General features: G+C 35.3%; 3 protein-coding genes across 5 annotated transcripts; 2 read left to right on the plus strand and 1 right to left on the minus strand.

Moving 5' to 3' along the window:
* The first annotated feature begins 31,158 nt into the window (after window positions 1–31,158).
* Window positions 31,159–35,525, plus strand: LOC126723152 (putative disease resistance RPP13-like protein 1). 3 transcript variants are annotated; one of them, XM_050426443.1, is made up of 2 exons: window positions 31,159–35,067; window positions 35,176–35,525. In XM_050426443.1, the coding sequence occupies exon 1, from the start codon at window positions 31,406–31,408 to the stop codon at window positions 35,027–35,029; it is 3,624 nt and encodes a 1,207-aa protein (XP_050282400.1). In that variant the 5' UTR covers window positions 31,159–31,405; the 3' UTR covers window positions 35,030–35,067; window positions 35,176–35,525. The 3 variants fall into 3 exon arrangements, with proteins under 3 accessions (XP_050282400.1, XP_050282402.1, XP_050282403.1); XM_050426445.1 differs by having other exon boundaries at window positions 35,206–35,525; XM_050426446.1 differs by lacking the exon at window positions 35,176–35,525 and having other exon boundaries at window positions 31,159–33,587; window positions 33,781–34,001.
* Window positions 35,526–37,843: 2,318 nt separating this feature from the next.
* Window positions 37,844–42,900, plus strand: LOC126723153 (putative disease resistance RPP13-like protein 1). Its single transcript, XM_050426447.1, has 2 exons — window positions 37,844–42,579; window positions 42,696–42,900. Exon 1 carries the CDS (start codon window positions 38,248–38,250, stop codon window positions 42,529–42,531), a length of 4,284 nt encoding a protein of 1,427 aa, XP_050282404.1. The 5' UTR covers window positions 37,844–38,247; the 3' UTR covers window positions 42,532–42,579; window positions 42,696–42,900.
* Window positions 42,901–56,091: 13,191 nt separating this feature from the next.
* Window positions 56,092–57,656, minus strand: LOC126722273 (aspartic proteinase CDR1-like). The gene is made up of 2 exons (XM_050425430.1): window positions 57,540–57,656; window positions 56,092–56,802 (listed from the first exon to the last, which is right to left on the minus strand). The coding sequence occupies exons 1-2, from the start codon at window positions 57,654–57,656 to the stop codon at window positions 56,092–56,094; spliced, it is 828 nt and encodes a 275-aa protein (XP_050281387.1).
* Window positions 57,657–72,089: the final 14,433 nt, after the last annotated feature.

Here is a 72,089-nt window from a genome sequence, read left to right on the forward strand (position 1 = left end):
ATTACCAAAACATTTTCTCACCATACCCACATCTGTGAGAAGGCCTTTTGGAGCTTGGGAAGCAGTTAGAAAGGGACCAATTTCATATTGGTTGATGCTATAGACTATAGCTGAATCCGGTAAGCTAAAGAAGAAATAGGTTCGGCGTAACCTCGTTGGAGTAGGAGCTTGGAGGGATTAGGTACATTGGGTAGATTAGGCTTGGAGGGTCTTCTGCTATTCATGTATCCCAACTACATTCTTTAGTGGATTATTTACTGCCTTGGAGGGCGGCGGAGAGGTTTTACACTGAGGGTTTTGGTTTCCTCTTCGATAACACATCATTGTGTTGTTCTTGTGTTTGCATCTCTCTTCCCTTAATCTTTGCCATTGAATTTCTGTTGTGGATGTGATTTTATTTGGTTTAAATTGTTTATCAATTCTGTTATATGCTTATGTTTATATTCTACACATTAATTGTTTGATAATAAGCTTGAATTGATAATTTGGAAATTGGGAGTCTAAACGTTCATAGTGTTTTATACACTTATTGAACATTCAATTAGTATCAGAGTAGGTGCACTTGCTATGGTTTAATTACCGTAGTGCGATCCTAGACCCCTTTTACTATGGATGAAGCTATGGAAAAGGCTATGCTAAGTTGTGGTTTAAATGTTTGTGATAATGACTCTATGAGTCTATTTGAAGGGTGTCCTAACAATGAACTCCTAGAGTTATTGAAAACAAGGAAACATGCTAGGATGTTTGTTCACATGCTGAAGTATTTTGAAAATGAGAATCACATCTTACACAATAGCCTATGTGAGTCTAATTCTTTAATTAAAAAGTATAAAAGAAGAAATAGAATTTTGTTTGATAAGATTGATAATCTGAAAAAGAAAATTTAATCCAACAAGAGCATGGAAAATGAAGATAAGTTTCTATTTGAAGGTCAAGAGTGCTTGTCTCATAGTTCTTTGAAGGTTTTTAATTCATGCCTATGGTATCTTGATAGCAGATGCTCTCATCATATGATAGGAGATAAAACATTGTTTAAGTCACTCAAAGAAAAGGTTAGTGACTATGTGACATTTAGGGATGGAAGTCATGCTCAAGTTCTCCGCAAGGAGACTATTGAGATTCCTGGATTACCTCTACTGAAGGATGTCTTATACATCAAAGGGCCGAAGGCAAATCTCTTAAGTATCACTCAAATATGTGATGAGGACTTTCTTGTTCAATCCTCAAAGAAGGGGTGTGTAATTATTGATGAAGAAGGCATTCAAGTCTTGGAAGGGAATAAGACTATTGACAATTGTTATGGAGTAGTCCCTACTGCACCAATTTCCTGTAGAAGTGCTCGAATTGACATGTTGGAACTTTGGCATCAAAGGTTCGGTCATGCAAACTTCAAACAAGTGGCTAAAGTTTCGAAACTTGAGGTGGTTGAAGGACTTCCAAAATTTGGAAAGGTCGAGAAAACTATGTGCAGTGCATGTCAAATGGGGAAGCAAACAAAGGCAAGTCATCAAAAGGTGAATGTGATTGCAACTTCTGGATGCTTAGAGCTCCTTCATGTCAATCTAATGGGGCCCACAAGAACTGAAAGTCTAGGAGGAAAAAGATACATTAGGGTCATTGTTGATGACTTCTCAAGATACACATGGGTGGAATTCCTTAGGTAAAAATCAGAAGCATGTGAAAAAATGGAGGTTCTATGCAAGAGGCTTCAAAATGAAAGGGGGGTGTCTATTGTCAAGATAAGGACGATCATGGCAAGGAATTTGAGAATGTAAGATTTGATTCTTTTTGCGAAAAGAATGGGATTAAAAAGGAATTTTTGACTCCTAAGACTCCTCAACAAAATGGGGTAGTTGAGAGGAAAAATCTGGTAATTCAAGAGATGGCAAGGGTCATGCCGCTTAAGAAGAAAATTCCACAAAAGTTTTGGGGAGAAGCTGTGAACACTTCATGTCACATTGGTAATAGAATATACTTTCGAGCAGGAATGAAGAAGACCGTATAAGAAATTTGGAATGGAAAGAAGCCAAAAGTGAAGCACTTTCGAGTATTCGGAAGCAAGTGCTACATTCTCAATGATCGGGAGAATCTTGGGAAGTTTGAGGCTAAAAGTGATGGAGGTATCTTCCTTGGGTATTCTACTAGTAGCCGGGCATACAGAGTTTACAATAAGAGAACAAGGACAGTAATGGAGTCCATCAATGTGAAAATTGATGATGCTATAACAAAAGTAGAAATGGTTGATGATGGAGAAGGGCCGAGCACTAAAGAACCCACTATTGAGGTTGAAGAATATACACTGGAAAAGGAATCAACTCCCGTAAATTCAAGAGTGGAGACTAGAACAATGTCTAGAACGGCAAGTCCTCTCACTCCTCCAGAAGTTCATCCTCCTATCTCTCGGAATGATGAAGTGTCCACTTCCAAGAAACCATCATCACGAGTGGTTAAAAACCATCCAAAAAGTAACATTATTGGGTCTATAGATGAAGGTTTTCACCTTAGAAAGGGAAACAAACTTCTGGCCAATCATGTGACATATCATTGCTACTTAGCTCAATTTGAGTCGAAAAAGGTAGAAGAAGCTCTTCAAGATGAAAATTGGGTTAAGTCAATGCGTGAAAAGCTGAATCAATTTATGAGGAATGATGTATGGGAACTTGCTCTTAGGCCTGAAGGTGTTCATGTTATCGGCACCAAATGGATCTTCAAAAACAAGACCGATGAAGATGGAGAGATTATCCGGAATAAATCTTGGTTAGTGGCTCAAGGATACACTCAAGTAGAAGGAGTTGATTTTAATGAATCCTTCGCTCCCGTGGCAAGGCTTGAGTCTATTCGCATTCTTATGTCAATTGCATGCAACATGAACTTCAAACTCTACCAAATGGATGTGAAATGTGCATTTCTAAATGGCTATCTGAATGAAGAAGTGTTTGTTGAATAACCCAAAGGCTTCGAAGATCCACAATTTCTGGACCATGTGCTGGGATTGAAGAAAGTACTTTATGGCTTGAAACAAGCTCCAAGAGCTTGGTATGATCGGCTTACTCAATACCTCCTGGATAGAGGATTCAAAAGAGGGTATGCTGACCGAATTTTGTTTGTCAAGAATGATGAAGATTATCTTCTCGTAGCTCAAGTATATGTTGATGACATAGTATTTGGAGCTACTATTGATGCTCGAGCCATAGAATTTTTTGAGGAAATGAAGAAAGAGTTTGAGATAAGTATGGTGGGGGAGCTTACATTCTTTTTGGGTCTTCAAGTCAAACAAAAGAAGGAAGGCATATTCATTTCTCAAGAAAAAGTTGCTCAAAATATAGTCAAAAAGTTTGGATTAGACTCCAAGAAGCATGCATCTACTCCTATGAGTTCATCTACAGAGCTCAATGTTGATTCTTCTGGGGTAGAAGTGAGTCCAACATTGTATAGGAATATCATTAGGAGTTTACTCTATCTCACGCCAAGTAGACTAGATATTGCTTTTAGTGTGGGTGTTTGTGCTCAATATTAGGCTGCTCCAAAAGAATCTCACTTGACTGTGGTGAAGCGAATCATAAGATATGTCAATGGAACTCCGAATTATGGATTGTGGTACTCAAAGGACTCTAATGCTTGTCTTGCTGGTTATTCGGATGCTGATTGGGCTGGAAGTGTGGATGATAGAAAGAGTAGTTTAGGTGGCTCTTTCTATCTTGGAAACAATATTATTTCTTGGATGAGCAAGAAACAAAATTCCATGTCTCTCTCAACAGCTAAAGCCGAGTATAGAGTTGTCGAGTTGTTGTACACAACTACTTTGGATGAAGAAGCTATTTCATGACTATGGGATTCCGCAAGATACAATGTGTGTTTTCTGTGATAACACCAGTGCTATAAATCTCTCTAAGAATCCGGTTCAGCATTCCAAGTCAAAGCACATAGAGATATGTTACCACTTCATCCGGGATTTGGTGGAAGATAAAGTTGTATATCTTGAGTTCATTCATACGGACAACCAAAAAGCGGACATCTTCACCAAGCCTCTCGATGGTCCACGATTTGAATCACTCCGTAAGACCATCGGTTTTGGTACAATTCCTTGAATCTCATGTGTGATATGTGCTTTGTTTATTTGTTTTGAGTTGATTATTCTAGTTTAGAGCACACACTACCTTGTTGGCTGTTTGTATAGCTTGTTCTGCTTCTTCTTTTTTTTTTTTTTTTTTTTGCTTTTAATGTTTTTACATTGTTGTCTTTGATCAATCTTTTCCTATTTTTATGTCAAAAATCCAAAAACACATAAAATGTTGAAAATCAAAAAGTTTGATCGACTTTGTTGAGTTTTGTCTCAAGGCATGTTTTGCCTTGTACCTTTGTACTAATGGCCTTGTGCATTTATGAGCGTAGCTTGTTTCCTATGCATTTATATTATTGTGGGAGAACTTTTGACATCTATGTGATTGTTGTAAATAGATCTTCAAACTTGTCATGAATGATTAGTAAATAGTTTTGTTGATCTTGAGACATGCATAGACTTGTTCCTATATATCTTCCCACTCATTTATTTTATTGTTTTTGCTTAAAGGGCTCACCAATTATAAATCTCCAAATGAAAAGAGATATTGAGCTGCAAAAGTCTGTCGCATATATTAGTATTTGACTAAGAAAAAGGGAAAGCGACCTAAAATAAAATGTATGATGCCCAAAAAGTCAAAGGCTTGCTCATCAAATGAAATATCAAAAATTTCAGGCATTGATCTCACAATGAGATATTTTGATGAATGATTAGTGAATGGTTTTGCTAATCTTGAGACATGCATAGACTTTTGTCTATATAATTTCCCACTCATTTATTTTATTGTTTTTTCTTAAAGAGCTCACCAAATGTAAATCTCCAAATGAAAAGAGATATTGAGCTGCAAAACCTGTCGCACATACTAGTATTTGACTAAGAAAAAGGGAAAGCGACCAAAAATAAAATGTATGATGCCCAAAAAGCCAAAGGCTTGCTCATCAAATGAAATATCAAAAATTTTAGGCATCAATATCACAATAAGATGTTTTGATTCAAAAAGCTCAAATGTTATGATGAATATGAAGCCAAATGAAAAACTTCAAAGTTATGTTATCAAGTTTTTGTGGGAGGTTATATATGCATATTTCTATAATTGAGATGGGTCACATTATCTAGTACTAATTGTGTATGTCTTGGCTGAATTGATCATTGAAGCTTCACATTAAACTAAGGACTATCTCATTTTTGATATTCACACACAACCCACATGTCTATGTTCAATGAATGCCATATTCATTTGTGTTATTGTACTTGTTTAAATGTGTTTTCACATGCTCAATCTTTGTTGATCAAACATAAAAAGATTTTTGAGTGTTTTAGTTGTTTTTGGAAAGTATTTTGTTGTTTTTTTTTTTTTAAATGTCCAAATTTCAAAAACAGTGTTACCCTATTCTGGAGACTCAGTCACGGGTTGGTCTAGTCTCATGCCCCAGTTGTGAGCCCATATAGAGATTTTTCATGACTCACTAGCGAGTAAATGTCCCAGTCACAAAAAATACATAGAATATTTTGCAAAAATCTAGGTTTTCATGTTTCTCGCGGCTCAGGTTGGCGACTTGTTCGCGGGTTGAAGGATTAGTCGCGAAGGGTACACAGAGATTTTCGCGACTCAGCTCGCGGCTCTCTCGCGAGTGGAACTTCCATTTGCGAAAAACACTTAGAAAATTTTTCAAACTTTTTGCTTCTAAGTGTTCTGGCGGCTGGCCCTGGCGACTTGCTCGTGACTTGAATTAGTCGCAAAAAACGCGTGTTTTGCAGGTTTGTTTTTAAACCTTTTAAGTTTCCCTTGAACTTTTAAGTCTTTTCATTGTCTTCCCCATTTCAACCCTCTTCAAAACACACTGTGCACTCAACACAAACCTCCATTGTTGCTCATCATTTCTTCCTCAAAGTCCAAGAAAAAGGTATGGGTTTATCTATTCTCACTCTATATTTCCTGTTTTTAGTTGTGTTTTCTTGGATTGTGAAGGTGTTGTTGAAGATTTGAGAAATATGGGTTTCGACCATGGGTTTGTTCTTGTTGGTTGGGTTTAGGTTTTTGGGTTATGTTGCTTGTGTGTTTGGGATGCTGGATATGGTTGTTATCATGTTTAGGCTTCATTGACTAAGTTTGTATTCCGATCTGTATTGGTTTATATATATCATACCCATGATGATTTGTCTCATTGTCATATGTTATTTAATTAGGTTATATTGTTTTGACTTTAAGCTGCTACAGTTTATTGATATCATGTGTGTTGCTCCTACCTTGAGGATATTGTCTACTCTGTGTTAGTTTGAACATTTCATACTCATTGAAATATGTCTCATAGACATATGCTTATTTTTGGTATACATTGCTTCAATACAACTGATTATTACATGTTGTAGTCTGTGCTTGGGAGTGTTTCCTAGAGTGGACTTGTTTGAGTTGTTGGTTTATGTTTTGAGCTATCTCTTTCAATATCTGATTCTAAGCTGTGTATGGACTAAATGTTGACTTGATACTCTATTCTTCCCTATGTAACTAACTTGTTACTAATGTTGTGAATTTCCATCTATTGTGATCTGTTCTTGTTGTGGCCTTTTCTGCTTGTTTACAGATGGCCCCATCTCCTTTAAAGAAGAAGACTCCTGCTAAGAAGGCTGACGAAAGGTTGAAAATGGACAATACGCTGTTCAGGTCTGTTCAACACTTTGAGAGATATAGAGATTCTTTCTTGAGGGCAACCATTATTTAGGAAAGATTTGTAGACTTGGTGGATTTGAAGGACACCTTCATTCCAAAGTGTTTTGAGGGCAGAGGATGGGATAAGTTATTGAGTGACTTACCTGGAGTTTGTGAGCTATTGATAAGGGAATTCTATGCAAATGCAGTGATAAGGGAGGATGAGTTAAACTGTTGGGTTAGAGGAAAGGAATTCACCAGATGCGGGTGATATAGATGAGGTGCTAGGGCTTGAAGGTTTAGATGCCCATGACTTCACCAACTACAAGGACAAGATGCTATCAATAGAAACAGTCCAATCTCATATTAGTGGAGTTAGAGAAGGGAGATGTCTCATTACTACTGCCTTTCCAGTTGACATGAGGTGCCTAACCACCATTATGATGTTTAACTTGTACCCAGTAAGGAAGCTGACTACAATCAACAATGCTAGAGCTATCTTCCTCATAGAGCTCAAGGAGAACACCTTCATAGACATCAGCTCTCACATCTTTAACACCATTGTGGTTGAGACTAGGACCACCTCTAGGCCCAAGCTGATTTTTTCCAGCCTTCTTATGAGGCTTTATAGAGCAAAAGGTGTTGAAATCCCTCAAGACATCAGCCTTATGCCTTCACCCTTAGCCATCAACAAACTAACCATCACAAGGATACAAATTCGTCTCCCAAGTGATGAAGAGGAAGGTAACCAAGAAAAAGGTGAACCTATGGACACCGAGACAGAGGCTATAGGAGAACCCTCAAGCTCAAGGGGTCGAGGCAAGAGGAGCAAAGCTTCATCCTCATCAGTTGTACCTCCAGATGCATTCCAGATCATCCTAGAGAGGATTGATGGGCTTAGAGATGTCCAGAATGAAAAATATGACAGGCTAGCTGCACTTCAAGACCAAATGAACATACTTTCAGCAAAGTTTGATAGTTTCAGCACCTAGTAGTGACCCTTTGGCCATTCCAGTCAAAAAGGGGGAGAATTTTTGAAGGGCATCTCTTAAGGGGGAGTGTCTGTTTGAGGGGGAGCATGCCAAAAACTTAATTTCAGCAGTTTTACTTTATGTTATCTATAGTTTCTGGTGTTGTGTTTTGGATAATCTTATATTTATGGGTTTTCTACATACTATATTAAACTTTTGGTTAATTTCTTGGTTTAAAACTCATGGATGTTTTTAATACTTTGGTTTATTTATATAAGTTTATATTCAATTTTATTTGTACCCATGCTTATGTAGCTTTTGTGATTTATACCCATGTTACTTTTGTAAGTTTTTAGGGTTGTTTTCATGCATTTGTAGGTTTTTATGGTTTGTACCATGCTTATGCAGCCTTTATACTTTGTTATTTTTGCTTCGTAGCCCAGTACTTCTAGCTAAATGTTTTGGATTTCTTTGAGTACTCTCACTCTTGTGCCCTAGTAGGATCTTGTTCCTAGATGCATATACTTCATGTATTATGCATTGGTTGAGTGATGGTCATGCAAGTGATTTGCATTGAGCTTATTAGCTTGCATGTCCAAATGTTCATTCCTTATGTGAATGAGCATTGTGATCACTATTCTATAGTGATTGCTTGTATGGTCAAGCTATGGTTTATTGCTTTATTCCATTTTGCTTGATCACATTGTGCTTGCTTCATTTGAATTACAAGTTTTCTGCATACAATGATCAAGTCGTGTTGTTGTGTTTCAGGAGATACTTGTCCTTATGATTCAAGAGCTTCACAGATTCTAGAGTTAAGTGTGAGTGAGTTTTGTTCAACTGGTCCCAACTCACATGTTAAGTCTAGAGTTTGTTTTAGGGTTTTGTCACGGAATAGCCAAAGAGGGAGATTATAAGGTTGAATTTAATCAACCATCTTGTTGGCTTTATTTCATGCCAAATTTTCTTGTAATTTAGCAATCAGTAACCCTGTATTTATGTGGGAATCATGTAAGGATAGTGTGTGAGAGAATGTGAAGAAATGCTCAAGTTTGTGCAAAGTAGCAGGGACTCGTGACTAGATCTCGCGGGTAGCTCACAACTTGCAAGCTACCAGAAGTTGCACATGTGCCAAGCATGCAGAGAAGTTGAAGCGTCATGCCAGCTGGAGCACTAAAGGACAAAAAGTCCAAACTGGCCATTCAGTTAGTTCGCGGCTTGAACTCACAGCTCAGTCAAGTCACGAGGCCAAGCCGCCAGCCAACTCTGTTTTGAAAAACTGACTCTTCGCATTCCAAACACACACAAGTATAAATACCCCTCATACCCACGAAATATTAAGAGCTTCCAGAGAGAATATTGAGAGAGAAACCCTAGAGAAAAACAAGAATGACTCATCAACAATCTTCATATAGAGACTCTTCAAATTCCTCTACTCTCACCCTCTCCATTGTTACATCTTTGAGAGGTTCATTACCAAAACCTTTTCTCACCATACCTACATCTGTGAGTAGGCCATTTGGTGCTTGGCAAGCAGTTAGGAAGGGACCAATTTCATATTGGTCAATGCTATGGGCAATAGCAGAATCCAATAAGCTAAAGAAGAAATAGGTTCGCGTAACCTCGTTGGAGTAGGACCTTGGAAGGCTTAGGTACACAGGGTAGATTAAGCTTGGAGGGTTTTCTGCTGTTCATGTATCCCAACTACATTCTTTAGTGGATTATTTACCACTTGGAGGGCGGCGAGAGGTTTTACGCCGAGGGCTTCGATTTCCTCTTCGATAACACATCGTTGTGTTGTCCTTGTGTTTGTATCTCTCTTCCCTTAATCTTTGCCATTTAATTTCTACTGTGGATGTGATTTTATTTGTTTTAGATTGTTTATCAATTTTGTTATATGTTTATGTTCATATTCCACACATTAATTGTTTGATAATAAGCTTGAATTGATAATTTGAAAATTAGGGGTCTAAACGTTCATAGTGTTTTATACACTTATTGAACATTCAAATTTTCAGCAAGATCAAGAGCAATCCAAAGATAAAGAGCTAACAACTGAAATTAATACAAATTTGTCTAAGGAGTACTTTCTTATCTTTGCAGGAAAATTAAAATACAAGTCAAGCATCATTCGAACTTCGAGTCCACTTGTGAGAAGATCTCCTAAACCCACCCCTAGAGGAGCCACCCTCAGTGTCTCCTTCTTGACTTACATAAAACTGAGATTCTTGTTGCCGATTTCAAAGTTCAAGATTTCTGATTCTCTCCTCCAAAGATCTTGTGTTGGCATCAACCATTGCAATTTGGTTTTTCTGAAAAACCAACAAAGACAAGTGTTAGATCCATTATCATGGAAGTCCAAGTGAAAACACTAAGGAAGCATAATCTTATACCCAGTTCATTTCATTGAGCACATATTGAGAAGATTGAGTGCGCCACACCAATTGCAAACCTCCAATCATCCGCATGCTTTCTTCCACAAGATCAACCGCGACCTGAAGCACAAATCCACCAGTTCACGAATAACTCAATGAGCAAAAATGAGGACAAAAGGCTAAAGGATTCAGGAACATACTGGGTCATCCTAAGGGACATTTGGAGTGTACTCTGTCTTGTCTAAATTCATAGAGCTGTATGACCCTTCAAGGTTCATCACTTCATATTACCATATAGGAAAATGAGGATATGTCTTCATGAAAGAACTAGTAGAGTCGTTGGCATGACTAGGAGGAGGACTCTCCTCCTCTTCTTCCTCTTCAAAAGATGAAGCCTAAAAGTGCAACATGTAGATATTTTCACAAAAAGTTGAAACAAAGAAGATAAGGGTACAAGACGAGATGCAAATTGAATTTGGAAAGAAAGAAAGATACTGAGGTTACAGGAATGCTAGCTAAACAACCCTACAATTGATTTTGGACAAATTCAAGATAGTCTCCTGGTGTCCCCGAAACAACATGGCCGACTTGAGCACAAACAATTTCTTCATTAGCTAAGAGGTTTGCCAATCGGATGAAGGGACAAGGATGAACTGGAATAGTCGTAGGAGGGTACACATGTTGGACTTGAGTCAACACTCGGTCACCAAGATACCAATATCTCCCATGGCCACACTCAAACAATACTTGCCAACCATTCAGCTCTTGAGCCCATTCACACTCAGCACGTTTCTCACATCCAAGCCAAGGATCTAAAGACATCTGAAAATCACAAAGAACCTAGAATGAAAGGAAACCAAACCACATAGCACAAAAAGAAAATAGCACATAAACCCTTAACCTAAAAAAAAAAACTTGTTAGGACATATGTGTTTCACATTAAGAACATATGTCATGATTTTATGTAATTGGCTTATCCTTTGACAAAACACACTTTACTTGTATTTGGGTAGATCTAGGATGTATTTAATACTTCAAGGAACATGTTGTTCAAGTCTAGTATTCAAGCCATGAAGATTGGACCAAGAAACAAGAGAAGCTGTTCATTGAAGCTGGATAGATAGCTTGACAGCTTCTCGACACCTCTCGACAGCTGCGGATAGATAGCTCGACACCTCTCGATAGCCGGTGGATTGATCAAGAAAGCTTTTGTCTCCTCGACAGCTTCTCGATAGTTGTATCTGTCAAGGTTTAAAGCTCGACACCTGCTAACTATCGAGGTTACGGAAATCAGAATTTTCAAATCTAATTCTTGGGCCAAGCTTTTGTATTTGTGTAGGGTTTCTTTTCTCACAACCCTAGACCTATATAAAGCTTATTTTAGAGGCCGTCACATAAGAGAATACAAGGAGAACATATGCAAAAGGTGATCGATGCCTTATTCTCTCTGAAAGAAGCTACTACGTCTTTTGTTCCTTAGGGTTTTGTAACCAAGTGCTTCTTGATCTTCATTGATAATGAAGTGAAGAACTTTGCAGCCAACAATCTTCTTCTAGTTGGTGATTAAGTCACGTATTAGGATCCGCGCAATTGGTTAGTCACATACTAGGATTCGTGCATCAAAGTGTGGTGTTCATATATTGAAGAGTTTAGAGGTTCTGAAGCGGTAAAAGGTTTCCACTGTAAGTTCATCTACAAGGATAGTAGAGTCTAGGGACAAAGGTTTTGTACTAGATCTGAAACTTCTCTTTACTATAGTGGATTGCTTTTTGGGAAGGTTTCCCCCTAAGTTTTTTACTGTGAAACTAGTTTGTTTCATTGGTTTTCCTAGGTTATCATATCTTGTCTTATTTATTTTTCCGCTGCATGATTTTGACATGATATTGATGTTTATTTGTTTTAATAAGTTTTATTGATAATAAATCTAATTAACAACTTGATTTTAAAACTTGCTAATTCTATCAACCAGGGTCTAAATTTCCCATCAAGTGGTATCAGAGCGGGTACACTCTAATTGGATTAATTTCCTGAGTCTGATCCTTGACCCTTGTTGTCATGGATCGTGGACAATCTCTTTTGATTCCTCCTTTATTTGATGGAACTAATTATGCGTACTGGAAAGTTCGTATGAAAGTTTTTTTGCAAGCTTTAGGTGAACAGGTATGGCAAGCTGTTGAAGTTGGCTGGATTAAGCCAAAGGAAGCACCAGTGGATTGGGATGATGCAACAATCATAGCGGCAAATTTCAATAGTAGGTCCTTGAATGCATTGTTTTGTGGAGTGACCAATAAGGAATTCAAGAAAATATCATCCACAGAAGTTGCCAAGGAAGCATGGACAATTCTTGAGACCACCTATAAAGGTACCAAGGCAGTAAAGACTGTGAAGTTTCAAAGACTCACTAGTAGTTTTAAAGAAATAAGGATGGAGGAGGATGAGACCTTTGACAAGTTCTATGCTAAACTCAAGGATATTGTGAATTGTGCCTTCAACCTTGGAGAATGTATTGCAGAATCCAAAATTGTTAGGAAAATCCTTAGGTCCTTACCTGAAAGATTCCATGCCAAGATCACTACCATTGAAGAAGTCAAGAACATTGATCAAATTCCTTTGACTGAGTTTGTAGGAAACCTTCAAACCTATGAGATGGGATTAGGTTTAATGGGAAAATGTGGAAAGAGTAAAAACTTGGCTCTTAAGAGTATAGAGGAAGAGATTGAGGACTCTGAAAGTGAAGATGAAGATGATGATGAGGATGAGGATCTAACCTTCATAACTGATGAGATTATCAAGCTTCTTCAATTTAGGAAAAAGAATAAAGGCAAACCTCCTAGGAAACCTAAATCCTCAAGGAAGGGAAAGAATGAGAAACCCCTCATCCAATGCCATGAGTGCAAAGGTTTTGGTCATATGAGGATAGAGTGCCCAAACTATCTCATGAAGGAAAAGACCAAGGAATCCGAAGATAAAGGGTTGGTTGCTACCTGGAGTGATACTGAGGATGACTCTTCTGATGAGTATATGGGTGAATGTAGTCACATTATGACCTTTGCTTCCTCAACCAATAAGGTGATTGTGGAGAGTGCTAGTAATAATGAGGATTCTTCTAATGATGAAGTACCCAAGAAGATAACCCTTCAAGAAGCCTATGATAAGCTATACACTGAATTCATAAAATCTAAAAAGACTTCTCATCTTTGTAGAAAAGAGCTTAATAAGGTAAAAACCGAAAAGGCTGATCTATTAGTCAAACTAGATGAGACTATAAGGTTAGTTGAGACTCTTATTGTGGAGAACACCTCATTAGAAGAGAAGGTCAAGAATCTTGAGGTTGAGCTTAGTCAAGCTAGAACTCAAATAAAGAGAATGTCTAGTGCAAAGCTTGATGAGGTATTGAGTGCTCAAAAGCCTAGTTCTGACAAGACTGGCTTAGGACATGCTGTTTCCTCCAGCCTTTCCTCTTCCACGGCTTCTGGATCAAGGACTATCTTTGTGCTCCAATCTGAGAAAGGTGATAAAGGTATGAAATCCAAAATTGATTTGTTTAATTCTAAATCCTTTGTTAGACCTCATGTTTGTCACCATTGTGGTGTTCCTGAACACATTCGTCCTAATTGCTTTAAGTTGTATCCTCAAAAGCAATTTTCTAAATGGTCAAAGGTTTCCTTTCAAGGACCTACACCTTTGTTTGGAAAGTTATTAGAAGCTTTGAGTTTTTTAACTCAATTTCAGGAGAATTCTAATTCTTCTATGTCTTTTAGTAGACATACTAGGACACGTGCCTTTTCAGCTTCACGGCCAAAGACTCGTGCTGTGTGGATGAGAAAGGAGCCTAAGACTTAATTGTCTTTTCTATTTGTCCTTTGCTTTAATTCTTTCTATCTAAAGTGGACTCTTTTTGCTTGATTTCTTATCTACTTTTGGAATCATGCTTTCATGCATCTACATCTTTCTATCATGCCCTTATGCATATGCATCTTTCTTTCATGCTTTCATGTTGTTTGTCTGTTTTTGTTTGGTTGTTTAATTTTTATTTTGTTTTGTTTTCAAAATAAAAAGAAAAAGAAAAATTAGAAAAATACAAAAATAGTGTGTGTTTTGTGTACATTGGTACTTATGTACCTTGGATGGTCATTGAAACAAAATTTTTTAAACTTTGTATCTTTTGTTTATAACTAAACAAATGAGCGTTGTGGCTCATGTTTGTGATGAGTAAGATTAAGTTGTCTTTTATACTTAACACTCATATCACTCTTTTTGACAAGAATTACTAAAAAATCCTGAGAGAAAGGCATTAATAACCATCTCACCACTGTTGTCTGCCAATCATAATATGATACATGTATGCTTCGGCATAGCAAAAGTGCAGTGTCAATGACATTTGTGTGCTTAGGCATAGCAAAATTGGAATGTCAAATATCATTGGGTATTTTTTTTCTCTCTTTTATATGTCCATGCATGATTTGCTTAAAAGAAAAATATGCAAAGAAAATCAAAAGCAAAAAGATAAAAAAAATGCTTTAAAAATGATTACAAATGTGTATTCTAGGAGATGTGGGAGTTATAAGATATACCTCAAAGGTGATAGTCCCCATCAAGCAGTTATGATTGTGTGTGAGTTAAAGTGATTTTCTCATATCTCAAATCGTCATAACATGTATACACTTATACAATCTTGCGATGTTTTTCACACACAACACGCAATATTCTTTGCTACTTTTGATACATGTGCGGGTACAATGTGATTTGGCCATCAAAAGGTGTTACATGTGTTAATGTATGCTCACTAAATTGTCTTGACTTGTTTTTGGAATATAAAATTGGTTAGACTTTTTTAGTGTGTATTTTGCATCTTTCTATTATCTTGTCTTCCATAGCATCTTGTTTCATTACATTCATGCATTTATATGGATTTCTTGGGCCCCCTTTATCATCCTTGATCATGTTTTTATGTCTCTCAAGTGTAGCTTTCTAGCTTCTTGTACTCTTTGTCAATCACGACAAAAAGGGGGAGAATTTGTGAAAACATTTGTGGTTTCTTTTTAAGATTCTACATGTTAGGGGGAGAAATACATTCCCTTGTAAGGGGGAGTTGTGTTTCACCTTCTTAGGGGGAGTGCTTACCTCCTTCTTCTTGTACACCGGTCTTGTGACCATTTCTAGACATACATTGTACTTATCTCTTTATTTATATTGATGTATGTTTTTCTTTCACCCACCCCTTCATGTGTTGTTTCTTTTCTCTCTTTATACACATGTTTCTTATACTTGTATGCAATCTATTATTTTTATTTCACACAAACATGCCTTGATGGGTTTTGTTTAAAGTGTTTTAGAAATGCAGGTTGTCAAAGTCTACTTACCATAAACTCTCTTCTTGCAAAGTTTTTCAAGAGTTTATGTTAGGATAGATTTTATTGTATTCAACAAGTGAATATGAGTTGAGTGATTTATGACTTCTCTCATATGTTCATTTGTTTGTTGTGGTTTTGTCACGGATTGCCAAAGGGGGAGATTATTAGGACATATGTGTTTCACATTAAGAACATATGTCATGATTTTATGTAATTGGCTTATCCTTTGACAAAACGCAATTTACTTATATTTGGGTAGATCTAGGATGTGTTTAATACTTCAAGGAACATGTTGATCAAGTCTAGTATTAAAGCCATGAAGATTGGACCAAGAAACAAGTGAAGAAAAGCTGTTCATTAAAGCTAGACAGATAGCTCGACAGCTACTCGACACCTCTCGACAGTTGCGGACAGATAGCTCGACACCTCTCGATAGCTGGTGGATCGATCGAGAAAGCTTCTGTCTCCTCGACAACTTCTCGATAGCTGTATCTATATAGGTTTAAAGCTCGACACCTGCTATCTATCGAGGTTACGAAAATCAAAATTTTCAAATCTAATTTTCGGGCCAGGCTTTTGTATTTGTGTAAGGTTTCTTTTCTCACAACCCTAGACCTATATAAAGCTTATTTTAGAGGCGGTCACATAAGAGAATACAAGGAGTACATATGCAAAAGGTAACCGATGCCTTATTCTCTTTGAAAGAAGCTACTGCGTCTTTTGCGTCTTAGGGTTTTGTAACCAAGTGCTTCTTGATCTTCATTGATGATGAAGTGAAGAACTTTGCAGCCAACAATCTTCTTCTAGTTGGTGATTAAGTCGCATATTGGGATCTAAGCAATTGGTAGTCATGTACTAGGATTCGTGCATCAAAGGGTGGCATTCATATATTGAAGAGTTCAGAGGTTCTGAAGCGGTAGAAGGTTTTTGTTGTAAGTTCATCTACGAGGATTGTAGAGTCTAGGGACAAAGGTTTTGTACTAGATCTGAAACTTCTCTTTACTATAGTGGATTGCTTTTTGGGAAAGGTTTCCCCCAGGTTTTTTACTGTGAAATTAGTTTGTTTCATTGGTTTTCCTGGGTTATCATATCTTGTCTTATTTATTTTTCCGCTGCATGATTTTGACATGATATTGATGTTTGTTTGTTTTAACAAGTTTTATTGATAATAAATCTAATTAACAACTTGATTTTAAAACTTGTTAATTTTATCAACCGGGGTCTAATTTCCCATCAAAACTCACATCATTGCTAGTCAAGTTATCAATCACCATAAACCAAACTTGCAAAGAATGCTTGGAAGGCGTTGACAAACGATACTTAGACAGCCAACGAAAAAACCTAGGATACATGTCAACAACATCTTCCAAAACTTGAGGACCAACCCCAAAGTATTCATACATCCAGATCTAAAAAAGATCAACATACATCATCAACAGCACAACAACCAACATGACTTTCCAAAACACATACATAGCCAAGAATTCAAAACCTCACTTGCCAAACGAATGGTGCACCTCTTGAACTTGAGAGCTTATGTTGAGAAAGTTGAGTCATGAAGTGCAAAACGGTTGCATAAGCCATGCCACCCCAATCATAATTTTTTATTTAGCCAATATCCCTCAGACTCCACAAATAGTGCAAGCTTATAATACTACCTAAGTCTAGACATAAGAGAGTTCTAATAAAGAGAAGCCTTTTGGTTACCTTCCATTCAAATCAAGGTAGAGAAGCCCCTTGGTCACCACAATTCAAGATTGAGATAAAGAAGCCTCTTAATCATCTCAGGTTCCAAGATAGAGAATCCTCTTGGTTACCTTCAATTCAAATCAAGGTAGAGAAGCCCCTTGGTCGCCACAATTCAAGATTGAGATAGAAAAGTCTCCTAATCACTCCAAGTTCCAAGATAAAGAAGCCTTTTGGTTACCTTCCATTCAGATCGAGGTAGAAAAGTCCCTTGGTTGCCGTAATTGAAGATTGAGATAGAGAAGCCTTTGAATTGCCCCAAGTTCCAAGATAGAGAAGGCTCTTCTTGGTTACCTTCCATTCAAATCAAGGTAGAGAAGCCCCTTGGTCACCACAATTCAAGATTGAGATAGAGAAGCCTTTCAATCGCTCTAGGTTCCAAGATAGAGAAGCCTCTTGGTTACCTTCCATTCAAATCAAGGTAGAGAAGCCCCTTGGTCACCACAATTCAAGATTGAGATAGAGAAGCCTCTCAATCGTCCCAAGTTCCAAGATAGAGAAGTCTCTTGGTTACCTCCCATTCAAATCAATGTAGAGAAGCCCTTTGGTCGCTCCCAGATTTAGACTAAGATAGAGAAGCCTCTCAATCACCTCAGATTTCAAGATTTAATTCAAGTTTATCAATTGTCAATTAGGTCAAGTATTCACAATTTTCATTTTTCAAAACAGCAAACACGCTAGTTCTACGTTCCAAGGTTTTAGGTTCTAGGGCTAGGTAATTTTTGAAAAGTCAACCTCGATTAAATCATGACTGCTAAAATCAGTGTCTTTGTTTTACATTGACATTTGCATTACAAGCTCTATCAATAAGGGGCATTCTGTAAACACTTGATTTTGCACCCACAATTTAATCTTGGGATATGACTAAAATGACTATTCATATACCCAAAATTTAGAGTTGTATTACATGCATTAATTCATTCATTGCATATTATAAAAATGATCTTGAGATTCTAACAATCGCAACGGTATAACTAATTCCCAAATTGGATCATCAGATTGAAAGATATCACAAGATCAAGTTTTCACGGTCTGCATGCATTTTGTTTAGGTGTAACCGATCATGCATGATTAATTCAAATTAATTCTAATTGGTTAAAAAATTAAAATTAATTAAACAATTAAATTAATTAAATAATTTTATTATTGGTTGTTAGTGTAAAAAATAAGCCTACTTGCATGAGAATAAAGTGGATAATCAGATAACAAAAATGTTATGGATAATCAAGTCTTTTTAAAATATTTATATACAAAATAAGTATCACTTTAAAGACCTAAATATCAAGGAAAAGGGATTAATTTTTAGAATACGAATCAAAAACACGTCTAGGTGCAATTCCCGGCTAAAAAATCCTTAAAAATTGAGTCCAAATCGATCCATAACTTGAAAGCAGGGTTGAAGTACCGATTGGCCCAAACACTTGACCCCGCCCGGGTGCTTCCTGATTAAGATAAAGCCTATCTTTTTTGACTTTTTAGAGATAAGGACGCATTCCAATTCATATATGGCCTCATTCAGCTTATTTTTCAAGCATCCCAACTTCTATAAATAGAGGAAAAAAAATCAAAATTAAGGGCTCTTCCTTTCTGACTTCTCTGCTCCCCTTATGTTAAAGATGCTTTGGAGGCTTTTGCTTTAGGAACTTCTTTTTTGTAAGTAAAGTATATTAGAACTCAAAGAAGTGAATAAACTTCTTTGATTTCTAAAATATTCTTTCATTTGAAGAGCACGCTCGAGAAAGAGGTATTTAGTTCTTTCTTCTGTTTTTCTTTTCTTTTTCATTAATTAGTATGTCATTGTTCGTTGCATGAATGCGGTTAATATGTTTTTTTGTGCCTTGTTCTTAATGCATAATTGCCATGCTTAGATACTTTGATGGAATTTTCTTTGACATGTTCTTTAATTGATTGTTTGTTTTAATTCTTTTTCCTTGATTTCAAAATTTGCTAATGTTCATCAAAGCCTTTTTTTATAAAAACTCAAATCTGATCTGTATTTTCATTTAATACAAATCTGATTTTTTTCCTGATCTCAAAACTGATCTGTATTTTCATTAAATACAGATCTGATTTTTTTCCTAATCTCAAAACTGATCTGTATTTTCATTAAATACAAATCTGATTTTTTTATGATCTCAAAACTGATTTGTATTTCCATTAAATACATATCTAAATTTTTTTTTTTCTGATCTCACAATTGTTCCGTATTTTCATTAAATACAGATCTAATTTTTTTCTGATCTCAAAACAGATCTGTATTTTCATTAAATACAAATCTGAAAACTTTTTTGAAAGTTTTCTTTTTTATAAAATTGCAGATTTTGAAACAATAGATCTGATTTTTCTTGATAAAATCTTTTTTTTTTTTTAAACTTTACAAACAACAGATTTGATTTTTATTTAAAAAGAGGACATTTTTATTCATAAGGCAAATTTATTTAAATTAGTTTTTGTCAAGTGTCTATCATGTGTGTTACAACCTATCATTCAACATCATACAAAAAGGGTATAGTGGTCATTAGATTCTAGAAGACCAGACTCTGTCTGGGCGGAATGAGTACCTAACAACTTTCCATTTTGTAACCTAGCCCCTTGAACTGAGAATTTTGGATAGGTAGACTAGTGTTTTATCTTTAATTTTGGTAGATTGTAACTAGGACCAAAGCTTTGAATTCTTTTGCATAGATTGTAACTAGGACCAAAGCCTTGTAAGGTTAATTTACCAAAATTGTACTTTTTATTCAATCAATGACATTTGAAGTATTTTGAACATGTAATTGTATTAATTTTTTCTTATTTTTTCTTATAAAAAAAAAAAAAAAAGTGGTGACTCCACACCACTACCCAAAAGAGAGGTGCCCTTAAAGCACTCAAATCTCTTTTTGAGAGCACCATGAAAGTTTTCCCAGTCTCTCACAGTAGTAGGATCATGCATAACAATCAAAGATAATAAAAAAGATAACAACTTAAAACACAAAACTAAATCACAACAACCCAAAGTAGAACTCTAATTAACACAAAAACTCATTAATCTAAAATACCAATGCAATAAAAATAAACAAAAATGAAAAACAAAGAGAGAGAGAGATGGATGTAACATTTTTGTGTGAGAAAATCATGCATAGAATGGAAGAGAAAATGTCAAATTTATAGTGAGATGATGAGAATAAGAAGAATCAAAATAAAAGAAGATAAAATGATAGAAAAATAGTGATATTAAGATAGAAAGTAGTGGGGAGATAAAAAAGTAAAAGGAATGGAGAGATATAGGAAAATTAATAATAAAAATAATGATTTTTTTAGGGTGAATAAAAATAATGGTTAAAAAATAAGATATGCACTCTTAAGAATGTACGACATACCTCAATTCAATGTTGGACCATGGGCAATATCATTGGTTTGTCTAGAGCTTAAGGGGATGCTCTTTATAGTGGTAGCCTCATGAGACAAAAATAAACTATCAATGAGTAATGGTAAATAAATGGCCTCTCCATGAGTAAACATGGCAGAGGGAGAGAAGGCACACGCAGCTCATTTTATTATGATTAAGATTGCACATATGTATCAGGTCTTGACTCAAATGGAGTCATTGAACAAAAGAAAAATCTTTAATAGTCAAATCTATGGCCAGTCCATCAAGGACCACATAATTTAGCAATGGAAGATACATTAGTTCTTACACCATATTATATGGCATTTGATTATATTCCTTCCACCCATGTTCTTGTTTCATAATGCCATTTCTAAAGACAAGATTCATCTCTCACTAAAACAACTAAAAACACAAAACTAAATCACAACAGTCCAAAGTAGAATTTTAATTAACACAAAAATTAATCAAAACCTAAAGTATGGATGCAATAAAATTAAAATAAAATAACAAAAAATGAAAAACAAATTGAGAGAGAGAGAGAGAGGTAACCATTTTGTGTGAGAAAATTATGTATAGAATGGAAGAGAAAATGGAAAATTTATAGGAAAATGATGAGAATAAGAAGAGTCAAAATAAAGGAAGATAAAATGATAGAAAAAGAGTGATATTAAGGTAGAACGTAGTGGGGAGATGAAAAGTTATAAGGGAGGGAGAAATGTTAGAAAATTAATTATAAAAATAATGGTTAAAATATTTTTTAATTTTTAAATGATGAAGTTTTTAAAACAAAAAGAAGAAAAAGAAAAAGGAAAGAGTGTTTTTTTTCTTTCTTAGGAAAGAATTGATTTTGTTAGGGGTAATTTAGTAATTATGGTACAACATGACTTTTGGGTTACTTAAAAAAGATCTAAGGGAAAAAAGAAAAGGAAAAATATAAATTAATGAAGTATTTAAGTTTATAGTGGATATTAATTATAATGGTGAACTTATATTGCATAATGTTGACACATGCTAAAAAAATTGAAGAAGTTACAATGAATAAATGATACTAGTATGTAGCCCGTGCTATCGCACGGGAATGGATATATTCTTAATCATGAGTTTATTCATGTTTAAAAGGCGCAGTTAAGTCTAAATTCATATTATTAACCAGAAAATTTCATTAACAAAACTTAGCAGTATATATATATTTTATATTAATAAACACGTATATATTGTATTTTGGTATTACCACATGGGAATGATTAATTATAGTGATACTATTGGTCAATTTCTTTTTTGTCTTTTTGGGTTTATCACAAGGAGGATAGAATTAGATAAAACAATAAAAATATATATTGCATTTTATTATTTAAGTGATGCTATTGGACCTTTTTAAAGCAAACTAAATGTAAAACTTAAAGCAGTGGGAAACAAACTGTTTTCCCTAAGTTAATTTTTTCAATCCTCATAAATATTTAGATTCATGATTTTTTTAAATTTGTACTTTCATGAAGCCACTAAACCACATGATGAAAAAGAAATATGAATAATAATGAAGTTAATACTGTCATCAATCAAATACAATTAGTTCATATTAATCTTCTCCAAAAATTGCTAAATCCATCAACTCCTTTGGCTTTGGAACTGAACAATGTAGTCAGTGAACCATCCAAAACCCCATGAACCATGGCTACCCCTTCCCTTTTTCTTGCCAGCAAACTCAAAGCAGAGTCTCTAGCAAATGAAAAACTCAAATCTCTGGTTATATCTTATGCCCTTCCTGCTGGAACCCCATATACTGTCCGAAAATCAATGTTACCATCAGTAGGAGTACAAAGGGAGTCATCATAAGCATATTCAAAGGGATTTTGAATTAAAACTTTAATTACGGAAACAATGTTTTATAACAATTCTAAAAAAGCTGTATAGAACAACCTAACATAAAAATTATATACATAAGAAATCAAAAAACATATACAAATGTTATAATGAATTATAGAATCAATTTAAAATGTAAGATAAATATATATGGTACAAATAGATAAATATAAGGTTTGTCAAGCAAGATGAGGTTTGGGAAGGAAAAAAAAGAGTCTATCTACATCTTGTGATAATGACGAAGACACAGCAGGTATTAGGGTAATTTCTATCATTGATAAAGGTAATCTCCATCTTCATCTTCCGATCATGATGAAAATGGAACCACCAACAACCTATTATGATATAGCACATCAAGGGAAATAATTAATAAATCAACCAAAGAATAAAACATACATACGGACACATAAACAAAACATAACTCTCACTAAAGTGTTTTAACTTCCTTAGACAATGTGGCTCAAGCTACAGCAAACCCTTACATGTAAATTAACGGGGGAAACGGGGGAAAAAACCCGAACACTATGACACTTCACAGCAAATATTGAATAATTATAAAAATGGAAAATAAATTGAATCGAAATTAAGTCAAATCATTTTTTTCACAGCAAATTTAGTAAAGAAAATTGAGTATAGCACATACACAGCACTGAAATAGTGAAAAATAAAAACGGAGATAATGGGAAATATACATTAAGTTTGAATTATAACACATCCCAATAAAGAAAACTGTAAAAAAAAAAAAAAAAAAAAAAAAAACCCTTCAAATGATCCAAGTTCAATCAAACAAAACTATCAATTTATATAAGCAGAAAAGCTGACATGGTAACTTCACTTTTTTGCTTAGCATCAAAACAAAACAATTAATTATGAAATTTGGTTACTCCAAAAGAATAAGGCCTAAAGCCTCGTCCTTGGACTTGCTCATAATACAACAATACATATAATTAATAGAAATAAAGAAATGCATTTGTTCAAAAATAATAATTAATCTATATATATATATATATATATAAAACGGAAGCCTTTGCTGGCACCACAATTTTCCACGTCAGCACAATATTTAAAAAATAAAAAATAAATAAAAATTATAACTCCTCAAAACCCTAGCAACCTTACCCCTTTCTTAAGTTAAGAAATATAAAGCCACGGTTTCTACAAACTCTCTCTCTCTCCAGACGTAGGAAGCCCTAAAGCATTCAAGATCTACAATGCACAGTATAGATTTTAGCTTATAAAGTTCAGCTTTTGTAAGGTTAGTTTTGTTTATATATTAATTAATACATAGTACTTTGTTCACCATTGAATACTCATATAATCAATTTCCAATTCAATGTTCAAGAATTAAACCAAAATTCTAACTGCGCTATCATAAAATATTATTATTAGTATGAATTTTATGGAGTTGCGGTGTTCAAGAATTAAACCAAAATTCTTTTAAATTATCTATAATATTTTGTCCTCTGAAAATTTTATCTCTTTGATTTTATTATATTGTGTTTCTTAAGCTATAGAGAGATTTTCTTTGGTTTCTGCAAACTCTCTCTCTCTCCAGATGTAGGAAGCCCTAAACGCACGGTATAGCATTCAAGATCTACAACTCACGGTATAGATTTTAGCTTATAAAGTTCAGCTTTTGTAAGGTTAGTTTGTTTATATATTTAGTCCTTACGTTTAGGTTTAGGTTTAGGTTTAGGTTTTAAGAGATTTATATATTACTACTATGTGGCTAAATTTCCCGTGACATCAGTTTTATGTCTTTAACCAAATACATCAGGAAAGCAAGAGAAGGCGCATAAATATTTAGTCCTTACGTTTAGGTTTAGGTTTAGGTTTAGGTTTTAAGAGATTTATATATTACTACTATGTGGCTGAATTTCCCGTGACATAAGTTTTATGTTTTTATTTATTTATTTATTTATTTTTATGTAAGGTTAGTTTGTTTACATCAGTTCTTTATCTCAAAGATAAACCTTTTATTTCTACCGCAAGAACTATTTAGGTATGTATCCCTTGCAAGCACACATAAACTTAAATTGTCTTTTAATATATGAATGCTTTATTATTTTCTAATAGTTTTCCCGTGCATCGCACGGGTTAGCGACTAGTTAAAATAAAAAAGAAGTTCTACTTATTAAAATCTTTCAAATACTTTATTCCTTGCTTAATGACTTCCTGCTTCATCTCTAAATCTTGTAGGTCCAAAGTTGTTAACAACCATGCCTTTGAACATTGCGTTTAATCTCATAATTTCTTCATCGGCTAAACATAAATTAAATATCATCAGCCAATGTAAAAAATATTCCTAAACCTAGATAAGCTTACATTATGCAAGTTCAATCTTGACCAAGGAAAATCCAATAAATAAGAAAAACAAAGTAAAAATAAACATGATATGATAAAAATTCTAAGATAGCTTGGTTATATTTATACACACAAAAGTAAAAGTAATATTTTAGCTTGGTTATATTTATACATGTAAATTATAAAGCAAAAAAAATTAGTAACAAAAATTAGTTTAGAATATTTGCAATTGCCTTTGATAATCACATGCTTCAATCTATTATATAATTCAGTCTTCAATATACATTGGTTAATGGTTACACACCCACATAAGTCAATTTTTTTTAAACATGTGTGTGCACCAACATGTAATTGTTGAAGCAATAGGCCACCATAAAACAAAGTGTAAAATCATCTTCACGTTTGCAAGAACCTTTTTCATAATATTTTAAAATAAATATAGTACAACGCAAAAAGTTTGACTACAAACTCGCTTATAACCAATGTCTACAACTCCTACTAAAAAATTAACATAATTACATATTTGAAAATTGAACTGTTGCATTGCATATTCTTTATGTTCTTAACACGCGTGTCAAATTTCATACCAATTAGATTTACTATTCAATATGAAAAGAAAACTGTAAAATAAGAAAAAATGACCCTTGAATAGCTAAATCAGGTTGTTGCATAATACCACAGCTTTCCAAAGTACCATGAAATCATAGGTCGGTACTTTGGTGATACTTAGTGTGAAAGTATTCAAGTTCTCTAAGTGCTACATAAAATCACAATGTCGGTCAAAATTATTCGACACACTTAGAAAGAATTTAGTACCAATTCAAACTGATAATTCAACATTTATAAATTAGAAAGCAAAGATGATCAATATTAAATCTGGATAACCCATTTTACCCAAAAAACGTTCATATCCTAACACTAATTGATCAAAAAATTATCTATATTAGAATTAATTTTGTAGAGGAATAATCACCAAATTCAAATATAATAAATGCATAAATTAAAATAATTCAAAGACATGCATCATGTAAGTTTGAGAAAGTTGTAAGGTGCAATGAGTACAGAAGAAATTTCTAATTCTGTCAATGTGAATTAGTTACATTTAAAATTACCTGATTTTTTTCTATCCTTCTCACGCTTTCAAAAATCTTCTTAAGTACCTCTTTGTTTGATTTTTGAATGCCCTTACAAACACAGAGTGTCATTGAGCAGCATTTAGAAATTCACCCAGTGAAAGATTTTTAAAATTCTTTTGAAAAATTAAATTGAAATCTTACAAACATGAGAATGTACTTTAGTGACTCTAGTGGAAAACACTTGAACAACATGACTAACCCTCCAAGATAGCAAAATATTATAACAAATTAAGATACATCAAACATGAAAAGAGCAAGGAACTAAATGCATATGAATGGATAAATAAGAAAGGATAACACGTTAAAATTTAAAACAACAATTCCATAGCGAAAGAGTAAAGGGTTCTTCAAATTGTTCATATTGTTAAACTCATATCTCAAAAGAAACAACATTTTCTGAAAAATTTACTGATTCTATTCTTTTAAAAAACAGGTGGAGTACATCATTAAACAAATATTTGAAATAAATAAATATTGGGACTTGAAGCTCAAATATTTGACATCTAAAAATATTTGTCATAGTCTGTATTTCTCTGCACTTGTTGGTCTGCATTTTTTGCAATCTGCATACTTGTTACTCTGAATTTCTCTGCGCGTACCTATTGCTCTGTACTTCTCTACTGTATTCAGCTTCTTGTTCTTTCTGTTTTCAGCTTCTTGTTTCCTCTATATTTGGATTTCAGGGCTGTCTTATATGTATTTGTTTTCATCTGTTATCAATAAATAGGAATGAAAATTTAATTCAAATGCAAAGTCTGCAATCTTAGCCCTATTGATCAAATATGGTCAATCTCATTCTACATTACAAAGTGTGTGTATACCAATGAAATACAATTTAAAAATAAAATTGACACAATCATTGTGATATGGGAACTATATGGGGAAAAAATCTAATACACAGAAGTATGTGCTAGAAAAACTTGATAACAACGCTAGAAAAGAAACATGGGAAACGAAATTATAAAGGGAAAAAATGTTTCAACAAAAAATTTAAAATAGAATAAGTAAAATGAAAGCTTTAAAGTGTAGAGATATACTCAAAACAAATTGAACCCAATTATCCGAAAGGAAAACCAAATCCAACACAAATAATGGATATTAAAAACCATTCATAACCCAAATTCCTTATTCAAAACCAAATCTAAGCCAAAAAACTTAATGCAATCCAATCCAGTCAAAATACCCCGACCTAAATCAGATTTGACCCCAAATTAAAAAATAAAAATAAAAGTAAAAAACCAAAAAACAGAGACTATACTGGTGGAGGGAATGGGTTTGACGATGGCAGAGGCATGGACTGTCGCTTGACGCAATTAGGGGCAGATTTCTCAGTTTTTTTTCTCTCTTCACTCTCTGTGCCTAATAGACTCATTCTCTCTATGTTTATCAAACACTCTCTCTCTCTCTCTCTTTTAATCTGTGTTTTCTGTTTTAAACTTTGTAGGTTGCACAATAAACACTTAAAACTTAAAGCCTCAAATGGTGCAACATGCGGTGTTTTGTAACTTTCAAATTGTAAGCGTGGAAGGTTTTTAAGTGGGCAATTTTCCTTACATGTCATCACAGCCTTAATTCCTGGGAAAGGCTGAAGCAATGGAAGTAAAATTAAAAGTTATATGAAAGAATTAAACTGGAAAGAATTAATCAAATTTGCTTTCCTATAGCTAATTGATTAGAAATATACCCAACTATTTCATTTTTCATCCTATTAAAAGACTCAACTCAATGGAACTAAAATTTTTTTTTCAAGAACTATATAAAATCATCTATCACCAAACACTCTACTTTATCCTTATTTTTGTCATATATCTGTGAGTTTCAAAACTGGGCAATGTTGTAGATAAATGAATCAATCCTTGAGAATGTGCACATGTTTAGATTTCTTGAGGAGAAACACAAATATTAAGAGTTGGATTCACTACTTCCAAGAGTCATCTGAAAGATTAATTAATCTTTGTGTTGATCATGGCAATATAAACTTAAGCAACTATATTTAAAAAAAATTAAAAAAAGATATATGTAAAGAAACATCCAATAAATGTCCTATAAATAAATAGGAAAAAGTACAGATTAACTCTTATAAGAAAGACATAAAAGTATAAATACATGTTTAGTGACAGATTATTGTAGACAGAGAAGCGGTATCCAGCAAAGAAGATATGATTGGCAACATTGGCCGCGCTTTGAATTCTTTCGTCCCCTCACTATGCAGATTGTAAACTTAGTTACAGAACAGCCCCAAAACCAATTCAATTCCTAATATCCAAAACAAAAACAAATACTAAACAAATTCTAATTTTCTAACCCAAATACCTGAATCAAAACCAAATCTAACCCAAATGCCTAAATCCAACCAAATACCCAAACATAAATCATACTATCCTTGAAAAAATTATCTTTTTTTGATAAGTAAATCTCTGAGAAAATTATTCTCTACCATAACATACAAAGCAATTAATTTTGTACAAAGAACATCATTCTTTCAGATTTAAGAATTTAAAACATGCAAAACCTAGAAAAACCCAACATCAAAAATAACAAAATCATGACTTAAAAAGTATCTTTTAAAAAAATATCGTCTAAAATCTACAATGTATAAACAAAATAACAAAATATTTTCAGATTTCAAAATCCCACAATTTCAATCCCCCTTACTAATAATAGAACATGTAAGAGAGGTATAGTTAGGAGAATATTAGGAAAAAAAATTGGTACCTTTGCTTTGATGAAATTAGAGACTCCAGATTGAAGAAAGATTCCACTTCATCTCTGCTGAGAAAGAAATTGAACGTTTTACATCCAAAAGAGACGAATTTAAACAAACCCATTACTAAAAATATCAAATAAAATAGTCACATATCAAAATTTGAATGATTTAATTCCAAAATAGACGGATTGAAAAAAATCTATTACCGAAAAAATTAAAAAAAGAATAGTCACATATTAAAACCTGATTTCCTTAGCCCTAATTTTTGAATCCAAATCTAGAACCAAATTGAAAAAATTGAAAGCATATAATCAGTTACAGTGACTTTGAAGTTTTCATTGGGAAGTGATGTGGCTTATTTCACCATTAGCGAGTAACACAATCATTCCAATTCCGAAATCTAGAATGTGAACAATTGAGGGAGAAATACATTGAAATCGGAACATTCAAAGTAGAGAACTAACACCACGAATAAACAAAAGTAATATATTCATCCAAAAAGCAGATGATAAACTCTAGATCCGACAAAAACAAAAACAAAAGACAAAAACAAAAGAATCAAAATAGATCTAAGCGATCTGGAATCTGATTGATTCGAAATTGGTACCTGGCTGAACTTGAGGGCGTGCTGATCAAAATGTCAAACTGAAAAGCGAAGAGAAAGACTTAATTTGAATACCAAAATCGAAACCAATCCAAACAAAATATCAAAACCTAATCACAATTAATAAACAAACTTAAATCGAAGATAAAAACTCACCGGTAGTGGTTCCAGCCTCTCTCTATCTTAACAAATTATTAAATTTCAGAAAAGCAACTAAATAAAAGAAAGGTCTTACCCTTTGGTGCTCCTTCTTTCTGTAGTAGTACGTGCCTCCCCTCTCTTTATGCCTCCATAATCCTCTTCTTTTATAGTGAAGAACCCTAATTTCTTGTCTGCCATTGACAAAGAGAGAAAGAGCTGTCAAGGATTTTAGAAAGAACCCACCTCATCTCTGTAGAGAAAGAAATTGACAGATATAAATCCAAAATACTCGAAATAAAAAAAATACGAATAACCATAAAATATTAAATAAGAATAGTCACAGCTGAAAAGCATTCATCATTGATCCCTGGTAAATTAAACAAAAACACCCTCATAATTCACCACTATTTATATTAATACCACTCAAAGCACAAAAGGTTACTGTAAAGTCAAACTCAAAACTCGAAAACTCACCGTATTGGGAGACTTGCAAGACGATGACCCATCAACGACATCGTCGGAGGCACCCAAAGAAAGCGGCATCTGTATCAGACCAGACTCACTGGCTCCGACGCTGGCACCGCAAGACATGAAGAGTTGCTACTGGAGCATGATGACAGCTGCGGCGGAGGGCTTAGTAGCGCCGGAAATCTGGTGGTTACGGAACTTAGAAGCGAGGATGGAAGAGTCATGGTCGAATTGGTAAGGAACATTGTTGTCAAGGTTAGACGGTGGCGTTTTGTCGGAGAGGTCTCTAGGCTTGAGGTCCCACGGGGTTTTGGGGTTAAGGTCAGGCCAAGAACACGAAGGGATGGTAGAGAACATTTGCTCCAAGAAGTCATCGTGGGTGTTGTTGGGGTCGAAGTGTGAGTTCTGGAGGTGTTGAATCTGAGAGTTTTGAATCTGTGGGGAGCTGTATTTCTAATTTCCGTTTGATTATTGTAGAATGGGAGGTGAACCTGTAAGTAGGCGTGTCTGATATCAAAAGGTTTTATTTAGCCCAAAAAAAAAAAAATAGCACAACATTTAATGTAAAACGTAGATTTCTAGAAGGGGGAGGTGAACCTAGCGTTTTATTCAAGAAAAAAAAAAAAAAAAGGAGACGACAGCGTTTCATAAGAGATGGAGCAAAATTAGACTATAATTTCAGATTTGAATTGAACAATTAGAAGGATAAATCTAGACACATGGCACAAAATTAGAACTCTAATTAGGAATTCTAATTTGAGTTTCTCTCTGCTTCACCTATTATTTTATATATAGATGAGGAGTTTGTAATCTATCGGTGTCTATTAAAATTCCATATAATAGTAGTATTTGAAGAGTTTGGGTTAATGGAGAGACAAATGATAGAGTTGAAGATAGAGTAACACTTTAATTTAAGGAAATACTCAATAGATGTCAACCGGTAAATCTAAGAATAAAAAAGAAAAAAAGAAAATAAATGATGATATGATCCTGATGTGGTTTAACTGAAACATAACAATAATAAATACTACGTTTTAACTTTTAATAATTTATAGATGATCTTATGAACAAAGAACCCTCTCTAGCTTTTACACAAACATTTAATTCAGGATGTGATAATACTCTCCTCTTTCTTTTCTTGTCTAAGTTTTTCCTATCTTCGTCAACGGAATAATAGAACTCATTCTCTTGCTAAAAGAACAATTACTTTACTTAATTTAATTATCTGGATAGTAGATATATCACCAAACATTCATCATGTTGTTGAGGTTAATTTAAACTCCCTAAATTAATGAGTTCACCGTCTTTTTTCTTAAAAAAGAAAAAAGAAAAAAGAAAAAGTCTACAACCCGCTAGCCAAAGGCAGAAGATCACTTTAAATCCTCTACACCGAAAATTAAAAAAAAAAAAAGGTGATCAAGAAAATTCAGACCTTTGTCCGTGTGGGTTCTATCAGTTTGTCACACACCGGAAAAAGAGAGGAGAAAGACTCGCTAGCCTGGTATAGATTTCTCAAAAAAAAAAAAAAAAAAAAAAAGCCTGGTATAGCAAGAAGCAATTTGCAGACTGCAGAGACTTCCTTCCACGCATTTTATTCCATTATATATTCCGATCTTTTGTCATCCTTTTGTGGATTCTTTCTTTTCTAAATCTGAGAAAATGCTTTTGGAGACTCTGGGAGGGGCATGCCTTTCTCCATTGGTTCAAGTGCTGTTGGACAGGTTGGCTGTTCCCCTGATCATTAACTTTTTCCAAAACCCGGATTTCGATGAGACACTCCTGGAGAGGCTGAAAACGGTTCTGCTGACTGTTAACGCAGTGATCAGTGATGCAGAGGAGTCGGAGATCACGAATCTGGTGGTGAAAGACTGGGTCAACGAGCTCAAAGATGCTGTCTACGATGCTGATGATCTTTCTTGCGAGATCCAGACTATAGCTTTGCATTGCCAGTTGGAAGACGCTAAGGTCAACTGGGATCAGGTAACAGGTCAATTCTCTGCTCATCATCAAAGTTATGAAGATATAAAATCCAAGCTCTCAAATAATGAAGATATAGAGTCCAGGCTCGAAAAGATAGTTAAAAGACTAGAATCTTTATCCAAAAAAATTGATCTTCTCAATCTAAAAAGAAGTGTCGCTCGGAAACCACCAATTATGTTACCTTCGACTTCTTTAGTAGATGAATCTGAAGTATTTGGTAGAGGTAAAGATAAAGAAGAGCTATTAAAATCTTTGCTTGCTGGTACTGTAGCAGAAAACAGAATCCCTGTAATTGCAATAGTTGGGATTGGTGGGGTTGGCAAGACAACCCTGGCTCAACTTTTGTATAATGACTCAAGGGCTAAGGGACATTTTAGTCTAAGAGCATGGGCTCATGTTTCAGAAGAATTTGATGTCTATAAAGTAACCAAAATCATTTTCGAGTCTGTCACTTCAAAAATTTGTAATCTGACAGATCTGAATATTCTTCAAGTTAGACTAAAGGAGGTATTGACGGGGATGAGATTTCTACTGGTTTTAGATGATATTTGGAATGGGAATTTTATTGATTGGGATTTTATGTTAAGCCCCTTAAAGGCTGGACACTGCAGCAGTAGAATTATTGTGACAACTCGTAATCAAAATGTTGCATCAACCATGAAGCCTCTTCTTACTTATCGGCTGCCACATTTGTCAGATGAAGCTTGTTGGGAATTATTTGCCAAACATGCATTTAGGTCTAGCACCCCTGAAGAACATCTCATCTTAAAAAGAATTGGTGAGGACATTGTGAAGAAGTGCAAAGGCCTGCCTTTAGCTGCAAAAACACTCGGGGGCCTCCTGCATCCTGAAGTAGAAGCTGAGGAATGGCATGCAATACTGAACAGTAAGATATGGGATCTACCTAAGGATAAAAGCAGCATACTTCCTTCTTTATTATTGAGCTATTATGATCTTCCTCCACATCTCAAACGATGCTTTGCTTATTGTTCGATAATTCCTAAGGGTTTTGAATTTGAGAAAGAAAAATTGATTCTCATGTGGATGGCGGAAGAATTGTTGCCGCAGCCAATGGATAAAGACAAAATGGAGGATGTTGGGGTAATCTATTTTCACGAACTAGTATCAAGGTCATTTTTTCAATTGAGTCGTGATAATCAGTGCTTTGTGATGCATGACCTTGTCAATGATCTAGCTCAATTTGTGTCGGGAGAATTTTGCTGCAAGTTTGAGTATGGCAAGCCATGTGGAATTTCGGAAAAGACTCGACATTTGTCATTCTTGATGGACCAAATTAATGGCCCTGAGAAATTCGTGGACCTTCAGGAGTTGAAGTCTTTGCGAACCTTCCTTCCACTAAGCTCTTCAAATCCGAGTAACTACCCTGCCTTAAGTAACATAGTTTGTAATTTGTGGTTGAAATTTCCCAAACACTTACGAGCGCTATCTTTTGCTTATCAAGCAATCACTGAGCTGCCTGACTTGAAAAGTTTGGTACATTTACGCTATTTGGACCTTTCTCACACTTCAATTGCAGTGAAATCTGGCTGGAAGTGCCCTCTGTATAATTTGCAGACATTGTTGTTGTCAAGTTGTCATAAACTCACCGAGTTACCAGCAAACATTGGAGAACTCATTAATTTACGTTATCTAGATGTGAGTGGAACCAACTTAAAAAAGATGCCACTTGAATTTGGAAGATTAAAGGGTCTCCAAGTTTTGTCTAATTTTGTTTTGAGCACAGATGGTGGGTCAAAGATCAATGAGTTGGAAGAGCTTTCACATCTTTGTAGGAAACTTTCCATCTCAAAGCTGGAATATGTAGACAATGCTACAGATGCTTCAAAGGCCAACTTGAAAGGTAAGAATTATCTTAAAGAGTTAGTTTTCCAATGGAATTCTGACATTCATAAAGTACAAACTGAAGTACTCAACAATCTGCAGCCTCATGAAAATTTGAAGAAACTTACCATTGAAAACTACAGCGGTACAAGGTTTCCCAATTGGTTAGGTGATGTCACTTTCGTTAACATGGTATTTCTACGTCTTACCAGGTGCAAAAAATGCACGCTCTTGCCACCACTGGGGCAGTTATCTTCTCTTCAAGAGCTCTACATCTCAAATATGGAAGATTTAAAAAGGCTGGATTCTGGATTTTATGGAAACTGCCACTTTGGAGCCAAGCCATTCAGATCTCTGAGAACTTTGCTGTTAGAGGACTTACCACAGTGGACGCACTGGACACCTCCTGCAAATGAAGATGGACTCTTCCCTTCCCTTCAGGAGCTTCAAATACGACGATGTCCTTTATTGATTGAGAGCTTACCTAAGAACCTCCAGTCCTTGACAAAATTGGTGATTTCTGGGTGTAATAAGCTCCAGGCTTCAGTTCAGACGGCCCCAACTTTGGAAGAAATGAAGCTTCACGGTTTAGATGATTTGAAGACCCTGGCAGTGGAATTGTTGGAAGGAAGTTCCTGTTTTAAACGACTGGAAATAGTTAACTGTCCATCTCTCAGTTCCTTTCCTGGAGGTGATTCTCTTACCGCAATAACTTCAATTTCTATTTCTGATTGTAGAAATTTAGAGATAGTCCTGCTTCCTGAGAGTAATGTTCTTGAGCGATTACATATTGCAAAAAGTTGCGATTCTCTTAAATCTCTGTCCCTAAGCTTTTTCACCAAGCTCGAATATCTTCATATTGAGGACTGTACGAATCTTGAGTGCCTTTCAATTCAGGATGTGGCTCTCGAATTTCTTAAGGAAATGGAAATCAAAGATTGCCCAAGACTGGAATCACTTCCTAATGGGGGGTTAAACAACTGCCTACCTTGTCTCCAAAATTTGGAATTGTCTAATTGCCCGAAGCTCTCTCAATTTTCAGAAGGCAGTTTACCCATTAAACTACAATCTCTATCTATTTCCGATTGCAACAATCTTACCCCTAAAAAGGAATGGGGTTTACAGGGAATGGTGTCTCTCACTAGTTTTGAGATTGAAGGTGGATGCAGTGAACTGGAGTTTTTTCCAGAAGAGGGGCTGCTGCCTAACAGTCTCACTTCTCTTTGTATTAGCAAGCTTCCAAATCTCAAATCCCTGTTCAAAGGGATTAGCGACCTCACCTCGCTTGAAACGCTGAACATCTACAGCTGTGAGAACCTCAAGGCGTTGCCAGCAGAGGGATTGCCCACCGCTCTTAGTTTTCTTTTCATAGACCAGTGCGCTTTGCTAGGCCCACTTTGTCAAGAGGGAGGGAGAGACCGGCACAAGATTTCTCAAAAAACCAAGGTATACATTTCTTAGGGAACACCGACGGAAGCTGAAACAAAAATTTTGTTAAGGTACCTCTTCTATATCCCACAAATATTGTATAATATTTATTGGAAATTGCCTTAAATTCTTGTAATTACTTGGTTAAAGATTTGAGTTATTGCTATGTATTTTTTAAGGTTGTAAGATTCCTACATTAATACGCACAGATAAGCTGGTGAGTTGGGAAACTGAAAGATGGTTTGGTGACTTCTGGGATTGAAGGATACGAATGTGTTAAGTTGGGAGTTTGTTCATTCTCTGAGTGTGAGAGAATCAGTGAATGTATTAGGTTTGGTGATTGTGAGAAATAATGGTATCAAATTTGCGAGTTGAGTTTGTTAAAGTAATGGAATTTGATTTGATTTGTATTTGTGCTGTTCTTGAAGGTTTATGTAAGTTGGTCGAATGTTGTAATCCATATCATAAATATGCAAGGATTCTAATATGATATGATTAGAGGAGTCATTTGACTCACTTTCCTTCTCAATATTATCAGGCATATTCTCATATAAATCTTTTTTCTTGAAGAATGAAGAAATAAAAAATTTTCAGTCTTATGATTTTGAAAAGGTTAAAATGCAAAACTCATATTTTATGTTTCATCAAAATTCATTTCAGTTCTCTAACTTTCAAGTTTTTTCAATTAAGGCTTTTCCATCAATTTTGTTATAAGTTGTGGTTAATTTTCTATTTTTTAATATTTTTCTTCAAAATTTTTATATTAAAAAATCAATTAATGATTGAAAAATATTTTTCAGATTTTTTTTTTTCAAAAAATTTTAACAAAAGTTGACGGAAATGTCTTAATTAAAAAAATCTGAAACTTAGAGAAGTGAATGAAAACAAAGTTAAAAGACTGAAATGAATTCTGAAGAAACTTAAAGAGTAAGTTTTGCATTTTAGTCTTTTGAAAAATATCATAGATGTGGATTTTGATTGGCAACACTCATAAGATGTAGCATTGAAAATTGCCAAATCGCATTAAAGTTCATTATCTCATTTGAATTATTTTTATTTATTGTTTGTATTGTATGTATTAGCAAATCCCAAATTATCCACATTAATGTACAACTCCGTACATATGCACGGGATACATTTAAAAACAATTATAATTACACACATATTTGAGTTCAAATTATACTTTAAGTTAAAGTTTCGATTTACACATTTTTAAGCCATGAATTTCTACACCTAATAATTCACTTAACATAAAATTTTAAAAATTTGATAGAACATTTGGTGCAAAATTGGACTTTAATTTAAAATCTAATTGGACTTCTTTAAACTTTGGCTTTAACTATATATATATATATATATATATATATATAGTGACAAAGCTTGCAGCTTTGACACTGCTATGCTATGATTACTGATCGTTATTCAATTTCTGACGGGAGATACACAAGATTAGTCTAACTTGCTTGCTACTTCACCATCGGTGCTTGCTGCTATCTGATGTCAATAGGGGTATTTTGCCAAGTAATAATATTTTATTAATAATTATTAAAAATAGTATTGTGGAAAATTTATTTGGTAGAATAATCTCTTTATGAAATCCTCCTACCAAACACATCCTAACATTTTGACAGTCTGATAACATTTGTAGTAGTTTGAAATGAAGTGCTTCCAAAATACTTAATTTTATTTATTTTTCGTTCTCATATAATATCTTGACCAAAATGCAAAACATACCTTCTAAGTTTGACCCTAATTCATTTTAGTCATCTAATTTCACTTTTATTCGATTCAATTCTTTAAGTTTCAACTTTTTTTCAATTTAATATAAAATTTAGAACAAAACTAAGAAAATAAAATAAGAAGAAGAGAGACAAAACTTAATGAAGAAACATAAAATTCAATTGTATTATAACTTACATTCTTATCAAATCATTCATTTACACTGATAAGTCCACTATTTGACTTGATATTAAGTACATCCCATATTCTTGCAAATGTTACTTTCATATTTAAATCATTTTTTTTTCCAGTGTTGATTTCATTCAAATGTTATATCTCTTATTTAGTTTGTCCATTCGAATAAAACCATACAAACGAAACAAATCATCAAATTAATATCCAAGTATAGTATCGCTATTGTTTCTGCACCAAAAAAAAAAAAAAAAAAAACTAACTTATGCAACTTGAGTAATGCCCTTAATATAAAAGAAGTTTGCATAAAGTATTGTGCTTTAAGCCTTAAGTAATCACTGCAACATTTTCTAAATTCAATAACTAATAATAAGTCTAATCTCTAGATTTTGATTGATCAATTTTAATTTTATGAGAACTCAATTGAATAAAAGAAAAATTAGAAGACAAATGAATTATAGTGAAACTTTGAAGATAAATTTTGTATATTTGCCTAAAATTAATCAGCCTGAATTTTTAAATACTCAACTCGGTTCATTATTTACAACCCTAATCAAAAGATACACCATCCAAAATCGTGGGTTAGTCATTACAACCACTATTTTAAAAACTGGACAGGTCTAACTGGTTCAATTGGAACTAGACTTGAAATTAGTTTGGTTAAAAAAAAAAAAAGGATAAAACCTAAGAACCAATCTCTTTTTAGTTCTTTTTTTTAGTTCTTTATAACGTTTCAGGGGTTGTATAGCAGAGTAGTTTGAAATATGATTTTTTTGTAGTTTTTTGAAACATATATAAATAAAAAAAATATGTAATATTGTTTAAAATGTGAAAATATGAATTTGATCTCCCATAACAAACAGCCCCCAGTTTTTTAAACCATGTTATAATCATGGATGGGTGGTTAACAACTTGCTAGGTTAGGTAACCCAGGTTTTGGTTTAGTCAACTGGCTAAATACCCAAAGTCCCAAACACAGATCGAAGGAAGCTTTCTCTCAGGTGTTCTTGAATTCTACGCAAGAATCGGCTGATAGATCTGCAAAAGCTTTCAAAAGAGAAAACCGATGTCTTTCCTGTTCCACTATTTGCCTTTCCCTTCCCCGACCAATTTCTGCCATCCCGTTGGGTAAAGTATAGCCAAAGTCGCAGAGCAAGTCAACAGAACAACATCAGATCTCTTTGAAGAAAGTTTTCTTCCATCTCCTGCTTAAACCTTTCAAGAATCGACAAAAGTTTTGAAAAGCTCTAGCTGTTCTCTTTCTTACTCGCTCCATTAGCTGCCTTTGTCAAGAATCGGTCAGTGTTTAGTGTTTACATTCTGCTTCCAAAGAGGGCATCATGGCTGCTGCGTTGGTGGGAGGGGCAGCGTTGGGGGCAGCCATGGAGGTGCTGTTGGAAAGGTTGACTTCAAAAGAGTTTTCCTTGATATATCGGGATTTCAATAATGAATTGAAGAGGTTGAAGAGAGTTTTGTTGTCTGTTAATGCGGTGGTCGATGATGCTGAGGAGAAGCAGTACCATAGTCCAAGGGTTAAAGCGTGGCTCGACGACTTTAAAGATGCTTTCTATCATTTAGAGGATCTCATCGATGACATCTTCACCCAAGATATGAAAACCATGTTAGATGTTGAATATTCTCAGATCAAGGTAAGGACATTGGGTTACGTATTTGGGATGGGAATGGGTATAAAAATCAAGATGGAACAGATCCTTGCGAGGATGGAGCTTGCTGCAAAGCAAAAAGATGTGCTCGGTTTGAGGGAAACAATATTAGGATATGATACGAAAAGGCCTCCGATCAAGCCCACAACTTCTTTAGTACATGAGTGTGAAGTATTCGGTAGGGATTGTGATAAAGAAGAAATTCTCAATCACTTGCTGTCAAAAAGTGATCATGGACAGCCGTCTGTGATTACAGTAGTAGGCATGGGTGGGATAGGCAAGACCACTCTTGCTCAGCTAGTTTACAACGATCACCGTGTAGGGGCACACTTTGATGTCCGTGCTTGGGCTTGCGTTTCGGATAATTTTGACATGTTCAGGGTGACAAAAACAATTTTTGAGTCGCTCACTTCGAAGCATTTTGATTTTAATGAATTAAATTTGCTTCAACTTAGATTACAGGAGAAACTTCGGCAAAAGAGATTTCTACTTGTACTAGATGATGTGTGGAATGATCAGTATAACGACTGGGAGGTCTTACTATCTCCTTTTAAAGTTGCTTGTATGGGGAGTTGTATTATTGTAACTACACGCTCTCAACGTGTTGCAGAAATGGTGAATGATGTCAATGCTCACCATTTGAAAGAATTATCGACTTCAGAAAGTTGGTCGCTGTTCGCAAGAATTGCATTTGGAAACCAACGACCTAGTTCAGATCTAGAACTGGAAGCTATTGGCAAAGAAATTGTGGAGAAGTGTCGTGGCTTACCTTTAGCAGTAAAGTCATTTGCAGCCTCCTTGCGCTCTAAGCTCCAAGTTAAGGAATGGATCACTGCATTGGAGTGCCTAACAGTTCCAACTGAAATGAGAGATGTTACAACCGAAATGAGAGGTGTTCTCAGTGCATTAAAACGGAGCTATGATCATCTTCCTGCACATTTAAAGCTATGCTTTGCTTATTGTTCAGTATTTCCCAAGGGTTATGAGATTGAGAAAGAGAAGTTAGTCCTCTTATGGATGGCGGAAGGTCTCTTGCAACAGCACAGAGGTAATCGTAGAATGGAAGAGGTTGGTGACAAGTATTTCAATGAATTATTAGCAATGTCTTTTTATCAACCATCAAGTGGCAATAAATCACGTTTCAAGATGCACGATCTTATAAATGACTTGGCTATTTATTTGTGTGGGAGGTTTTGCTTTAGATTGGGGATTGATGATCCCTCTAGAATCACTGCATTCATTCGGTATATGTCACTTTTTCGGTGCAAAAATGATTCCCCAGAATTATATGAGGTCATTAATGAAGCCAAGTATTTAAGGACCTTCTTGTCACTGGATAATGAATCATATCATTTAACTAGTGATGAACTGCATAATTTGTTTTCCAAGCTGCAATACTTACGAGTGCTATGTTTATCTCATTATCATATTGTTGATCTACCCGATTCAATTGGCAGTTTGAACTATATACGATACATTGATCTATCTCACACCGCAATCAGTAAGTTACCTGAATCAGTATGTTTTCTCTGCAACTTACAAACATTGATATTGTCCTTTTGTCATTCTCTTACTGAATTGCCGAAAAACATGTGGAAGCTTATTAAATTGCGTCACCTTGATATTAGTGGAACTGCCTTATATGAGATGCCAGAAGAAATGAGTAGATTAAAAAATCTTCAAACGCTGCCTTACTTTGTTGTGGGCGAAAGAAGTGGCTCAACAGTTAAAGAGTTGGGGGGGCTTCTGTATCTTCGTGGAACACTTTACATTTCAAAATTGCAGAACGTGGTCTCTACAAAAGATGCAGCTGAGGCCAGCTTAGCAAAGAAGACATACCTTGATGATCTAACGTTGGAATGGGATGAAAATACTGTTGATTCGGAAAATGATAGAGATGTGCTTGCACAGCTAGTGCCTCATACAAATTTGAAGAGGCTCAGCATTATATTTTACGGTGCTTCAGCATTTCCATATTGGTTGGGGGATATTTCATTCTCCAAAATGCAGTTCCTATGTCTTAGCAATTGCAAAAAATGCTTTTACTTGCCACCACTTGGGCGGCTACCATCTCTTAAAGACCTCATTATTGGAGGGATGAATGCAGTGGAGAGGGTGGGTCCTGAATTCTATGGGAAGAAAAAGCCATTTCAATCTTTGGAGACTTTAACATTTGAGGAGATGTTGGAATGGGAAGAATGGGTTCCTTTTGAAGCTGAAGAATGGGATCCTTTTGGAGAATTCCCTTGCCTGCAAGAGCTTTGTATACGGAGATGCCCCAAGCTGAAGGGCCAATTACCCAAGCAACTTCCTAATATAGAAAAAGTTGAGATTTCTGAATCTCAAGAGCTTAAGACTGCACTTACGATGGAGGAATTATCACAGAAAATGCTTTTACATTATCATGATAAGGTCCTGTTCATAAGTGAAGAAAGAGTTTCCTCATTCTCAAAGCAAAAGACTGACTTTAAATATGACAGAGCCTTAGAATCCTCATTGCATCCGACTGAAGGTGCCGCCAAAAGTCTTTTACATAGATATGATAGGGTTCTGTCCACCACTGAGGATGAAGTTGCCTCATTCTCAAAGCAAGAGACCGACTTTAAATATGACGGTGCCACAGAATCCTCATTGCTTTTGACTGAAGGTGCTGCCAAAGGGCTTTTACATAGTTCTGACCGGGTTCTGTCCATTGAGGATGAAGTTGCCTCATTCTCAGAGGATATGACTGTCACCAGTACTGTCTTGTCATATGATTTTCCCTCAACATCCTCTGAGAACGTGATTAAAAATTCAAACACAAGATATGAAGGTGCCTTAAAGTCCCCATTGCCTATGACTCAGACTACAAACATTAGAAGAGATGAAGCTGATGTTCCAAATGACACCTGGGACAGCCAAGATGGACTGCAAAATTTCTCCTCTTCAGTGAGCAAGAAAGTTTCAGAAATATCACAACTGAAGAATTTGTCACCGTATCTGCAAAGTCTCAAAATTGAAGGATGTGATGCTCAGTTCATATCTGAAGCACTGGGCATCAATCGTCTTGTTTCTCTGCAACATATGTATATTATTAATTGTTGTTCTCTCAAGTCCTTTCCTGGAGGCCGTCCACCCACTTCCATGAAAAGTCTTTATATTCAGAACTGCAAGAAATTAGAGTTACTCCCACCTGCAGAGAGGACTCACCAGTATGCAGTTCTTGAACATTTGTGCATAGGGAGTAGCTGTGATTCTCTGACATCCTTCCCATTAGGCTTCTTTCCTAAGCTAAGAAGTCTTTCTATCTGGGATTGTGCAAATCTGGTATCCCTTTCAATGCCGGAGGGAATCCAAAAAGACCTCAGAGTTCTTGAGTCCTTGGAGATCCGGGATTGTCCTAAACTGGTATCTTTTCCAGAAGGATTGCCTACCCCCAACCTGAAGTCTATTTGGTTCTCCAATTGCATGAATCTCAAGGAACTACCTGATCAGTTGCACACCCTCAATTCTCTCCAGTCAATGTTTATAAATAATTGCCCAGAACTTGTATTACTTCCAGAAAAAGGTTTACCTTCCAAACTGATCCTACTAAGTATCACTTCCTGCAACAAACTCATGCTCGGGATGAAGTGGGGTTTGGATAGGCTTCACCATCTTAGTCGGTTGGAAATTGAAGGTGGATGTGGAAATGTTGTTTCATTTCCAGAGAAGTTGCTGCCCAGCAATCTCAATTCTCTACGCATAAGCGGACTTTTGAATCTCAAATTCCTGGACAAGGGGCTTCAACACCTTACCACACTTAAAACACTGGAAATTAGCTGCTGTAACAGACTCCGGTCCTTGCCAGAAGAGGGTCTTCCATCCTCTCTGTCTTTTCTCTGCATCAAGGAGTGCTCTGTGCTGAAACCAAAACTCCAAAACAAAGCTGGAAAAGATTGGTCCAAGATAGCTCATATATCTCGCATAGAAATTGATTAGAAACTCTGGAAGAGTTGTCTGAAGCAATGAAAATACAATTTCAGTGAGGTACATTTTCTACAAGTCGATGAATAAACCTGCTAGACATCAATTCAATACACTGTACGTTGTGAAACATTATTGCACTTACCAATAATCTTTTCTTTCCATCTTGCATAATCTAGGGCAATTTTGAAGACACTTGGGCGACCAGCGGTAATTGCTCAAGTTTGTACGTGGGTTCTTCTGCAGTTATGTGCGTTCACCTTTTACTTCATGCTTTTGTTGTGTCTTTTCTACCTTCGTTTTGTGATCAATCAATTAGTATCTTGTGAATATTTTTGTGGGCTTCCAACTCCAATTTTCGAACAAGTTCAAGGATTTCTATCATGTTTCTAAGGATTATGTGGCTTCAGCTTAAAGGGATCTTCCTATGTGGCTTCAGCTCAAAAATGATGTGGACTGAATTTCTTTGAACCAGTTTGAAACATTTTGGGTTTGAGAGGTGCATAATATAAGTTGGACATAGCTTGAGGGTCTATTTTATTTTTTGAGTGTGAGAATGTCATTGTATGTATTGAAGCTTTGGATTGTGAGCTGAGATTGATTCCTTTAAAAAACAAACAAAAAAAAAAAAAAAGCAAAACAAAACCAAAAAAAAAAACAAAAAAAAGTTTGAGATCTAGACTTTGAGTTGGGTATGTAATATAAGTTGATTTGAGTTTGTGAGGTGCTTTTACAAAAGTTCACCCGATGCTTGTAATTCATATTGATAATAGTGGATGGTTGGTATTACTTGTGGACGTAGGCTCGTATTTGGCCGAACCACGTAAAATCTTGTTGTCTCATTTATGTGATGTCTTTCTACTAATCCTAATTCTTAACATATTGGTTCCCCAACACAGGCCACAGCAAATTGGTATTAACGCATTGTGCTTGTTGCCACTAACCCAAAATCTCTCTTAATGGTTCAATATCATTGTTACTACAGTTGATAAATGTAGTCTGTTGTTACATTTGTTGATTCAAGACCAAGAACTATGAAACCTCAACCACCGAGTGTACACATTTCAAGTTTGTTCTTACTAAAGCAGTGATACGGCCTTAGAAATGAGTTAACTGTGTACTTCTAAAACTCACCCCCACGAAATGCCAATAATCAAACTTGGGAATTTTTGCGTTGATATCATACTAAATTACGAATAGACCCAAAAGCTAAGCTAATTAAGGAAATGAAAACAGTAGAGAAAATTAAAAACTAAAATTAGTACAGGTAATAAAAAATGACATGTTAATTAAGAAAGTAACAAAAAGTGACTTTAAATAAAATAGAATGGAGTCAACGATTACAAGTGGTTGATCTAACTAATGTTAATTAAGAAAGTAACAAAAAGTGACTTTAAATAAAATAGAATGGAGTCAACGATTACAAGTGGTTGATCTAACTAATCTCAAATTTTTTGGATTTAGGCTTTGTTGTTATTGTTGTAATCTCTATCTCTTCCAGCAATAGGATGGATTCTGTTAACCATTATTTTTGTCATCCACTGAATTAAGAACTAGTTGTCAAGGACTTTCTACGCTTGACAGATCGGTGAAAATCCAAAAAAGTAGTCCATGTTGCCTGATTTTACATTAGAATTTCAAACGATCATAACTTTTTATTGAGCTGGAGTTATCAGTTATGAGACTTACGATCAGTCAGTACAAAGCTGAGTCAACTTGCGCTTCCTAGCTAATACAGCATCGTCTGAGTTCAATTGATCCAGTCCTTGCATGGAGAGAGGGAATCGTCTATCAATCTTCAAAATTATATTGGCCCAAATTCATGCGTGAGCACTCAGCTGAAGCCCATTGTACTATCATTATTATTGAAGTAGTGCTATTAGCAATACTCGTCCTGGTATATATATATATATATATATATATATATATATTTTTTTTTTTTTTTATGTTCAAACTGAAAACTTTTGCGGAAGCAATATAAAACAAAAATCATATTTTCATTTAAAGATCGTTGTACCACACAACTATGGATTCTAAATAGAACAAAATTGCATACCTCTCTTAGCAACCCAAGCGTGTTGCCTCCCAAGGTATTCACGTCTCTCTCTCTATTTCTTTTGAGTTTTCAGAAGACTGCAGTATCATACAGTAGTTCTGATGACCAACTACTGAATATGATATTATAAAATCTTATTTTATAGTAGACTTCTAAAACCCTAGAGAGAGATTGGACGTGGGATCCTTAGGAATCCTAATCTTCAGCCGTAGGATTTTATCAATAACTTTTTGAACGTTATTGACTTATCTTGAAACTCTTTCCAAAATTATTTCTTAATTTTCTCAATAATATCAAAAAAATATCTGAACTTCTACATATTGCAATAATGTCCATCAACACATCGCAATTGACTCCTAAAGATTAGAGAATTACAAATGAGGTCCCATTTCATACAATTTTATATCTATGTCCTTCCACCATACTATATTCCCACAAGCCACTAAGACTAGATAAATATCATTGTCATGTCCCTAGCTTATGTGACCCTTAATTTCTTGATTTCATAATTTCTATTGGACTCCAAAATATCTTTAAAAAACTCTTTAAATATATATATATATACAATATTATATATATGAAAAACATTTTTGAAAAATGTCACTGGCCGGTTTTGTTTTGAGTCCAACTTCAATATGAAAACCAACTGAATATACTATCTTCTTTAGAGACTAGTGAATTCATTGTTGAGCATTTATATATTTTACTCATTACATACATAACCCAACGTGTCTGTATATAACCTTTAAAATTGGCATCACCAGTTGACATTGTCAAAGTTATGTGCATAATAAATAAATATACACAAACCTCTCATGTTTGAGGACAATAGAAAATTGTAATAGAACAACCTTTTAAATAACAATGATCACTCCATTAGGTGTCCTTGATCGGATCCAATTCAGTGTATGTACTTGTTACATTACATCCACTTGTTTGCTTAAAGTCACTACTTCAATGATGGAGTAAATCATCCTATCATATAGCAGCACAACAAGTGTAGGCTTCAATGGTAATATTCAATTAATATCCACAGCCTAGAACAATTTAATAATATATGAAAAATCATTACTCCCTGTCTTTGGCTCCTTAACCATTAACATGATTTTTCCTACAGAGGTGATATCACATGCCACATTTAAACAATGAAATATACCTATAAAAGTTATGAATGTGAAAATAGAATTTTATCATCAAATAAAAATGCATAGTATTGTTTTTGAGGGCACATAATTCTAACACAAACTTCAACAAACTTTCATTAAACTGGACTAAAGTCCAAGCCAGATACATCTTTTGAAACTTGAAGTTCAATAAAGGGTGGGATTTCCTCAACCCAGACAACACTATCAGATACAAATTGAGCATTTCTAGCTAATAAGTGGGCTACCATCTTGTATGTTCTGCTCACATAGTTTACTTTCCAAACCAGGGCGTTATACTTCTACCTCTTAATACCTTCAATGATCATCTGAATAGAGATAGGAGGGGAGCTACAACCCATTAGTGCATCTGTCACACCTTTCGCATCTCCTTCCAGCACAACTTGCTTCAGCCCAAGGTCCTCAGCGAATTGCAATCCTTCTTCAAAGGCCTTTGCTTCCACCTCCAAAGCTCCTAGCGGTATGTCCAAGTTCCTACTCATCGTACCCATTAACTCGCCCCTTTCATTTCTAATTACTATCCCAATTCCACAACAGCCTAACTCTTTAAAGACCGCCCCATCAACGTTTACCTTATACCATTCTTCCTGCGGTGGCATCCATCTTCCTATTCTCTAAAACTACCTAGATATAGACTATGTATTTGAAAGTAAATGTAACATGTGAGCTTTGTGTGGTTTTAACCCTATGCCATGTGTGATTTCCCGGTGATCACCCGATTTGGTTCTATAGTCTTTGTGACAACAGAACCAGATCTAGGTCAATACCTTTTTCACTTTGGATGACACATTCTTCCCTACTACCCATGGGGAGAAGAGGTTCCTTGATTATGTGTGGGTGAGGCTGCTGCCCATGGGGCCAAAAGACCACATGCAAAAGAGGCCCTATTTGACGCGTTCTCCCTGCTGCCCATGGGAGAAGAAACAAAACCTTAAGGATATGGGTGAGGCTGTTGCCCATGAGGCCAAGAGACTACATACCAGAGAGGAAAATATCATGCCAGTTGTGAATAGGTGGATCCCCTGACCATTCTATGTAATAGTGTGGTATATTTGTGATAAATTACCTTATGTTAGATTTTATGGCTTTGGAATTATATTGTTAGTGCTCACAGATTATGGTATATAGTTTCAAAGTATTAATTTTGAGAAACTTTGTATTTCATTATTTAATCATTTTTCTCACATTATTATTGAAAATCATATTGCAATATTCAGTGAGAAATTTCTCAAACTAAATCATGCTTTGTAAACTGATCATCATCATGAAACTTACATTTCTTCCACCCCTATTAATTATGCTACTTATTGTGCTCTGTCTCATCCCATTCTTTTACAAACTTTTTTAGAGTAGGCAACAATCATTTTGAGACAAGTTTTATGGCTAGCAGTAATTAGACTAACTACTGATGGAGGCTGGATTTTTGTGATAAAGATATTTAGATTATGTATATCATAAACTAGGCTTGACTAATTCTTTTGTATATTATAGTGGTTATAACTTTATTTTCACTGATGAGACAAGATAATGATATGTAATTGTTTTTAGGGTAAATACAAATTTTTTGGATGAAAATTGATGACATGTCTAATGGCCAAAATAAAAAATTAGCTTTCATTGATGTGATAATAAACGAAAAATTTATTTTGGTCATTTTCTATGTCAATAATTTTCATCTAATATATAATGGCAGAGACTAAATTGACACGGCACTAAAACATTAGGGACCAAATTGACATAATTGAAAGGTTATTGATCAAATTGAAATATGGTGTAAAAGATAGGGATCAAATATATAGTTTACCCTTGTAATTATTGCATAGAGCTTTGACTTACTTTGGGAGTATCATTAATGAAATTATTATGATAATTTTTTATGTTGGTACTTTGATAATGAATTTTGGATTGAATTGTCAAAAAGGAAAAATCTACAGGTACATTTTAGATGCTTTTCTCATGCTTTGGAACCTTTTGGGTTCGGAGTGTGACAGCTATGGTATCAAAGCTTAGATTATGATTCTGTAGACTTTGAAAATAGGAATTAATTTTAATCTAAGTCAGGGCATTAGGGGTTTGATGATTTCCTTATTCTGTACATTTCTTTCAACTTCCACCTACTATTCCTTTATTCTTATCTAGCTTGTCTGTGCTAACCTTCTATGTTGCCTTAATTTACCTATTTTGTTTCTTGGATATAGGTATAAGTACCTTTGTACACTATACCCCCTAAAAAGAAAGCACATAAAGCAAGGCATATAGATGAGGTTGCAGCTCCCAAACATGGCCCTAGGCAACACCAAGAGTGTGAAAGATCTGTCACTCCTGAGGTGGTCAGATATGTGAGGTGGCAAACAGGATCTATGCTAGGATTGCTATCGGTCTAGGGTGGTGAATGTAGGAAGGAGAATTGTTCTTTTGGGGAATTCCATAAGCAAAACCCTCCAACTTTTAATGGTGAGCCTGACCCATTTGCAATAGAGAATTGGTTGCTAAAGATGGAAAAGATATTGAGAGCCCCGAACTACTAGATTTTGAGTTATCGGTTTCTACCTCTATTGGTGATACTTTAATGACTAATCTTGTGCTTAAGTCTTGTATTCTTTGTATCGAGGGTAGAGAGTTATTGGCTGACTTGGTGTTACTGATATACATGATTTTGATATCACTTCGGGCATGGATTGGTTGGCTTCTTACCATGCTAGTGTGCATTGTTTTGAGAAAGAGGTGGTGTTTAGGCCACTGGGTGAATTAGAATTTCTATTTAAAGCCTCATGTTTGCCTTTAATGCCTCGTGCGATATCATGCATTCAAGCAAACCACTTTCTTAGAAAGGGATGCCAAGAATTCCTTGCTAGTGTAGTGGATTTACAAAGCAAAGAATTAGAGATAGGAAACAATCCCATTGTGCAGGAATTTCCGAATGTTTTTCTTGATGATCTACCTGGGTTGCCCCCGGATCGTGAGGTTGAGTTCTCTATTGACCTCCTTCCTGGTACTGCACCTATTTCTAAGGCACCATATATAATGGCACCCAAAGAGTTGAAGCAACTTAAAGTGCAATTGGAAGAATTGCTAGACAAAGGGTTTATTCGCCCTTGTGCCTCACCTTGGGGAGTTCCAGTTTTATTTGTTAAGAAAAAAAGGGTTCTATGAGGATGTCTATTGATTACTGTAAGCATAATAGAGTTACCATTAAGAATAAATATCCTTTGCCTTGTATTGATGACTTATTTGACTAGTTGCAAAGAGCACAAGTCTTGTCTAAGATTGATCTTCGTTCTGGTTACCACTAGTTGAAGATTAAGGGTGAGGACATACCAAAGATGGCCTTTCCGACTAGATATGATCATTATGAAATTTTAGTGATGCCATTTGGATTAACTAATGCCCCTGAAGATTGTCTTACAAATTCTAAGAGAAAGGAAGTTATATGCTAAACTAAAGAAGTGTGAATTTTGGTTGAATCAAGTTGTGTTCTTGGGTCATGTGATATCTAAGGATGGAATTACGGTGGATCCTAATAAGATAGAAGCGGTAGTTAATTGGGATAGGCCTATAAATGTGAGTAAGGTTAGAAGTTTCTTAAGCCTTGCTGGTTACTATAGAAGATGTGTAGAGGGATTTTCCTACATTGCAGCTCTTTTGACAAAATTAACTTGAAAGAATGTTAAATTCAAATGGAAGGAAGAATGTGAGAAAAGCTTCCAAGAGCTAAAGTGAAGATTGGTCACAGCTCTAATGTTAACTATCCCTTCAGGTATAGGGGGTTTTTTCATTTATAGTGATGCTTCCCGTAAGGGACTGGGTTGTGTGTTGATGCAAAATGGGAAGGTTATGGCTTATGCCTCTCGTCAATTGAAAAATTATGAGAAACATTATCCCACTCATGACTTGGAGTTGGCTGCAATTGTTTTTGCTTTGAAAATTTGGAGACATTATTTGTATGGGGAAAGATGCGAGATTTTCATTGATCATAAAAGTTAAAAGTATTTCTTTACCTAGATGGAGTTAAATATGAGGCAATGAAGATGGCTAGAATTGGATAAGGATTATGATTGCTCTATTAACTATCATCTTGGTAAGGCTAGTGTTGTAGTTGATGCTCTTAGTATAAAGCCTTCAAGTTTTTCAACTGCTTTGCTAACTACTCAAAAGGAAATTATTCTTGATCTTGAAAGGATGGAGATTGACTAGTTTTAAAGCATACTTGACTAGTTTGAGTGTTCAACCAACTTTGGTATGAAGAATTTAATTGTCATAGGCTGATGACTCACATTTAAAGAAAATCATGGATGAGGTGCATAGTGGAAAGAAATCTAAATTTTCTATTTCTGAGGATGGTGCTTTGAGATTTGGGAGCAAACTTTGCATGCCAAATAATCCATTGATTAAAAAGGAGATTCTAGAGGAGGCTCACTATTCCCCAAATACAGTGCATCCGGGTAGTACAAAGATGTACCACGATCTTCATGAAAACTTTTGGTGGAATAATATGAAAAGAGAGATTGCCCACTTTGTATAGCGATGCTTGACTTGTTAGCAAGTTAAGGTGTTGCACCAACAACCCTTAGGTTTGTTGCAACCACTTCTTATTCCCCAATGGAACTGGGAGAAAATTACTATGGATTTTGTTTCAGGATTGCCGAGATCTCGTAAAGGTCGTGATGCTATTTGGGTGATTGTTGATAGAATGAAAAAATCAGCTCATTCTCTCCCTATTCGGATGAACTACTCCTTTGATCAGTTAGTTCAACTCTAAGTTGATGAGATTGTGAGAATTCATGGTGAACCCACTTCTATTGTTTCAGATAGAGATCCAAGGTTTACTTCTCTTTTTTGGGGTGGTGTGCAAAAGGCCTTGGGTACTAGATTGGATTTCAACACAACTTTCCACCCCAAAAACAGATGGACAATTTGAAAGAACTATTCAAACTCTAGAAGATATGTTTAGAGCATGTGTTTTGGATTTTAAGGGGAGTTGGGTTTGTCACTTACCTTTGGTGGAATTTGCTTACAATAATAGTTACCATTCAAGTATTAGAGCAGCACCTTATGAGGCTTTGTATGGGAGAAAGTGTAGATCCCCAATTTGTTGGGATGATGTTGGAGAACGAAAAAATCTTAGGGCCAGAGATTATTCAGAGGACTTGTGAAAAGGTAAATTGAATTTGTGATAGACTACGAGCAGCCCAAAGTAGACAAAAGAGCTATTATGACATTAAAAGGAAGGCATTGGTTCTTGAAATTGCAAAAAAAGTTTTCCTACGGGTTTCACCTATGAAAGGAGTAATGAGATTTGGCAAAAATGGTAAGTTAAGCCCTAGGTTTGTAGGGCCTTTTGAGTTCTTACAGAGGGTGGGCAAAGTTGCATATAGAAATGCCTTACCCCAGTCCTGTCAAGAATTCATAATGTTTTCCATGAATCTATTTAAGGAAATACATTCTTGACTCTTCACAAGTATTGAGCCATGAGCCTCTTCACATTGGAGATGACTCGTTATAATACCCCAATTAAAAAAAAAAGGAAATTAGATTTTTTGGTGTCCCACACGTGCCCCCCCCCCCCCCCCCCCACCACACCTACCCCACCACTCATTCTCACTATCTCTTTTCTCTTTTGGCCGACCACACTCATTCATGGTCTTCTTTTATTTTTAATTTTTTTCTCAACACAACAAAAACTCCTCTCTACCACTCCTTCACACTCTCCCACCAGTACCACTCCACACCACCATCTCCACCATCATTTTTCTGGCAAGATCACCGGAAAAACTTTTTAGGAACCTTTTCCTCTTCACATCTTTTATTTAAGGTAAAAACTTCTAATCTTTTTGGTGGGTTTATATGCTTTTGCTAGAGGTTTTCTATATCTAAACTTTGATAATGATACCCATGTGATTTATGAGTTTTGGAAGTGATATTCATGTATTTATATGTATGGGTTTTGCATTGGTGGAATTATTTAATGAGTAGGTTTATAGTTTTTACATTGGTGGCTATCTAAGTTGTGAAGATTTAGGGGTTTTGGCTTCTTAATGTGAAATAGATGGTGAATAATTTTTATTGATTATTTGGAGCTAGTTAAAGATTCTAATTGTTTGTGTTGGAGAATATTATGATTTTGGTGTCATAAGTCTCTTGATGATGTTATATAAATCTTGTGGAAACTACTTATAAAGTGTTGAGATTTTGATGTTAGTAATAATACCTTGAATGATTTATGAGAATAAGTTGGAATCTATGCCTTGTAATTAATTTGTTGAGAAACTTTGGAAGTGGAATACATTATATGTGAAGTTAAATACTAGGCTTGCCTAATTAATTGCTCATTTGGAAACTCCTAAATCATAGCTAGACTCAATTTCAAGCTTTATGCTTATTGAGTTAGGTTTGCTTGATATTGTTTAGGTTCTAGCTAATCTCCTTTGGATCTTGGAGAATTAGGCTTTTTACGGGTTGCAAGGTAAGTGGCTTCTTAATGGGATTTTTTTAGAAACATAATCATGTTGCATGAAATGTTGTTTTGGGTTAAACATATTTTGGAAAATTATTTGTGGAACTATGTTTTCCTAAAAAGAGTCATGTTGTAACCCAGCTATATATGATTATATATGAAAAGCATAAATATTTGGCATGGAAAAGAAAAGCATCTTTGAACTCCTTTTGATAATGGATTTCATGGTTTGTGGTAGTATTTGGAAATACTAAAGATGCTTTATCTTAACTTGTTCTGTTTGGGAAATTTATGCAAAATATTTACGACAATAAATGGTTTTGAGGACTTTTTGAGAATATTGTGGATATTTGGTTGATAAAATAGTTTATGAAACTACATGGAAGTGAACTATGTATATCAAATACATTAACTTATGAGCTTTTGATGTGGTTTTGTCATTGTGCCATGATATTAGTGATTACCCCGTCTGTGTGATGACCCGTCTGTGTGACGACCCTGTCTATGTTCGTCTATGTAACAACCTTGTCATGTTGCCTTGGGTGAGGTTTTTGATTTTGAAATAGTATTGGATAGTTTTATGGCTCACAGTGAATAATATGTAGTTTCATAGTTATTTTGGGAAGCTTGGTGTTACATTATTTCTATCATTCTTGCCATATTGTTAATGAAATATATTTTGCATAAATTAAATGGAAATTCCCAAATTATAGCATGATCTGTAAAATGCTCATTATCATTAGACTTGCAATTCCCCCACCCCATTAATTATGCTACTTACTGGACTCTATCTCATTCCATTCTTTTACAAACTTTTTCAAAGTAGGCAACGATCATTTTGAGATAGGTTTTTGTGGCTAGTTGTAGTTAGATAACTACTGATGAAGGTCAGACTTTGGTTATGGAGATATTTAGATGTACATCCTAGAATAGGCTTTGACTCATTCTTTTGTATTTGATAGTGATGATGACTTTATTCCCACTAATGGGACAAGCTAATGATATGTAATTATATTTAATCAGACCTTATTCTTTTGTGGCCAATGGTCATTGTAATTATTGCATAGAACTCTAACTTACTTTGGGAGTACTGTTAATGAAATTATTATGATAATTCTTGATGTTGGTACTTGATATGAATTATTTGGATTGAATTGTCAAAAAGGAAAATTTTATAGGTATCTTTGAGATGTTTTTCTCATGCTTTGGACCCTTTTGGGTTTGGGGCATGACACTTGTCATATGAAGAAGTTCCGATAGAGATTTTGGATCATAAGGAGCAAGTGCAAACCAATAGAACAATATCTTGGGCAAAGGTGCTTTGGAAGAATCATTTAGTGAAAGAGGCATCGTGGGAGTGTGTGGATGATATGCTGTCAAGATACCCAAACCTTTTTCAAGATCAAGGTGCGTAAAATTTCGAGGACGAAATTTTTATAAGAGGGGAAGAATGTAAAGTCCCAAGTTTAAATAAATAAATAAAAATGTGTGGTCAGATTTTTAGTGTCAAAGGTGCTACCCCACCATTCCCCACCACGCATTCTCACACTATCACTTATCCTCTTGGCTGATCATCCTTTTCTTCTTGTTTTGTTTTCTTTCTTTTCTTTTCTCTGAAACACTCCTTGCACTCCCTCACTCTCCCACTGGTACACTCCACACGACCAACTCCACCATCATTTTTCCGACAAGATCACCAGAAAAATCTTAAGAACCTCTAAGCACCTTCACATCTTTTATTTAAGGTAAAATTTTCTAATCTTTTTGGTGGGATTTTATACTTTTGCTTGAGGTTATTTTTACCTAAGCTTTGATAATAATACCCATGTGATTTATGAGTTTTGGAAGTGATATTCATGTGTTTATATGTATGGGTTTTGTATTAGTGGAATTATTTGATGAGTGGATTTATAGTTTTTACAACGGTGGCTATCAAAGTGATGAAGATTTGGGAGTTTGGCTTTTTAATGTGAAATAGATGGTGAATATAATTTTTATTGACTATTTGGAGCTAGTTTAGGAATCAAATTGTTTGTCTTGAACAATATTATGATTTTGATGTCATGGGTTGTTGATATTACATAAATCTTATGGAAACTACTTATAAATTGTTGAGGTTTTGATGTTAAAGATAATACCTTGGATGATTCATGAGTATAATGGGAGTCTATGCCTTGTAAATAAATTGGTTAAGAAACTTTGGAAGTGGAAAACATTATTTGTGAGGCTAAATACTAGGCTTGCCTAATTAAGTGCTTATTTAGCAATTCCTAATTTGTAGCGAGATACAGTTTCAAGCTTTATGCTTATTGTTATAGATTTGCTTGATACTGTTTAGGTTCAAGCCTAATTCTCCAAGCTCCAAAGGAGATTAGCTAGTCTCCTTTGGAGCTTGGAGAATTAGGCTTTTTGCAGGGTGCAATGTAAGTAGCTTTTTAATGGAATTTTTTCTTTTGGAAAATAATCATATGGCATAAACATTGTTTTTCGGTCAAACACATTTTGGAAAATTATTTGTGGAATTATGTTTCTTAAAAAGTGTTGTGTTGTAACCCTACTATTTATGACCATATAAGAAAGAGCATCATGTTTAATATTGCATATGGGGAAATGCATGAATATTTGGCATGGAAAAGAAAAGCATCTTGAAATTCCTTTGATAATGGAGTTCATGGATTTATGGTATTATTTGGAAATACTAAAGATGTTTTGTCTCAACTTGTATTATTTGGGAAACTAATAGAAAATCTTTTTAACAAAGAATGAAGTTGAAAACCTTACAAACTTATGGAAGTTTTGGTTGTTTAAGGTTTTTTTGAAACTACCTAGATATAAATTATGTATTTGAAAGTAACTGTAACATGTGATCTTTATGTGGTTTTAACCTTATGCCATATGTGATTTCCCGGTGATCACCCGATTTGGTTCAGTAGTCTTTGTGACAGCAGAACCAAATCTGGGTTAGTGCCCTTTTGCTTTGGATGACATGTTCTTACCTACTGTCCATGGGGGGAAGAGATTCTTTGATTGTGTGTGGGTGAAACTACTACCCATAGGGCCAAAAGACCACATGCAAAAGAGGTCGCATTTGACATGTTTTCCTTGCTGCCCATAGGGCCAAGAGACTACATACTAGAGAGGTCAATATCATGCAAGTTGTAAATGGGTGGATCCCCTAACCGGTCTATGTGATAGTGTGGTATATTTGTGATAAATTACCTTATGTTAGATTTTATGGCTTTGGAATTATATTGTTAGTGCTCACAAATTATGGTATATAGTTTTAAGGTATTTACTTTGAGAAACTATGTATTTCATTATTTAATCGTTTTTGTCACATTATTATTGGAAATGATATTGCAGTATTCATTGAGAAATTTCTCAAACTAAATCATGTTTTGTAAACTGTTCATCATTACGAAACTTGCATTTCTCCCACCCCCATTAATTATGCTACTTACTGGGCTCTATCTCATCCCATTCTTTTAAACTTTTTTAGAGTAGGTAACGATCATTTTGAGACAAGTTTTGTGGCTAGCAGTAGTTAGACTAACTATTATTGGAGATTGGACTTTTGTGATGGAGATATTTAGATGATGTATATCCTAGAGTAGGCTTAACTCATTCTTTTTTATATTATAGTGGTTATGACTTTATTTTCACTGATGGAACAAGTTAATGATATGTAATGGTATTTATTTAAACCTTCATTCTTTTATGGCCAATAGTCCTTGTAATTATTGCATATCACTTTGACTTACTTTTGGAGTATCATTAATGAAATTAATATGATAGTTCTTGATGTTGGTACTTCGATAATAAATTTTGGATTGAATTGTCAAAAATGAAAAATCTACAGGTACCTTTTAGATGCTTTTCTCATGCTTTGGATCCTTTTGCGTTCAGGGTGTGACATCAAGTGTTAGTAAATAGGTGTCTAGAATTTTGGGGACTAATGGAGTAGACACGGTTCCAGGACCCGAAACTACAGCATCACTACCAAAATTCAATTTGCTTGAGTTTTTGTCTCTTGAAGTTAGTGGCACCAAGCAGTAGGAGAACTTGCCACCAATAGTAGAACTCAATTGGGAAACAAGGGAAACCACCCCGCCTCCAATGCCAACAATGTCGGAACCTTTGTCATCAAAGTTTCCTACATTATCATGTCCACACCATCTGATAGGGAGAGGCATAGGATGGCTTGTCGTTGATCCCAGAGTGAGAGTGTCCATAGAAGGGTCTCCCTTTAAGAATGATGAACCGTCGCCACAAGAGATGGAATATTGGCAGCTTGTTCCATCGTTGGAGCATGATATTTTTGCTAGTGATTCACATTGTGATGAAGTGCAGGAAACGCTTTTGTAGGTTGTAGACATTTCAGGATCAAAAAGTGGAGCAGTTTGATTGGAGCACTCAATGCAAGGCTTGCACTGTAGCCAAATCAAATCACTACCCATATTAGCAATGCCTAGTATTGGGACTAGTGGCGTACCAACTGGGTATTTCATGAGGCATTTCACCCTATTTGAGATTACATCTGATTGGGCTGAATCGGGAAAGACTAAAGAAGTTGTAATGTTGCAGAAGCTACAAGAAAACAAACATATTGCTTTCTGAATGAAAAAGGAAACTAAACAAGTTAGCTTCTGAATGAAAACCTCAAATCCATGAGAGATTCATTGAATCTACAAGGTGATAGGGTTCTGAAATCCACTAGAGAGAAATAGACAAAGTTTGTATTTTTTATAAATCTGAAAACTAAATTGCCCTGAATGCTACAATATGTTTAATTAATAAAAGAAACCTAGGGCGACGCCCAAAAACCCTAATTTGCAGTAATCAAGTAATTAAGTGGCAAAATAGTGATTTTTGCCAAAAATAGCAAAATATAAATAATTGCGAAAATTGAAACTACTGACCTTAAGAGTCGTCCTAAAATAGACGAGATCTTATTTTGACTTTTAAACTAAAGGTTATTAAGAATAAACAAATATTACTATAAATAGCAAAAACACTGTTTTCGAGACTTTAACGAAGGAATTTGCCTAAATTAGATGATGCTCGAGACTCGAGTCTAGATCAGAATATCGTTTCCCTTCAACCTGCCAAATTTTATGCAATTCTGACATCACCACCTCGATGGCCTCTATTGGCACCATCTTTCATCTTGCGATGTGACTTCTAGCGCCCTTACTACTCTAGGAAAACTTGTGCTATCTATTCTACATCAAGTTGGCTTAAAATGATCGACACAGTTAATGGAATGTAGCAAGGCCTTGGCTATGCGCTATGAATGAGTTTCTGAAGGGTTGTAGAAGGGAGAGTCCGGAGAGTCACGGTGGATGAGAACCACACTAAAGCTCCCATCATGAGTCTCAATTAGATCAGAGAAGCTACAAGGCATGACAATGGAGAATGAAGTTGCCAATGCAGCAAAAGACAGAAGTGAGTGACTATGAGATGCCATGATTGATTGATTGATTGTTGGAGAGGTAGTGATGATGAAATTGTGCTGGATTTAAGTGCATATATTGTGAGTCAGTGCCTTCTATTAGATTTCCACAATGAGTCTTTGTTTGTGCACTCTATAATAGCGCCATGATGTACTGAATTGGAATTCCAACTCGCTATAATAGCCGAGTTGGCTCTTTCCTATATCTAACGGGTTTGACCAAAAAAAAAAAAAAACTTTGCATTTATGAGTGCCGCAAATATGTTAGGCAGCACTCTACGGTGATTTGTGTTTGGTTTTAAATTTTTGTTTTTATTTTTTTGATGTGTAGAGTTGTAGATCCTATTCTTTGGTAATTGTGCCATGTGAGTGTATTGGAGCTTGGGTTTTGTGAGAGAGTAATACTAGAGACACATAATTTTCCACAAATTTATGTCACAACTCACCCGGTGAACAGGTCAAAGCACGTAAATTCTTAGTGTTATCTTTTATGTGTGGGATGTCATACTTTCTTTTGGGTTTTCTCTGTTCTTATTATTTATTTTTGAGATGTTTCTATAGCTACAATATTTTTTCAATAAATCTTGTGTGAGAATGATATCTAGAGGTCTTTACCTACAACATATATATATATATAACTCCATAAGAATAATTATTCTCGAGAGTACAGTGAAGCAATATGCTTCGCTTTCACATAATAATTGATTTTACTAATTAAATTAATAGTGAGATATTTACCATTCAATAATCGCAGAGCCACGCAATGCATGAGAATATATAATTATTTTAATATATGGTATAATGTATAATTTTCTTTCTAAATTTTATTGTAGATAATTTTTTATCCCTAAAAATTAAAAATTTGCTAAAGTAATTTCTATATCTTTATTTTTACAAATATATAATTTTATTATTTTTGGTATTTTAATTGATATTATTCTTTTTTGAAGTGGTCCATATTCGTCTAACTATTGTTATTATGCATTATATTTTCCTAATTTCTGTACAACTAAATTTTTAAGTTTCAAATTTTTCATTCTCTTAAGGGGATTATCATGATAATCAAAACTTATCATATAATTACAATTATTATTACTTAAATAATTGGTAGACAAATTCAAATATATAACCATATAGATTTTGTTTTGATATAAACTCAAATTCTCACATTCAAACTAAAAATTAACTCAAACAAAAATCAAACCAAAGTTATAAGAGGGAGAAAAAAGACTTGTAATAAAGAACTCAAAAAACACAACACCAAAACATATCAACTCAAAGTAGAGATATTACAAAACTTAAAAAATTCATCAACCTAAAGTAGAGTTACAAGAATAAGGAATGAAAAATTGAGAGAGAGAGAGAGAGAGAGAGAGAGAGAGAGAGAGAGTATAATGGACCAAACAAGCCAAAGTGGACTAAAATGGACCAAATGGTCCCAAATGAATCTTAGTAGAGTGAACATACCAAAATGGACCGAAATGGTACACTGGTGTGGCTCAATAAAAGCATAATAATAATAAATGTTATCCTTCGACTTTTAGATATTATATAGATATAAATATATAAATTCCTAATAATTGATTCTAGAAAGGAAGAAAAAAAAAAGTTACCTAAAAATTGAGAATTGGAGAGAACATTTAAGCAAGAGGAAATAAACGAATGGAGCAGTTATTGACATTTGACAGTGGCGGAGTCACTAAGGGGTTCAGGTCATATTAAGAATATTTGAATATGTATGTATATTTCCCATTGCTTTATTTAATACCAAAAGTTTTTAATCTCCTTATTGCTGCTAAAATTTTAATTTATTTCCTTTTTTCAAGGAAAAAAATATATTTTTTAATTCTAATCTGTACTTTTTTAATTAAAAAAAAAATGAATTCTCATCAGTACTTGATTTCATTCCATATACTGTTATTACTTTGATATATTAAACTAAGCTTATGATTTGTTAGATCTAACCTTATCAAATGAATCTAAATAATATTACTAAGAACTATTATGGTTTATTATTGATCCTTGATATCGTATAACTTTTAAGAATTTGACATGTTCAAAATTAAGAAGTATTGATAATTTGATACATTCTTTAGAAGAAAATGCTGATAATATGAAAGCAATAAACATTTCCATTCTTTTGCCGAAATTTCCAAAGAGCATTGTAAGAATCTACAAGTACAAGTGTTTGCAAATAAATTATTTGTCTATATTTAAAAGGAAATGACTAATAACTTTAATTCATGTTTCATATATGCTTGCTCATTTTACTTCTCAAAAAATAGCATAGGCTACAATTTTAATTGGGGATATTTAGTTTTTTTTTGTTAAAAAAAATTCTTATTATACTTACTATTAGGATCTATTGGAAAATAAGTGTGAGTTAAAGCGATTTAAAGCATATGTTGTGTATCCAAAAGTTAAGTAATTTTGGATATATACCACTATCAGTTTCTTTAAGACCTTCTTCTCTCACCCTGTATGTGTATATTAAAATACTTAGTATTCTAAAAAAAAATATATATATATATATATATTGTAGGGACATGATTTTTAACGACTCAAGGATGACGTTGGGCTCGTATGCAAAGGGCCCGAACAATACGATTTGTAGAGAGTGGGTTTGGAAAAGCCTGCCCTTGGGCGCTGGGCTTCGGTCTGGTCCTGGTTTCATGAGAGCTCATACAAAGATAGGTTTGGACTTTATAGCTGAGCCTTACATCGATGTAGTTTGAAAGGTTTGACTCCTCGGAATTAGTCCGAAAAGCATTACATTCTCACCATTCTCCTTCCTTTTTCGTTTTTTTTTTTTTTTCCTTTTTAGCTCTCTTTCCCTTTTATACTAGTATTCACTTCCCGTTCTTCATCTACGTGTCAGTTTTTCCTTGTTTTGGGTAATTGCTTGTCCTATCAATCCATACGTCAGAGTAATTGGGAAAAGCTGGATAGCATGGTATGGAGTATGGGCTTGTCAGGCGCTAGGCTCCACATCATGGCGTTGGCAGTTTTCTCCCTTGTACTGCTCTTGTACTGAGTTTGTCCTTTTCTTCAGGCGTTTTTTATGAGATGTGGGACGTGAGGTCATCCTCGGCCATATCCTTGGGCTTTCTAGGAGCTTCATTGCGCGTCCTCGGCGGTTGGGCTTTATCGGCCAGGGCTTTGGGCCCTTAACACAAAGTGGGCTGGGACCTCAGATTTCGAGCCCCACAATAGCCCCTCAAAATCCTGTTGCCCGACTTTATTGTTGGGGAGTAGGGTTTTGGTAACGTCAGGCCCAAATCATGACTTGCCCAGCTTCGCATTTCATCAACATCGAGGTTGCTGTACTGGCCTGGGGAGCGCGCCAAGGCGTGAGACATCCCTCTAGATTTTCCCAGGCGGCGTCCTGGACGTTTCAGTGTTCAAGGCCCGCCATTAATGCGCCTCCTTCACGAGGTTATTCAAATCTTACAGTTGTATACGGTGTCGGAAATTGTGCCAAGACTATCTTGTCTGTAGCACTTATTGGAAACTTGCGTGGATTGAATGCCACCGGTCTGCTCCCTATTTAAATAGGGTAAGGGATTATTCCTTGTGCATATAAACCCTTCTGCTTCCTTCAGAATCATAACCCTTTATCCATAACCAGTTCCCACATCCAGTGTCGTCTTCCCTTAGTGCAATATGTTTGAGGCTTGGGTGGAGGTGGAGGAACTTCACCCGCCACAGAGGCACCGGACCCTTCCAAGACTTAAGGTGGTGTGGTCTGGGCAGGGGAGGCACAGATTTAAGGTGACCTCCCGCTTGGATAAGGTGGGAACGGTAACCCCACCTCTTTCAGTCAAAATCCAAAGCAGGTTCTGGTCACATCAGATTTTTGGTGTGTCAGAAGAAAGAATTTCCGCCATCAGCACCGTCTGCCTTATCGCAGGCAAATTTTTGTGGAGGCTCCTCAACTTCCGATTCCCGGCACCTTTTCTTCAATGGTGTGGGCCTCAAGTTGGGTTCCCTGCACCTTTTCTTCAGCTGCGCTAGCCCGAAGCCGGGCTCTCTGCACCTTTTCTTCAACGATGCAGGCCCCACTTTGGGTTCTTTGACTGCCTGAGTTATAGGCATGTAAAAGTATTGAGGAATGGCTTCCTTAGACGAAATTTTGAAGCGGCAGCGCGGCTCTTCTCTGCACCTCTTCCTCGGCTTTTCCTTCATTCCCTTGTATCTTTACTTTTCGCTTGTGTAGTTAGTTTTAGTATGAGCTTATTTAAGCTCCTTCATTGTACATTGTACTGTTCTTTTGTCTTAATAAGAAATGAATTTGCTTATTCTCAAATACTTTTCCTTTCTGTAACAACTACTTCGTTCATGAATATAAAACGTACACTTTCCTTTAATGGTACTTAGAGCAGAAAAAAAAAACCTTTAAACAAATTCCTACTAGTTTGAACTTACTGACATTATCAAGTATAACAATGATAATTCTCAATAAATTAAATTCCTGGAACTAACCGAGATAACGGCCAAGCGTTTCGTAATGCATGCAAGGCGACCGTCCGAGAACGACAAACTCTAGATAATTCATCCGAGAAGGTGGCCGAGCAGTGAGGGACTTCGACCGTGTTTTTGGCAACATATTGCCCTATATTGCATCAATCCCCTTGGCATTGAGGATCTGAGAGTAGACTGGGGAATCCATGCAGTTTAGGGATTAGCCCAACTATTAATGGGGGAATTCTCCTCGGATGGATTCTAAGGTCCATGTAACGTCCAGGTCGTGCCCAAACCCCATGTTGTCTCTTCTTGGTAGTTGGTTTCCCCATAGGCTTGAGTCCGAGGACCATACAAGGCCTTGGTAGACCATGCAAGGCCTTGGTTCTGTCCAAAACTTGTAGTTTTTTCTTTGTGTACTTGGTTTCCCCATAGGCTTGAGTTCGAGGACCATGCAAAGCCTTGGTTCTGTCCAAAACTTATAGTTTTTTCTTTGTGTACTTGGTTTCCCCATAGGCTTGAGTCCAAGGACCATGCAAGGCCTTGGTTCTGTCCAAAACTTGTAGTTTTTTTTTGTGTACTTGGTTTCCCCATAGGCTTGAGTCCGAGGACCATGCAAGGCCTTGGTTCTGTCCAAAACTTGTAGTTTTTTTTTTGTGTACTTGGTTTCCCCATAGGCTTGAGTCCGAGGACCATGCAAGGCCTTGGTTCTGTCCAAAACTTGTAGTTTTTTCTTTGTGTACTTGGTTTCCCCATAGGTTTGAGTCCGAGGACCATGCAAGGCCTTGGTTCTGTCCAAAACTTGTAGTTATTTTTGTGTACTTGGTTTCCCCATAGGCTTGAGTCCGAGGACCATGCAAGGCATTGGTTCTGTCCAAAACTTGTAGTTTTTTTTTTGTGTACTTGGTTTCCCCATAGGCTTGAGTCCGAGGACCATGCAAGGCCTTGGTTCTGTCCAAAACTTGTAGTTTTTTCTTTGTGTACTTGGTTTCCCCATAGGCTTGAGTCCGAGGACCATGCAAGGCCTTGGTTCTGTCCAAAACTTGTAGTTTTTTCTTTGTGTACTTGGTTTCCCCATAGGCTTGAGTCCGAGGACCATGCAAGGCCTTGGTTCTGTCCAAAACTTGTAGTTTTTTCTTTGTGTACTTGGTTTCCCCATAGGCTTGAGTCCGAGGACCACGCAAGGCCTTGGTTCTGTCCAAAACTTGTAGTTTTTTCTTTGTGTACTTGGTTTCCCCATAGGCTTGAGTCCGAGGACCATGCAAGGCCTTGGTTTTGTCCAAAACTTGTAGTTTTTTCTTTGTGTACTTGGTTTCCTCATAGGCTTGAGTCTGAGGACCATACAAGGCCTTGGTTCTGTCCGAAACTTGAAGTTTTTTTTTTGTGTACTTGGTTTCCCCATAAGCTTGAGTCCTAGGACCATGCAAGGCCTTGGTTCTGTCCAAAACTTGTGGTTTTTCTTTTAAGTATTTGGTTTCCCCATAGGCTTGAGTCCGAGAACCATGCAAGGCCTTGGTTCTGTCTAAAACTTGTAGTTTTTTTTTGTGTACTTGGTTTCCCCATAGGCTTGAGTCCGAAGACCATGCAAGGCCTTAGTTCTGTCCAAAACTTGTAATTTTTTCTTTGTGTACTTGGTTTCCCCATAGGCTTGAGTCCGAGGACCATGCAAGGCCTTGGTTCTGTCCAAAACTTGTAGTTTTTTTTTTTTTTTTTTGTGTACTTGGTTTCCCCATAGGCTTGAGTCTGAGGATCATGCAAAGCCTTGGTTCTGTCCAAAACTTGTGGTTTTTCTTTTAAGTATTTGGATTCCCCATAGGTTTGAGTCCGAGGACCATGCAAGGCCTTGGTTCTGTCCAAAACTTGTAGTTTTTTTTTTTTTTTTGTATTTATTTATTTTTTGAAGGTTAGCCCCTATACCAGGGCGGGGAGAATTAGCTTGAGGCCGGAAGCCCCTAGGGCTGCCCGTGCCATTGGCACTGCAAGGCGTAGCCCCTAGCTGAAGTTTATGTCGGAGCAACAACTGCGTGTCCCTGGAGATGGAGGAAACTTCGCGAACTTCTGCCTGATAGAGGCTTGACTCCACCGCCACTTGCGCCAATGCGCAAGCCTTTCCCGCAGACGGCGCCAATTGTAGGGACACGATTTTTAACGACCCAAGGATGACGTTTGGCTCGTATGCAAAGGGTCCGAACAATACGATTTGTAGAGAGTGGGTTTGGAAATGCCTGCCCTTGGCGCTGGGCTTCGGTCTGGTCCTAGTTTCATGAGAGCTCATACAAAGATAGATTTGGACTTTATAGCTGAGCCTTACATCGATGTAGTTTGAAATATTGGACTCCTCGGAATTAGTCCGAAGAGCATTACATTCTCACCATTCTCCTTCCTTTTTCGTTTTTTTTTTTTTTTTTTTTTCCTTTTTAGCTCTCTTTCCCTTTTATACTAGTATTCACTTCCCGTTCTTCATCTACGTGTCAGTTTTTCCTTGTTTGGGATAATTGCTTGTCCTATCAATCCATACGTTAGAGTAGTTGGGAAAAGCTGGATAGCATGGTATGGAGTATGGGCTTGTCAGGCGTTGGGCTCCACATTATGGCGTTGGCAGTTTTCTCCCTTGTACTGCTCTTGTACTGAGTTTGTCCTTTTCTTCAGGCGTTTTTTTATGAGATGTGGGACATGAGGTCATCCTTGGCCATATCCTTGGGCTTTCTAGGAGCTTCATTGCGCGTCCTCGGCGGTTGGGTTTTATCGGCCAGGGCTTTGGGCCCTTAACACAAAGTGGGCTGGGACCTCAGATTTCGGGCCCCACATATATATATATATATATATATATATATATTGGGTACTGCATAAAATATAGGGAAAGAGTGTCTAAATTTTTCTTTATCTTAGCACATATTTAATAATTCTGATAAACACTTATTGTGATAAATTTTTTTGTTTATAAAATACTACATTTCATGTTGCACTGTCTATAATTTTTTATACTACGAAATATAACATATTGTTTATATTATATAAAAACAAAAATAGTCACACATTGGTCCTCCCAAAGATCTATTTCTGTCTCTGCCTCAGTGTATCGAGTTCGAGTTACTCTACATAAATTATTTTGGTTCGAAGATTAATTGAGCCTAATGTGGAGCTGTTTAGGTAGGTTAAATTAGTTATCATATTAGCCAAAACATTGGTTTGTTGAGCCAAATGTGAGTGCTCTAATTCAAGGGTGCAATACTCCTTAGTCCTTAATGGAGATTCTTAAAACCAAAGGAAAACATTATTCATTTGTAATTCTTTTGAGGAGAATTCACTTGTAATTCAAGTGACAATTTCTGAGAAGGTAAAGTTTCTCTTCTTCTTCTGTTTTTTCCAAATCATGTCTTCTTTTTCTCTAAAAACAAAAAAAGGAATGCACACATTGTCTTTTGCAAGAGTCGCAAGTGCCAAACACTTTCCCTTAAGTGCCAAAATACTATTAAGCGTTTGCTGCAGTCTACATCCCAGAACTTACGCAAGAACCAAAAAGGCTTTTGACGTATATAGAAGTTGACATCGATGTCCACCCCGCACCTCACGATTGCCGTAAATTCCAAACTATTTAATGAATACTTTTGGAAGTTGATAGGAAATTGATCTCGATGTGCTGCCACTAGTCCAACGACCCATGTAAAGGCAAAACTAATTAATGTTTAGTTTTTGTAATATATACTAAGGACTAGACTTTCTGTAACACCAATTAATATCTTGATTTGATAATAAAATAATAATAATAATAATATAAAAAGTAGATTTCATAAGTCGAAACTTTAAAAAATAAACTTTTTGTTGTCATTCAAACTCTTTTTTGTTTTCTTGCTTAAGTTTCATCATCTAAACCATTTTTTTCCTTTTCATAAAAATCATCCAAACCAATTAAAAGCTGGGATGGTTTATTATGGGCAATTTTTATTTTGAAAGTATGACTCGATTTGCTAAGGGATATTTTAATAAATTATATTTAGAAAAAAAAAAAGATTTTAAAGGTTGTATCTAAATAGATTAGAGAGACTAAAACAACCAATAAATGATAACAAATATGCAAAAATTGTAAACGTTTTCGTGCTTTTTTAAAAATATGGGAGAAGGTATCTTGTACTCGTTCCATACAAAGGATAATTATTAATTAAGGGATATTTACTGGTTTAATAGATAGTTAAATGCCTAAGAAAAAAAATAATAAATGAAAGAAATTATAAAACCCAATTTAGTCTCTGGTTGTTACACGGCTTAGGATGAGTTAGCCAGTTAGGTTCATCTTTCAATTATGAGCTTTTTGAAAGAGCAACGATTTAATTAGTACAACTGCTACTTGGGGAATGTAACACGAAAACACACTCTATCACCTTTACAAGAAATTATATAGTTCTCATAGTGGACCACGTCATTTGTCTATCATTCCACTAAAAGACTCTCACCTATTTAAAATTGCTTAGTCAATAGTTAGTTTCTGTTTTTGTTTTTTTTTTTTTTTTTTTTTTTTTTTTTTTTTTTAAATCAAACTCAACAATTTTAAATATGTGGGAGTTTTTTAGTGAAATAGTGGACAAGTAACGTGGTTCACCATGAGAATCTTATAATTTCTCCATCTTTACAAGGTTAAAAAGCACAATTTTAAAATCTTACCAAACGCTTAAAAGTAGTGATTTGAAACTGTCAGCGTGATTTTCACCTAAAAAAACTCTAACCAAACGGACACTTATAAATTACTCTTAAACAAAACGTGAGTTGTACAAATTAGACATTTGAGAAACAAGTTGGTCCCAGATACAGGTAAGCAAGCTAGGCTTAACAAATTGGATGACTAGCTAGGGTCTTGGTCCTAAAGTGATAGACGACTTGCCCCTACGCAAAAGTTTTACATGATTAATACGTTGAGAAAAGGAAGAAATTTTGGACAAAGGCTTACGTCTTGCTTTTGTGAAGCCAAAATCGTAAGCATATCAACGTCATATAAAAGACTTTTATGCAATCTATTAAGTCTCATGATATATAGGTATATATCTGTTTACCTCTAAAATTTACGTGCCGTGGTGAAACTCATGAAGAATAAAATGAGTCACACATTGGTTTATATTATAGGCCAGGAGATTATACAAAGAAATAAATAGTTACTACTAAAAACATGGGCTATAAGTATGTTTTTTTTAGCCGTGTTTACAAAATAACGCAGTTATAGTCAATCTATAGCCGCGTTTTTAAGAAATGCATCTTAAACTACTAACCTATAGAAGTCGCGTTTTAAAAACGGGGCTACAGGTCAACGAAAATTATGTTGTCGTAGGTCTTTTTTTTATTTTTAATCAATGCTACATGTTTTTTTAAGAATGGTGCAAATAAGCTAACACCCTTGTAAGCATTCCTATCTGGTAATTAAAAAACAAAAAACAAAAAAAAAAACATTTTAGCTCACCAAAACAAAAAAGCTATTGTATAATTTGTATCATATTTTACATAACTATTTGCATAACGAACGCTACATCCCATTATTCATACATTGTATTAGAATGATTTTTTTTTTTTAATGCCCCACATTGTAGAAAGTGAGAGAATATAAAAAAATAAAAATAAAATAAAAAAAAACAAAGGAAAAGAAATAAATGCATAAGCTGCGGTCATCATCAAAAAAAACTAAGGATGCATAGTGGCCCACTAATAGTGGGATGCATGCGTGCGCTTAAATGATAGTGAGAAATATCAAATTCAAATATCATGCTTTCAGAGAAAAGAAAATAAACCAACACTATATAAAGATTAAGATTATTGATTCAATTTCTCTCTTGAACTAATCAATTTGATTTTTTTTTTTTAATAAATAAATTTGAAGCATTTTTCAGGTTTAATTAGATATATCATTCTTTAAAATAAATAAATAAATAAACTTTGTGTCTTCCAATTCCCTCCAACTTTTGGGAGTAGGTGCTGTGTGACTGCTGCCATATAATCCATGAAACTCCATTACATGCCTTGTGGAATTGCGAGGAATTGGATGTGGTGCGGTCCAACTCAGATCTCTAGATATACTATTAGTATTCCAAACTTGTTAGTGTGAATAAAGGATATTCTACCATAATTTTATTCTATATTGTAGGCTGATGCACGCTGTCATTTTAACTTAATAAAAAGTATTCAATTTTCTTTTGAAATGAAAAATTAAAAAATTAAAAACTTATGGGAGTAAGGGAAGACAAGATATGAATCTTATTATTATTTCTCCAACATAAAGAAAAGATGCTTTATTCAAATTTTGGGTCTTCCAATTCCCTCCAACTTTAGTTCAAGAGGCACGTGATATTTATTTTTTATTTTTTATTTTTTATTTTTTATTTTTTATTTTTTATTTTTTTGTGTGGCTTAATATATAAAAGTTCCATGGACATCTAAAAATCAAATAATAAAAAGTTCATGTCCAATTTTTTATTTATTCATTTTGTATCTCTATGAAGCCTCCATATTTAATCAAGCTAACGTCCATATATGGACTGATCTTTACTACTCGGGGGCTTTGGCTTAACTGGTTTCTCTGATTCTCTTCCCCTATCCTTTCCCCTGACGAGCTATGGTTTTTTTTTTTTTTTTCAAATAAAAATTTTGATTTTATGAGAAATTGAACTAGCTTCACTAGGCACATTATGGAAGAAAAAAAATAAAAATAAAAAGGAAAAGCAAAAAATAAAATCCAAAATAATAATATAATTTTTTTTTTTGAAAATCTAATTTATAAGTGAATAAACCAATTTGAAAATTAATAGGAGAGTGATCCTATTTTTTAGGCAATGTTAATTTTACTGAATTATCCTTTAGTTTTGTCTCTACTACTTAAACATAGGGGTGTAAGGGTATTCTTAAACTAAAAAATGAGGAATCCAAACAGGATAAGTCTCTTAAATAATAATATAGATTAACCACACCATAAAGATTATAAGAAGAGAAAAGAACTACACTCCATTCAAATTGCCTAACAAATATTCACTAAATTAAGCATTAGAAAATTTGCAACTGTACATCAAATCGGTATTTATTTATTTTGAGAAACAAGACAGAACTTTTCATTTATGAAAGGCAATCGGTATTCATCTAATCACTTTTTGTTTAGGTAGTAGTCATGTCTTTGTCTACCATTTAACTATGCAACCAAGTGATTCACTGACGATATTAAACACTTGAGTATTATTCTACTATATAATATAATATAGGGCTTGATGACCTATTGACCTACCTCTCCAATCACAAAAACAAATATTCTCAACATACAAAAAATAACGAATCCACTTTGATTAAATATGCATCATTGAGTCATCTACAACAATGCGGCAAAGGTAAGCAATCCAACCACAATCAATAGTGTGGTCATCATCTTTATTTACTACTAGTGTGTAGTTCCGTGTACATACACAAATACAATTAACAATAATCATAATTATATGGTTTAAATTATATTTTTTTTAGAAGAGATTCAAATTATGCATGGTATTAGTTTATACTTTTTTAAAACCATACATTTCTAAAATATGTAATAATTTCTTATTTTATACATGATGAAGCACAAAATTGCCTCGACGGTGTCGATGGGCAAACCTAATTTCTTGTTGAGAACAAAGAGAATAGAGGTGAAAGACACCAGGGTGGTGCCAGCCAAGGGCCCTTCGATACTTAAGTTAGATAATCTTTCTTTAGGAATCTATAGCATATACTGCAATATGATGTGTCTGAGATCACTTACTTGAGCTAGCTGGCTTTATATAACCATTACTCAAGTTAATGCATTTGTCCATTGATCTCCCTTGGACGTTGCACTTGAGTGAATGACTTCATTAATGGCAATGAAGTCTCTCCTGAAATGGGTGTTTGTAACACTTGGGCGACGGATCATGAAGTCTCTCATTGCTAGATGGATTGGTGGAGTTATATCTAACTTTAATGTGTTTATAGTCGTCCATTGGAACGGACGACTATTTAATCACTACTCGTCAGTTGCCCCATTCCTTTGTCGTCCAGATCTTGAACAAGCATAGGAATACAATCAGTTGTGATGGTTCGTGTTTTTCCCCGTTTCTCGAACTCTTCTTTCACAATAAATGTGAAGCAACTCCTTCGTCAGGTGATGGACATGTGTCTTCCTCCTACTCGTGATATGTGTGAAATTTCCTAGATTTTGGCATGTCTTAACTTCAATTTTTCTTTTTTAGAAAAAAAAAAAAAAAAAAAAAAAAAAAAAAACCAATTCCCCTTCTTCTTCCTTATTTCCCCTGTGCTTGAAGCTCTGAAGAATTTCAAACTTTCAAACATTTTTTTCCCTGGTAAGGTTTCTTTTCTTTATGCTCTCTTGATGGTTGATTTTGATTTCGTAGACAAGAGTGCCCTTCTATCTCCTTCTTCTTTGCTAGATTAGGAGTCTACCTTGAATACTCTTCTAGTTGGTGTCCTCAAGTAGGTTTATTCGTATCTCGTTTTACTGCTTTCAAACCCGTTTTACTTACCCTTTATCCTTTGATTCGCCACTCTTTGATTAAACATCATTTAGAGATGACCACCATAAAGTATAGGGATGATGACGTTAGGTCAAGTGAGTTAGAAACAGGGCAATCATCAAATGCTAAATCTCTAAGTAAGGAGGTTGACATGGTTTTGCCAAAATCGCCTTCATCCTCTTCTTCAACCCTCTTACATGCTCTCTCCAAGTCTTGCTCTATAAAAGGGAAGCACTTGAAAGGCTTTAGAAAAAGGTTTCAATTTCCTAAAGGTACCATCACTTGCTTGCCTCATTCCAACAAAAAGTCTTGCACTTTTCCCATGGTGAAGTGTGCTTCTACAGAGCTACTTTTCTGTGCGGCCTTCGTTTCCCATCCATCCATTCATTATGGGTCTTCTTTTTAATTCCCAAATTGCCCTTGGTTAGCTTGTCCCTAATGCTTGGAGGACGATTGTAAGTTGCATGTCGATTTGGATGTCCGCCTGTGAAGGGGACATGATAACCTTGAACGAGTTTTTGTATTTATACCATCTGAAACCCTTCACCCATTATGGGTATTTTAAGCTTTTACCCTGGGATAGAAAATCTAGGGTCGTCTCTAGGTTTCCTTCCTCCTTTCGCGACTGAAAATCACGATACTTTTTTTATCTTTGGAATTGGGTGGGAAACCATGTCTGACAACCTATGGGGTGAAGTCTCGAGGTTATTGCAGAAATGGGAAGTTTCGTCGCTTGATGCGTACTTTTTATCCTTTTTTCTTGATTCCCTCGTCAAGAATTTACTTGTATAAACATTGCTCCTCTTTTTGTTCTACAACTTCTGATCTTCCTAAGTTGGAGAGTCAGTACTGCGATCAAGTTTAGACTGCCCTTGCTTTTGCTCGAGAGATCTAGGACTTTGACGACCTGGTCAACCTTTGTCATTTGTTTGACTATTGCCTTGGACTCGAGCCCAATGAGTACGTGCTGGAGAGGATTTACCAAGAAGAAAAAAGTAAGTTCGTCTTTAGAAGACTTCTCGTGTTTTTCTCCTTCCTTCCTCTAATTACTCACATTTCCTCTTTTATTAGTAGAGATGGCTACAAGGTACAACAAGGAGAATTATGCTTGTATTAAAGGGATGAAAAATGAACCCTTGCCCAGCTTGCCGAGGATCCAAAGAGACAAAAGTTACACGATGAGAAGGGTGACATGGTGATCTCTTCATCTATCCAGATTATCCCATCATCTCCAACCCCATCTCTTGAAGACACAACTTCTACCCCTCCTACTACTCATTCAAATGGGAAGAGCAAAGTTGGGAAAAATGTTTAGGACGACCCAGCTACTACCTTTGGATGAGCTCACAATGTGATTACAGATGACGAGCTCAAAGGCCTAACTTCCATTCCTTCCCATGAGCTAGTTAGCCGTTATATCCACAAGTTGGTGCAGGTATACCATTTTGACCTTATTCACCAATCTCACCGTAGCCGTCATTTT

This window comes from Quercus robur, chromosome 4, assembly GCF_932294415.1.
Source record: "Quercus robur chromosome 4, dhQueRobu3.1, whole genome shotgun sequence".
NCBI classification, from domain to species: Eukaryota; Viridiplantae; Streptophyta; class Magnoliopsida; order Fagales; family Fagaceae; genus Quercus; species Quercus robur.

Excerpts from the sequence above, each read along its gene's own strand:
- LOC126722273 (XM_050425430.1), bottom strand. The coding sequence starts at position 57,656 with ATGGCATCTCATAGTCACTCACTTCTGTCTTTTGCTGCATTGGCAACT. Across the intron at positions 56,803-57,539 it reads ATGATGGGAGCTTTAGTGTG|AAAGCAATATGTTTGTTTTC; the intron begins GTTCTCATCCAC and ends TTTTTCATTCAG.
- LOC126723152 (XM_050426443.1), top strand. The coding sequence starts at position 31,406 with ATGCTTTTGGAGACTCTGGGAGGGGCATGCCTTTCTCCATTGGTTCAA.
- LOC126723153 (XM_050426447.1), top strand. The coding sequence starts at position 38,248 with ATGGCTGCTGCGTTGGTGGGAGGGGCAGCGTTGGGGGCAGCCATGGAG.